The sequence below is a fragment of the Netta rufina genome, assembly GCF_964035555.1.
Source record: "Netta rufina genome assembly, chromosome: 4".
In the NCBI taxonomy this organism is placed as follows: Eukaryota; Metazoa; Chordata; class Aves; order Anseriformes; family Anatidae; genus Netta; species Netta rufina.
In genome coordinates, this window is record NC_140127.1 from 31650387 (window position 1) to 31711092 (window position 60706).

General features: G+C 36.3%; 1 protein-coding gene across 2 annotated transcripts; it reads right to left on the reverse strand.

The window, feature by feature from the left end:
* Positions 1 to 1036: 1036 nt before the first annotated feature.
* LOC311209017 (uncharacterized protein) lies at positions 1037 to 58655 on the reverse strand. Of its 2 annotated transcripts, none has more exons than XM_084286070.1 (20): positions 58438 to 58655; positions 58227 to 58327; positions 57869 to 57938; positions 56982 to 57112; positions 55802 to 55890; positions 53046 to 53145; positions 51721 to 51764; positions 50472 to 50549; positions 41592 to 41788; positions 38572 to 38636; positions 36825 to 36931; positions 34686 to 34797; positions 30343 to 30442; positions 18670 to 18709; positions 18381 to 18432; positions 15278 to 15389; positions 10701 to 10784; positions 9052 to 9175; positions 4267 to 4357; positions 1037 to 3112 (listed from the first exon to the last, which is right to left on the reverse strand). In XM_084286070.1, the coding sequence occupies exons 1-20, from the start codon at positions 58598 to 58600 to the stop codon at positions 3038 to 3040; spliced, it is 1935 nt and encodes a 644-aa protein (XP_084142196.1). In that variant the 5' UTR covers positions 58601 to 58655; the 3' UTR covers positions 1037 to 3037. The 2 variants fall into 2 exon arrangements, with proteins under 2 accessions (XP_084142196.1, XP_084142195.1); XM_084286069.1 differs by having other exon boundaries at positions 30343 to 30445.
* Positions 58656 to 60706: the final 2051 nt, after the last annotated feature.

Here is a 60706-nt window from a genome sequence, read left to right on the forward strand (position 1 = left end):
ACTGCTAGCTGCTATAGAGTAAGTTCATGATAGACCCCATGATTTATTCTTGAGATTTAGGTAAGATACAGTAATGAAGCTTTCAGAGGTGAAAAAGAAAATGCAGCCTTTGTTTTGTATTGCATTTGAGCCACAGCACAACAAATTCCCAGGTAAGAGGTGTGAGCCAGCTTCCATTACACTGAAAGCCATTAGAAGGATCCTTGTTTTTAGAATTTTAGTCATTATTATTTCCATCCTGCCCTCACAGCTAACACAACAGGGAAAAAGCAGGAAAGAAAGGCAATTGGAAGGGAAGGCGAGTACTTGCCTATAAGAGGAACAGCCCCGGTTTAACAAGCAAGTGAAATGCATTTTTTAACTGATTGAAGTTAAGCCAATGCTGGCTGCATGTATGCTCACCTTCCAGTACAATTTGTTTTAATCAAACTTTGTTTTCAATTGCTCAGTTTCTACTGTAGATTAACAAGCAAATGCAGCTTTAACAAGCTTTCAGGTCAGCTGGGATTGCTGGAACAAGTACAGGATCGTGAATTCATAACATACTAAGGGGGATAAAAACTTTGGATAGGGATTTCTGGAGGATATGTTTTGCAAGAAAAGTATCTGAAAGGAAATGCCACTCCATTTAAGCTGGTGCACTGAAAGAAATAATGGACAGAAAACATGTTTGTGAAGGATGGTTTCACAGCATCCAAAAGGGCAATTCCACAGATAAAAAACCCCTTTGTATTCCCATATCCAATCCACTTGAACACCGTACAGTTCTTTTAAACAAATTACAGACTCCATTGTAGAGCTGTAAATGACCAACCCTCTACAACATCGTATTGCTCTTTTCAGTTTTTGTATTTAACAAAGACCAGGGACACAAGAGATAAACTCTGAAGGAAGAAGGGAACCAACAAGGCAAAGCATGAAACTGCAAATAAGTGAAAGAACCCCCAAACAGAACATTAAGAACCTCTGAACTAAGTACCACTGTCTTCTAGAAGAAGAAACAACTTAAATGACTTGAACAAATTAATACTTATAAATGTATACTTTAATTCTAAAATAGTTGCATACACATTTACAGAGTCACTTAAGCAGCATATACAGTAAACTACATACATGTATATTTACTGTAGCCTTTTTTATCCTTGTAGGTTTGGTATTGAGGTTTATCACTTTTTTTTTCAGTTTCCTCTCAATACATTTTTATGCTTTGCTAAACTAACAGGCTTCCAAATTATTAACAAGTTTTCTGTATGAACAATGAATGTAAACATGATAAAAACAGCACACCCTTTTCCCTTTAAAATTATAAAGTTGGATACTTTTCTGCAATGAAGTACTGACTCATTTTTCGTGACAAATAGACTGAACTGTGATGATTACACAGGTAGAACTTTCAACTGGCTAACAGAGTAACGTGTTTAGATGGATAATGCTTTCACTTATACCTTCAAGTCAAATGAACAAGACCACAGAAAAAGGTGGGAACAATTCCTTGTGCAGTCCTCATTAAAATCAAAAAGCAAGGAAATGAATAATAATAGCACAGACTGAGATTTACTAAAGCTGAAGAGTTTTGGTGAAGTTTACAAAATACTTATCTTCATATTTTTTCCACGATATTATTAATAACACCTCATTTTGTCAGCACTAAACAAGTAATACAGTCTCCCCAAAATAAAGGGAAAGATTAACTTCTGAATAAAATACATCTGAACATACAGAGTAATATTCATATGGCTTTTGTGGAGGAAATACAGACAGCTATTAGGAGAGAAGTTGCATCCAGATATTGCCATAAGCAGCATGATGAGGATCTTAGAGTTTCTGCTTGCTTATTTAAGTGAAATGGTCTAGGAGTACCCTAGTTTGAGCATGGTAGTAATATTTTGCTGCTATGGAGAAGGTTGGATGCAAAAAAGGAAATGGTGCTAACCGGCAGTCAGAACAGAAACAAGAGTGCACTTCATTCAGCACAGGACTCCTTCACAGCAGGAGACAAACCTTTCTGTAGAAGGCTTGCAGACCATTCTGTGGGAAATGCAATGCAAATGACAGCCAAATAGACTTAATCCAGACAGGACTCTGGTACACAAAATAAAGACTTAGCAGGCCTGAAAGAAAACAAGGCACACCTGCACTGCCTGGTCCCCCCCTTCTCCCTGCTAGGACTACCTCATCGCAAGAGAGAGCGAGCAGATAGCATAGCTCACACCGTTCTCCTGTCTGCATTTTCCAATTGATTCCCTTACCAAGGATCACAATTTGTTACTGGTTAGTGCTTTTCAACTGATGGATTCATCACTGAGATGTTGGGAATAGTAAAGAAATCTGTCATTAATGGGACAAAGTGCTGGCAGTTCAGTGAATCACCAGCAAAGGTCAGTATTTACTATCAGTCAATATGTAATTGTTACCATTACATTTCTTTACTGCCCTATACTGCCCTTGTGCTTAGGGACATGGTTTAGTGGGTAACATCAGTGGTAGGGGGACAGTTGGACCAGGTGATCTTGGAGGTCTTTTCCAACCTTAGTGGTTCTGTGATTCTATAGGGAAAGCTGTTCTCCAGTGCTAACTTCTTAGCGACGCACATCAGCTTACCTAACTTTGCTCTATGTGCAGGTCAAATACAGTTGACAGGAGTTCAACTATATCAGTCCATTTAGTTTTTAAATAAAGATTTAGAGAAGGAAAAGAGATGAACGGAACAGGAGGCAATTTTCATCTTGGAACAAAGATTATCTTGTCTCATAATTAAATGTTGCAATTTGTTTAATTCTATTTTACAGGAAATAAATTAATTCTTCATCCAATGTATTATCTAGACAGGAAATGTTATCAGTCACAGACAAAGCTATTAGTCTGCTATTACTCAAAACAGTTGCTAATCTGTGCCATTTAAGCTAAGCCTCAGAGAGAACTGTCACTACTTTCTCCTCTGTGACTTTTATAAGTCTGACTTAAGAAGCCAGTTCTTGCTTATAGTATTTTTATACTGCTCAGTGTTAAAAAAAAAAATATATGTATCAAACACCTGTTATTCTATCAGTGATTTTAAATCAGGAACATTTTTAATCTGGAAATCCAGCAGCATCTGCCCGAGTGCTTTGCCCTGTAAGAAAAAAAAAAAAAAAAAAAGATAAGCAACACATCATCATTCTATCTAAATATATAACCTTCGTAAATCAAAACTGTTTCATATGGGATTTATTTTTTTTCCTATCAGTGTAAGAGTCCTTTCATCAGTGTAAGAACTCAGAATGTTTTGTATGTTTAATGTGTATTTACCTCTATATACCTTTATACAGATTTTGGGTGAGTTCTTCATTGAGACTTGGATTATACATTCACTCAAATTATACTTTTTTCCATATGCTACGTTTACCTTTTCATTTTATTACATTAATTCACAAGTGAGGCAAATAAGTAAGAAATACTACACAGTTGAGTCTTCAAGCATTTAATCCTTAAGACTGAATAGTTCTTTCAATTTGTTACCTACTGCTAAAATCAATTTATTGATTATTATTCAGCTCTGCTGTCCAATTCATACCTAGCATCATCTCACTTTGTGAACAAACCTATTGACTATCCTGAGATTATTTGTACACTTGAGCATTTCTCAGCCTGTAGTGGCAGAACTATGCTTTACTGTAGCTATAGGACTGCCATGTTAAGAGATCTCATCATCAGGTTTAGATGTCTCAAATATTTAATAATCAAAATGTACACTTGCAAAAAAATAATTTGCATAATAATCCACATAATATGGTCAACACAAAAGATCTATGTATCTATTTCAGATACATATCTATATATCTGTATCTCTTTCAGATTTATATTAATAATAATTTAACTATATTAATTATGGTTTAAGCTAGAGGAGTCAGTGCATAGCTGATGGTTTCTGTGTGTACTAGGAAACACCATCAGAATTGTGCAGTAAATTTGTATTCTCCAAAACAGCCTTTTGAAAAGCTAATTTACTTGGTCCATCTAAAACCACAGGTAAGGACAAACTATTAAGAGAATCCTGAGATCAGTTATCTTGTACGTACCTTTTTCACCAGATATTCTACATCAACTCTCTACTTCACTATGCTGTTTTCAAACCTTAAAACAATGATGTAGATAATGTACACTAATAGGGAATGAATAGGAACTACAGAGTCAAAAACAAAAGCTTACAGTTCCAGCTCATAAAGCTAGAAGAGACTGTGTGATACCTAGTCACAGAAGATAAAACTGCATTAAATCAATACATGCCTGTGGGTCACTTCTCAGGGATGCTATGCCACCACCACCAAGGGAATTCTTCAGAACAAAATTTAATCCATGGACTCCTGGCAACTCGTACCTGTAAAATAAAGTTTACTTTTTTCTTTTCTCTTCTCTCCAGGAGATTTTGGAGGAAAAACAAAACAAAACAAAACAAAAACACCAAAAAACTAAAGACAACATGCAAAAGTTTGGATGCTCATGGTAGCATCCTCACTGATGAATCAAGTCTAAAAGTTAACTGATGGTTAACCATGGCTTTCCCTGACTTCTTGTTCCTCACCCTTACCCCAAATCAACTGTATCTGACAGTTTTAAAAGAGGATCATAAAGCAATCAGTCTCTTATTATTCAACTTCAAAACTCAATGATTTCTAGTAAGGTAGTTTCCTGCTCCTTCCCTCTTTCTTCTCCATATAGAAAGTTCCATAGGCAAGAGGTTCAAATCCAGTCAGTGTGAGTTAACAAAAATGGACAGAAGGAAGTGTTTTTAATATTTCCTACTTCCAATGCTGAAAAATACAATCACGTAGTTCCCAGAACTCAGTTTTGCTGACAATGACTGCCAGCTGATTTGGAAGTCATGCTCTCCATTACTGAGCAATAACTATGAGTCACTAACTCAAACTTGTACAACTAACAATAGAGAATTTTATAACAAACAACAAGTAAAGCTACACTTCAACACTCTGCTGGAGCCATGTGCTTTGTTAAGATAAAATTATTTTATTTTAGTGTAACTGACCCATTTTTCTGTTCCACCGCCACTGTAAGCGTTTTTCCATCCTTGCTTTTGGCTAGTGCAGTTCCAATTCAGAAACTTTTGTAGAAGTTTGTCAAATGGCTTTGTGGTTTCCTAACAAAGCTATTTCAAATTCCATAAATAGGTCTATATCATATTTCTATTTTCCTGTCCCTTCATAGTTTTTCAGTGTTTTGTCTACTTCCTTGTACTCTTCCAGTGCTTCTTGGTTTTTGCCTTCCTGCAATATTTTATTTATCTAAGGACTTGATGGTTTTCCCTTTTTCTCCCTTAGTAAAAGATTTCATCAGAACATCAGCAAGATGAGTGACTGAAAAAAGACCTTATCTGACTCTTACTGTGTCTCTGAATGTTTGACTGCTACAGTTTAAATCATATTTCCTCCAACGCTGCCCATATTTCTTTAGTCATCTATCTGATAATCATCTGTTTGCAAAAGATTCTTCAAAATCTGTGCTCCAAAAGAGATGTAATTTCTTGAAGCTCTATTGTACAGCAGATTCTGTCATTCTGAGGTTTTTCTCCAATCCCTTTTTTAGAGCTGTGAAAATTATTGCTGTTGCTGATACTCACTACTCAGCATGCCCTTGTGTCCTGGGGAGATGCTCTAAACCTTTCATGGAAGCAAATGTGGTCAACCTATGATTCTGCTGAACAGCCTGGCAAACACTTCATTCTCATTATGCTCTTGCAAGCACCAATCAGTATATCTGCACACAACTCCCAGGAAGTTATTTGTCATTGTTCTTTCTACTCTTTCATTCTTATTTATTATTAACATTATTAGCAAGAAATTTGCTGCTCTCATTCTGTTGACCTTCCTTTAAATCTGGTTGCCAGGCAACATTATAATGCGTAAAAGGCATATTCACTGGAAAGCAGGATTTTATTTTGTTTTTAAAAATTATTTTTTATTATTAATCCAACAGTGCTCTACCAAACAGGCGGATGAAAAATAAAGCAATTTCAACAATAAGTCATCTATGGAACTGATTAAATTTAATAACATAATCAATCACACAGCAAGGATCAGATAACCTTGCAAATTTTTTGGTTAAAAAACCCTATGCAAATTACAAATGACAATATGCTATGAGAACTAGAGGTCTACCAAAACAATAGACTGAAAAGTTTTACCCTGAAAAACCTACAAAGAAACAACCATCATAATAGTCTTAAGCAGCAACAATACACCAATCACATTGCCATGCATTTACCCAACATCATTAAACAATTTAAGTTAAACTGAGTGAGATCTAAAAGGAAAGCTTTTGATTGAATTGCACGATTGCATAATGTTTAAGAGCTGCTTCTTAAGAGCACAGAAAACAAACTTTTCGAAGAATAAGGCTGTGACAGAAACCAATAAAATAATGAAAATTCACCGTTGTAGCTAAACTCCTACACTTATTCTCAACAGGGGGGACTGCTTAACTACTTCCCCTAAAGTGCTGTCCATACTTATTCAAAGAAGTTATGTTTCCCTGTGAATTTCCTGTGAAAATACACAGAAATTATAATGTTATAAAAATTGTTTATTGCATTTGTATTGATAAAAAGACATCATTCCTCCTGTATGAAAGAAGCAGAAGCTGAATACATAGACTAAAAAAGATGCTTGCAGATGAAATATACTGTAGAGAGCTACATGAGGTGTTTTTTTCCCCCGCATAATAAATACATATACAAAAATCTATTTAAAAGCATCTGTATCCACAGAAAAGTATTTTGTTTCTCAGCTCCTAGTAAAAATATCCCATAGAAAGCAATCAGCTGTCATATTGTTTTTCTGAGCACTAGAATGTTCTCAAAAGACAGAGAAGATAACCATACTTCAGAGAGAGAAGACAAAAGCAGCAAGTTCTGCCATGATAAATGGACAATCTTTCTTAAATAACTGACCTGAGACCAGAAATGAAAAGTTTCTTATTCCGTTTCTTCAAAAATCCTCAAAAAGAAGTGTATCTGTGAGAAGTTTTAATAGAGATACAGCCCTATATAATGGAAATATATAACTGCAGAATTGAGGATGAAAGCTGTGTATAATTCCAGTGCTGATAAGAGATGAGCAAGTTATCAGTATAGAAAATGCTATAAAAATAAGCTAGTCAAGTTTTATCTATTGAAGAACTTTCCCTTCTCCAATCATAGTCACTCTCTAGTACTTCTTTAGAATGACCACCTCTCCATTTCTGAAGACTCGTATATGCAACACCACACATAACCTAGTCTTAGAAAGAGACTGGGCAAAATGCCTAAAGAAAAAGTCTTTCACATGCATTAAAAAAAAAATGTCTTTCACATGATCTTGTGGCTACCCTGCACCTTACTGTAGCATTGATGTTATTTTTAAAGGCAGTACCTGTCAGAAGACTTGTATGTGCATACGCAGAATTCAAGACTGTCATCCTTTTCTGAATTTAGAGCCAATTTCTGTCTGCATTCAACTCTGTTCCTTAGCTTCACTTAGATTAGTCTAACTTTCCATGCTGAGCTTGCACGTCACTGCTATGCACCAGAAAAACTCTGATTAACTGCTGAGAGGTACAACAGTTACTCTCCATGGGGTGAGGGGGAAGGCAATTGCATAGACTTGTCTTTATCCCTGAATGATTACGTTTTGTTACCTTGTTACCTGAAAACTTGGAAACTTCCAAGCTTTCAGTGATCTCTATCAAAAATAATCTCCTCTTTTACTCTGGTTTGGTATATCTATTTAAATAGCCTTAAGGAAAAAGAATGAAAGGTAACTGGCTGACAATGTCTGGTCTGTACTGAGGCAGAACTGCGGCTGGTATGTTTTTAATATCAAAAATAATACATATTTTTAAGACACTCACACTTGAAATGAAGAAAAATGAAAGAATAGGATAGGCCTTTTTATGACAGTAAAAACTAAAAATAAATAACTCAAAAGCAACTACAGAGTCTGAAGCACGTGAGCATAATCATAGTTCTAAACATTTTCACATAAGGATCTATTCCCCCCCTCAGCACCCCAGCAGTTTTTTCAATTCACTCACAGAACTCCATTATCACATCATTAAAGGAAGCCAAAAACAGGAACAGGTTAATTAATTAATTAATCAAAATCAATTGGCTTTACACAGACACAGCAAATTTCAACTTCTATGTATGAACATAAACAGCATTAAGGAACCATAATGTATCAATTTCTGTACATATAATTAGGAGGCCTAACTTTTTTTCTCCTATCTCCACTCTGTTTCAGAGGAAATTCAATTCTTTCTTGATATTAGAATTCACTAGATCCATAGATTTGTTAGCACTTATGAAACAGTGGGCAAGTGCATCAAGTGCATTGATCTGCTTATCAAGAGAAAGAACAGCACAATTAACAAAATCAAGAATTAAAATAGCACCACACTCTGAACTTTGAGATGCACCCTTCTGACTCAAGCTCTCTGAACAAGCAAAAAGACACTTAATAGTTTCCCAGCACCTACAGAAATACATGATTTTGGCAGAATGTCTGTTGTTGCAGAGTAATTGACTCTATATCAAAACAGGTTTTAGAAGACTGGAGAGTTTATTAGAACAAAGTTCTTGTTTGTTTTTAATGAGACACCAAAGTTAAAACCTGTTGACTTTTACTGGACATATATGGATAAGCACTATTACCTCATTCTACAAGAACATAAGTATGTTTTACTTGCCAGTCCCCAGAAAAGATCTGAGCATCATCCCACAGTAGCATGAAAACAAAAATGTTACGTATGCTGTCTACTGGCAGAAGATTAGGATGCGAAATGTGAAATGAACTGTTTTACTCCCTTTGTCCAACTTTAGGAGGGAACTGAATTCATACATTCATTTTCTTTTCCCATGACTACCCCTCAGGTGGTTATTTAAAAAAAATGCAAAGGAAGACACTTAAAAAAATGTTAAATATACACAGGTTTGCAAAACTTAAGTTAATATCCTTTAAAATAATTTCTGATACCATCATGTATTTATTTTACAACTGAACTGCACAGCTAGCTACTCACCTTGTTACTAGTTCTTCTTCGGGTTTTTCTCGCTCTAAAAGGTGCTGGAAGTAGTTCTCCAGGGCTTGAGCAGTTAAAGTTTTCTTTAGGTATGGATAGTAGAGGGGATGCCGTGCTATGACACCTGTTAGGTATGATTAGCATGAGTTAGAATATGAGCTATTGAAACCAAATTGAAATTATCCTTTCAAAACTGACTTGAAGTCATCCTCTCAATTGAAACTGTATATATGGATCCTCTTTAATGAGCTCCTGAATAAAGTAGCACAACAGCTTTCCCTCTGTCAGCAGAGAGATTGTGAGGAGCATGATATGGAAGAAGGCTCCAAGACTACATGATAGTAACCATTATTTTTCTGGATGCAAGTGGTCCCAGCCACTGGAAAACACCTGAAGAAAAACCAACAAGATACCAATGAAAAACCCACATGCAGTTCTCTTCCCCTAAATGGCTTGTGTGATTTCGAAAAGTAATTGCAATTAACCGTAACAAGGCATAATCTGATCAGCTGTGAGCTTGGTGACTGAAGCTTTGGTTCTTGCCCCACTACTGATTAAGTGCAAGAAATTATAATTAAGTTTTTATTGCTGTAAGTATGCTTTGATAAGCTTCAGATAACTGTATGTTGAAGCCAAGGTTCCACAGCATGGTCATGAAAGCAGATTTGCGTCACAGATCTTTTTATCTGAGAACTTCAAAGTTAATTTCATCTCATAGGTCAAGTTTGCTGTTGTTCTTTAATAAAGGATTAGTTTCTTTATATCTGGGCAAGTCTATTAGCAATGTATGCATTGTTTATGATTTGCAGATGATATACTGCAATAATGGTCAACTACAAATTGAACAAAAAACAAAAACAAAAAAATCATTTATTCTTCAACCAAAAAAGGTTTCAAAAACAAGGACAAGAGAACTGTATTCCTTAAATATAAATGAACAAACTATCAGTTTTTAGCGTGACAGCTGATAGCAAATCAAATCCCAAACGCACCTTTTAATTCATACTGAGCTTTGAACACCACACGCTCTCATCTTCCAACAAGTAAGAGAGCCAATTGTTGCATGCAGAAGTAAGGAATAGAAGGAATTATTAAATAATGCAAGAAGCACCACAATCAAATGTAAAGACTTCATACTGAAATACACCATTTGGATTAACAACTTAATTAAACATTCTCTTACATGCAAGAACAACTTTGCTATTTCCTAACACTATTGATGTTTTAGCCATATACATGTTATAAACTTCACATGTAGAGATATTACACATGTTCAGACAACCAAGAGATTACATTACATAACAGATACAGGAAGTAGCAGCAACTAACATGTAAAGGAAACCTTAAAAAAAAAAAAAAAAAGGCATCTCCTAACTTTGGGATGCTTGATCTTTGCAACCCTAAACGAAGCTTTGAAGTATGATAAAGATATTATTTAATACCCCAGATTTCAAACAGTTACTGAACATAGACCTACAGATATTTCATCATTAAGATCCTTGTTTTATATGGATTACATTTTCTTTGAGTACCGAGGCAATAAAATAATCAAGTTCTGTAAGAGATTTCCCAAAAATTAAGATCACTTGATGCCTAACTCTTATTTTAAAGTCTTACATCACTTTAGAAAGAAAGATAAAGCAAAATACCTATGTTTGCAGAGTTGCCTTTGTCTCCACTTCTAGTATAGGCAAGATCTTCTAAGCGATAAGTATGGGGACCACTTGGCAGATCTATACAATATATAAAAAAAAAAAAAAAAAGGCATATTAATGATAGCTACAAATAATGGTACATTTTGAAGTAATTGCCTTTAAAGTGTTGGCATTCTGCATTGTTTGTAGTATTTTCTTGAGAAAAAAATTAAAAGCTTTCTTCCTACTGGAACACCTATAGGACAAGTTGTGAAGCTAGGGTGAAAATTACGAAAATTGATCATTTTTGACCTTTCTTCTAAATCCCTTTTACCTTTATACAGCTGAACATTGTGCCATGCATCCCCCCCTTCCACCACTCTTGAATATGAAAATTCATCTCCATTTTAACAGTGTGGTATCCATGAAGGTGGCTTAGCAGCTACTTATTTCCTGACTAGCTGACAACTGTTGTCCCTTTAACACACAAATCTCTCTGCTTCCAGTACAGATGGAAAACACATGCAGCTACTGATGTCTTGATAATTAGTTGTGTGTAGAAAACTGTCCTAACTTAAAAGGCCATTTCAAGACGTGTCTCTCTCACTTTCATACGTGCTGCTCTGAAGGGGGATTATTCAGTTGCATAGATGAAAATTTATTTCTCAAATAGCTGATTTTGTAAATATCTTAGTGTTATATAAGAAAAGGTATTTCATGGTCATAAATGCATACGCTAGGAAGGCAGTCTTGAATTTTTATTTTTTAAACTTGTCTGGAACATTACATTTTCAAGTCTTCATGAAGATTGAGTATCATTGTACTTTACTGAACACAAAGTGTTATTTTTATCCATTTATATGAAAATAAAAGCAATCCTACTCATGCCCAAATCCAGAAATTCAATCCTGATGAAACCTTAAACAAGGTTTGATGGTTTAGTTACACACTTACAGACCCCTTGCAATTCTTGATTAGTAACTAGTAGGCTGCCACCACCTCTGTTCTCAAAAGGAGAGAGGTGAAGTGCTTACCTTGCTACCAAGTTTCAGTTATTCACTGATAGCAGCTCAAATACTGAAACTTGAAGCGTAGGTTTTAATATTATATATATCTATAGATATAGATCTATAGATATAAATCTATAGATTTATAGATCTATAGATATATAAAAGCAGAGAGAATCCAGGCATTTCCAACTTGCTTTGCTTCTGATCCAACTTCGTCTGGACGTATCAGCTCTCCTGACACCCCTGTGCCAATATCTGTAATACATTCTACACTCTTGCACGTAGAATTCCCATTAGAGTGAATATTCATGCAACAGAAGTGGCATTCTTCCTGCTTTCTGTCACAGTTTCTGGTGAAACAACTGTTGGTAGCAGCCACAAGAAGAAACTGACAAACATCTAAAACTGTCTTTTATCTGTTGTTGTTTGTTTGTTTGTTTGTTTAAAAAAGGAAAATTTAGCCCAGGGCACACAGTTATCACATTTTCAGTCTAATGCGTTAAAAACTCAAACTTCAAGGAAGTGAAACAATGGTCTTGAAAATCAAATATGCTGGATAACCTTCAGTTGTCTGTAATTGTCTGTCAATGCAATTTGAAAATCCGTCAGTCTTCCTTGTCTGTATCATTACTGCTTCTGCTGAGAATAGCAAACAACTGCTGTTTTTTGTTTGTTTAATTTTAGAGAGTAAAAGACCCAATACTAAGATGTTATGCTGTAGGTGTGCCACATACGGAGTACTGGCCAGAGGCACATTGAGAAATATTCACCAGTGTAACAACACCTGTTAATTTAAATTCATCCTCAAGATACTGATGAATGTTTGAATTATACTTAAGTTTAACACAGCAGTAAGTTCAATTTAAAGTGTACCTACTATTAAGGCATGGGTAAATGTGCACTTTGTGAACTGTGGCAGGTAACGATGTAAAACCAGCCTCAGGCAAACAGTCACCACCTTCAATTCCACTCTGTCTACAGAGAATTACTGAATGCTCACACGAGCTGAAAGTGATTATAGCTTAGTCTAGCATAAGTTTCATGTATTACCAGCAAAGAATCATTGAAATGGTAACAATATACAATAAATGAGTTAACGTAAGAGGTTTGTTAAGAGCTCAATATTTTCCATACTCACTTCCATGAAAAAAGCAAGCAGAAGTGTGCAATGAAGCTTGCCAGGTAATACTAAAGGGTGTATTTATTTAACTGAGGAATATTATTTATGATTAAACATCTACATCAAAAGAGGATCTGAAAGAGTCCACTTAAGGCTCATTCCTTATTTTGAACAAGCCTACCATACTCTGTACACCACAGATATATATTTTAAATAATTGTATTCAATCCGTAATTCAAACAAAAAGTGTTTCTTCAAAGGCGGAAATGTGAATGGCGTTCAAACTATGTAAGATGTAGAAGTCATCAACATTTCACGCAGTCTTTGACAGTCTCCATTTAAACAAAACTAGTTCAAGATAGTGTTCTGATGTTCTCATTTATTATTATCCTAATTGATTTATCCTCCATGATCTGTTTATCAGGAAACTGTTTTCATTTAATAAACATCTTAAATCTACAGAATTCTCTTCGAAGCTAGGGCAAACGGTAATTTCAAATTCCGCCCTCCCAGAACCACATCTAGCAGCATTTTTGAAATCCATTTTCGCATATTTCTCTTATCTGTTCAAAGACAACTAACAGTCCCTCACACTTGAGATAACAACAAAACCAAGGAAAATACTTCCCCCCTTACTAAATGCTGACAAAATGTTTTAGCAGAAGTTACTTCTCTCACAGTCTAACCCATCTGTCTATTTCTCATGCATGTTGTCCATGCGTTAAGCCACATAAGCAGGTACTTTGTCACAGGCAGAAAACATTTCTATTTACAACTAAGGGCAAAAGTTTAGAGGTCTTTCTCAGGGGAATCAGAGCTCTGCTGACCCTCAAAACAGGAGTTTTGCCTGAATAAAGCTTGAAGAATTCAGTACTTAAATGCTGATGTCAGGCACCTCAGAGAGGTAACTTGAATGGTAAGAAGGCATTTGAGAAAAACAAGGAGTCTAAGAACTTTTTGTTTCTCCAATATTTAGCAATGCAGTCGCCTTGAGATAAAGAATTAAAAAAAAAATAAAAAATCAGGAACTTTGTTAACCTTCTGTTAAACACAGCAGTGACTTCCTACTCCTTAACTCACCCAGTCTGATGTTACTCTGCCCTCACTGGACTCCCATTTAGAGATTTCGATACAAACTTTGATTTGCAACAGAAGGAATCAAGAGCTGAAAACATACTGAAGACCTACAATTATTTGTGGGTACACAAAAAACTTCAATGAAGTGATGCGTGAAAAGATCATGCATCAGGAGAAAAAGAATTCACAGGCTGCAGGCAGGCATTCAGTATCAGTGACTTTCAAATTGCAATAAATAGCCACAAATGTATTTGAAAAATTCTCTACATGATACAGAACACCCCCAACTAAGTCACAGTTATCAATCCTATAACAGTTTTGAGAAATACTACTCATCTGGAACAGAGAATAAATTATATGAATGCACCAAAATGCTACAATCTAATTCTTTTAGAAAATATATATTTTTGAGTATACACATAGTCAAATACCTAAATTACTTTCAACATTAATATATTTAAGTATTTAGAAAAATAAATCTTTATTTTAAGTCAACTGATTTAGGTTTGAAACTGTCTATTCATAGCTTTAAATTAATTATGTAATTTCTCTGATGAGCAGGAGTAACAGTTCCCTTTTTGTCCAGCCAGAATCTTTATTAAGAAGTCTGCTATAATGTTAGGAAATACAGTATCTAGCTCTGACATTAGAAAGGATATGGAAAATCTTAAATGTCTAAGTGTCTGCAATTCTTAAACCACCTAATACCTAGCTTCTATGAACAACTCAGAGTGAACACATCCTTTTTGTTGCAGACATTCTCAACTGCTCATTTCAGCTCACCGGTTTACCCTTCAAGTTTTTTCCTTTCCTTCTTTAGAGAAATTGATTAGAAAAGTCAAATAGGACCGATCATAAGGGATCATTATCCTAATACGTTTTCTTTTAAAGTTATTATTTCCAGATAGTCCCATTCTCGTTCATTTTTATAACACCTGACTTATGTAATATAGCTGAATTTATTTACCCAAATTACAAGGTTCTGTATGTCTGCCCTCCATTCTGAACACAAGTATATTGATCTAAGAGAAGATCAACTATGTCCTGGATTAACAAAATTAACTTGCTGTGTACTCCGAAGCAATGTTTCAATTTCAAGTAGCATTCACGTGTTTTGTTGGGTCTACGGCTTTGGTGTTTTTTTGTTTGTTTTTAATTAACAATTTACTTGTTAATTAGTTGTTAGCCCTGTTATAGCCTCAAATACATTTTATATTGCTTGATGCTAATCTTCATCCTTCCTAAACTACTTTTCTTAAGTGTTTTGCAAAACGAATTAAAATGCATATTATAAGGTAAAATATATTTCATGAACAAAATTTAGTACCTGATTTTATAGGACAAAGACTGCAAATGATACATTGACAAAGAGAAGATGAACATACCTTTCAATTCACTGTCAATCTTGGGTGGATTATAGGGAACAGGTTCATCTGATGTAAATGTGAGATCTTCCTCAAATGTCTCAACATGCTGACCATTTAAAAACAAGCTGATCTGGAAAAAATACCCATTTCCAAATTGTCAAATTACACAGAAATCCAATGCAACACACAAATAAAGCATTTTTCTAATGAAATATTATCTAGCACAGTTTTAGTAACAGCTTTGTAGATAAGGTTTTACTCCTGCTTTTTAAAAAGTAAAAACAACAATGATCCATTCTAATCTTAAAAATATCTTTGCACAAGGAAGAAATCGTAAAAATCATGTGCTTTCATAATAGAATAAATTTAACATATTGCTGTAGTAGATCAAAGAAAGATTAAGAAATGTACTTTAAAATGGTAAAGTGACTGTTCTGTATGCTCTGTTGTAAGGAAAAAACTAAAATGATTCTGTAAGGGAACACATACAATGGCTGAATAGTTATGGCATTCACCTCTAGCTCTGGTAAGTCCATCTGATACAATATTTATAAAGTTTTGGGTAATTTAGCTTTGTACATTTTATTTCTGTGACTGCCATGTTCCAACATTTTTCCCCCCTCAAAATCTATTCCTACACCCCCACACTAAAGAAATAACTTTTCTCCTTCATTTCCTAACAAGGGAGATTTCTCAACCCTGCATCATCAAGCAGGTATGACCTCTATCAGTCAGAAATATAGGTGAATAGGTAGCATCAGAAACAAATTAATACTGGGTGTTTTATTTTTATGTTGAGATGAAACTATGAACTAAAAGACACTGTGCTGTTCATCTTGCATGAACAGAATACAAGAGGAACTCTTCTTCCTCAACACCAAGTAGTCTGAAAAAATACAGCCTGAAGTGTAGTTTGTTAGGTGATTGGGCAATTCACACACATTGCAAGCAAAGGTTCCTTTGGTTACATCATACAGCACAACCACGTAGAAAAATTAACTGCATCTATTTCATCTGCATTGGAGGATGCCCAGTGGTAAGTACTCAGACATACAGCCAGGTTATACCGCTACAGCAAACCAGTGCATACCAACTTGTTTGCAGCAGTTTCTACCATTTGTTCTCAGTCCTCAGCAAATGCAAGATCATTTTGCTCAGCAGTCTGAGAAAAATCTTATGAAAGAACACAGCTAATAGCAACAAAGGCCTCCAGTGCTCATCCAAGGAGAAGATAAAAATCAGTATTTCAGAAAAGTTCTTGCCTTCAGTAGGCTTGCTAGGATTCTTCTTCCCAGTGAAAGTTCTAGGTTACATTTTAAACAAGAAAAAAGCACACTTGGAAAATAACTAGTGCTTTCACTGTAAAACCACTAGTGACCTATGGTAAAATCACTGCTCTTATGCAATTGCCCTGAAAACAACACACAACAAATGTAATATTGAATCCAACCTGAAATCCAGAACAGTGTTATCAAACACAAAACAAAAGAACCCACTGTGACAACATTAACATATCTGAAAATCTCCTTACGTGGCATTTTTGGTTTTAGGTCAGATACTAGGTTATTTCAACAGAAATTCCAATCTAGAAAAGCAGTTAATTCATACCTTATTTGCTCTGTAATCTCTAGCTAGACTTTTGCTGTTAATACCCAGCTAAAACTTTGAACCAAGGACTTGAATTACTTACACCATGCTTTTACATAACCTTTGCTGCACTTCAACAGCAGTACGTCACAAATTTTTTTTACTAGCATATCAGTGTGTTCATCAGATTAGTTACTTAGAGCAAGGAATTTGATTTTCTGTATGGAATAAGAGTAAGAGACACCACTTTCTTCCCCTGCTGAATTAGGTTACTATTTAATCTCAGCAGGCATTTTACTTAGTCTGGAACACAGTGCTAATTAATAATTTTACATTTAGTTTGATAAACAAAACAGCAGGCTAAACTTCCATGAAGATAATTACATATTAAACTTGGCAAAGACAAGCCATTCATATAAAGCAAAACAAACTGCCATAAAAATGACAAGTGCTTGAACTTCACAAAGCTGCACCAGGAAGGTTGGGGCCAGGTATTAGGAAAAACTTCTTTACCATGAGGGTGGCCAAACACTGGAACAGACTTCCTAGAGAGGTGGTTGATGTCCTGTTCCTGTCACTGTTTGAGAGGCGTTGGGATAATGCCCTCAATAACATGCTTCAACGTGTGGTTAGCCCTGAAGTGGTCAGGCTGTTGGACTAGATGATCTTTGTGGGTCAGTTACTGTCTAACACAGAACAACATTCTGTCCTTTGGTCAGTTTTTCAATTAAATGAAAGAGTGAGAAAGCTCTTGCATCAATTATTAGGATGCCTTAGCATAAAGATGTACGCAATAACTGAAAGTCAGTTAAAAGCCTCAGAAAAGGAAGGGCATATAACGCATTTTTGCCTGCAGCCTCCCATTAAAATACTTAATTTACTGAATTGTTGGATGAAATTCAGAAAAAGAGGGACTGACGTTTACAATCCAAACATTTTATATTTTCAGTAAAGCCAGTTTCTGCCTCTGCTTTATCTTGAAGACTTCAAACTACACATAGGTACAAGCATAATGGAAAAGAAGTAGGGCTCTAGCTTAATGTTTCCTCTTACACTGTACTTTCTCACCTAGGATTGCTGTCATCCAAACCAGTGTTTCAGGTTGAAAAAAAAATATTCTTATGAACTGAATAGGGTCACTGGAGAAATTTTACACTTTCTCCAATACAAGTAGAAGTCTACTTCCGTTTTTATAGACAGGGTAGTCAGAAGGAAAAGGTTCAACCAACTCTGTTGATAAAATCTGTGTTAATCAAAGGAAGATCATTGAGTTTAACAGCTACTTCCAGTAGCATATACAAAGAGTAGAATTGCATCAATTACAATGCAAGGTTGGCAAGTTCAACTGTTCTAAAAGAGTGAATAACACTCTGGAAGAAGATCTGGAAAGATATTTTCCAAAGTTACCATTTTATTTTGCAGTTTTAGGACTCAAAGTTGCTGAAAAAAATGCCGAAGTTGGCTTTTTTTTTTTTTTTTTTTTCAAATGGCTTCAAAAGAAACAGAGCAGGCTTTAAAAAGTAGTAAGTCTTACCTGGACATCACTTTTTGGATAATGGAAGAAAAATGGCTTCAAAACTGGAGACCTGGACACACAAAACAAGAATCATAGATGCATTTTATCAGAAATCAATGAAAATATCAGATCATTTACCTTTCAGTTATTCATATACCTGGCAAACACTTGGAAACTTAGAAGCTATTTAGCCATGATTAGCCATCATTTTCTAAACTATTTTGAAAAGTCCAAGAAATGCAGAAATTCCTTAAATTTCATTATTAAGAAAGCAAGACTTTGATTTAAAATTAAAAAAATCACTTACACTCTAGGGCGCCCTCCAACTATTCCAGTGAGGCCGGGTGCTGGAAATTGAAAACAAATTCACAAAAATAACTCTTAGAAACATTTTCAGAATATCGAAGCTTATAGCTTAACATAATTTGAATTATTCCTATAATGCAGATTTAATAAGTACTAGACAACATCTGTCAAGTTACAAATGGTATCAAATTGATACAACCAAACATTTTATACAGCAGTGAAAAAGGCAAGATGTGTAAAAACTACTGTGACTTAAAATAAAAATACATGTTTCAAAAGATCAAATCAAACTATTTTGGAAGAACCACCTGAAGATTTTTCCTTTTTTTTTTTTTTTTTTTTTTTTAATGCCAATGTCAGTCAGATAGTCTGCATTTGGTAGAAGAACAACAGTCTGGGGGTTGGAGGAGGTGGTGATGGTTTTTTTTCACTTTTAAAGAAAGCGGAGAAACAACTCTGATCCAATCCATATACTTGCTTAGTACAGTTTTATTAGATTTACTATTTTAGATGCATCTCTCAAGCATTTTCACTGGCTAATGTAGCTGGTTTTACAGTACTCTGTACTCTAAATCCCATTCTCTCTTTAATACATAGGCAATTTTGGAGCTTCAGACATTATTACTGATTTACTGCAAATCTAGGATCGTATGTTGGTCAAACTCATCTATTCTCAACATCAGGTTGCCAGACTTTACTGCCATTAAATCCACCTAACACATCACTATTTCTGAAAGAAACAGTTCTGGTCTCCCTAGTATAGCTTCTGGCCCTTCTGTCTGGCATGAACAATATGCATACATGATACATCAGAAATCCATACAGAACTGCAGGGGAAGTGAGTATGGTAAATCTACGAATTAACACCCACATGGTGCATTTACCCAGCTTAATCCTGGCTAACGCAGGTTCACTTTGCTTCATGCTTCTTTCAGGTGTGAATTCTCTCCACCTGGGCTCCAAAGAGATGAAATGTGTGTGTGTGTGTGATAATTGCACTGTTGGGGTACTAAGTTTGCACCAATAACCTCCACCTCTCAGCAAGCTGCCTTAGCTTGGTTTCAGTGCTCTGGTAATACAGACATATTACAGTGGCAGCCCTGGTTGGTGCAACACAGCATAGGTCCAGAATAGAGAATCTAGCCATATCCACATTCACCAGATGAGTGATTTCCCTGAAATAGTGTTTAATAAGATCCTTTATTGAAGTCTACGGAAAGACATGCAATCACATAGTTCTTACCTTGATTTCACTGTTCTACAATCAGAGACATATTTTGATACAACAAAAATTAAAGTCAGTGCATGACTTGAACGATCTGAACGACTGATTCGGGGATGGTTGATTACAGTATGTAAGTCTTAAAGTTTCAGAAGAGATCTCTTGCCTGAAGCTAGTCCATAGTAGCTCTGCAAGCTTGGCCAGTGTGCTACTGCAGTACTTGCACATTATAACTAGAGTTAGTGAAATATGGTTATCTTGTGAACTATCTTTAGCTAGAGGCTGGAAATAAAAACAAAACAAAACAAAACACACACACACAAAAAAAAAAAAAAAAAAAAAAAAACACAGCAAGCTTTAGGAGGTGATACGTGAGAACAATCTGAAGGGATTGGGGGTCAGTATCAACTCCCCTCTCTCCCTCAAAAAAAAATTAGGATTTTTTTTTTAGCACAGTCTCTTTCAAAAAAAAAAAGCCACAAATAATACCTCTCTACCTAAAGTTCTGCTGCAAAGAACACAGCAGTAGTCAGAATAGGAACTAACCCCTTACGTTACAGTTACATAATGTTAAATGACACAGGGAAGATTCAGCCCTACACATATTACCTTTATGCTCTTTCAAGCAGAAAATAGCCATTCAACATTAAAAACTAACTGGGTTAATTTACTGATGGACTTATGCTCCTAATTTGTTTATTTAGGTTGTCGAGGGAGGAGGCGGAATATGGTAAGGTCATGTTGAACATAGGTTCAGAAAGTTAATTTAAATTATCTGTGGACAGTCACATGGCTCACTTCCTGCTAGGCAGCTGAACTGCTCATTAAGGGTACCAGATTTTGCTCCAAAATATATTTCAGCTTTGTGAAAGCTTTCAAAGAAAATTATTCACTTGCCTGCTCTCATACAATGGAACTCGGCTTCTACAACGTAACAGTTCTCTACTAACTAATAAGGAAGTGATCCACCTAAAAACATCGACTACTCACACCTTGAGGCTACAATAACCTTGTACTGCTACTCGCTATTATTAGTCTTCCAAACTTCTGCAGCACAAAAGCTTCTGTTACAGCAGATTCCTTTGTAAACACATTACAGCTACCTCTGCACATAAATGCAATTTCAGAGCAAAGCTACAACAACATTATTCATTTATATCTTACAATTATTCAATTCATTGTTCATGTTAGTGTAACTAAGTTGGGAGCATATATAATTTTATTTTTTTTCCCTACATAGGGGTGTATGTGTATATATGCAACACCTCTTCCACTTCTCTTCAGACGAAAGAGGAGGAAACAAATCTTAAATTGATCATGGCCTGTGACTGGTGATTTGTTATTTCTGTAAACAGATCGCACTAGAGCTCAAAACCTCACCTGCATCTCAGGGTTTTGATCCCTATCACGTTTCTCAAATAAGACTGAAAGAAGGTAATGGAAGTTTAAGCACAACTCTGTAAGAGCAGGTTTACGGTTTACTGCTGTGGCCAGACATTTTTCTCCTGAGTTACTTACAAATTCCTCAGATCAACTGTTGTCACAAGACACTTTCCAGTTGGAAAAGGAAAAAAAAAAAAAAAAAAAAAAAAAAAAAAGATCTACTTGTGCTGTACTTCATACTTGCTTGGTTGGTTACTTAAGCATCTGTGCAGATGCTCTCCCCTCCTTTCTTTCTGGAGGAAGGTCTATCTCAAATAAAATGAGGTATGACTAATTTGTCATACTTGTAGAGAACATCCATCAGGCTGCACCATCAAGTAGATAAGATCTTCAGCTAAATTGAAGTTGTTGATCTCCTTTCCCAGAAACTTTACATGAGCACCTTCTGTTATCGGAACCCCATTCATTAGTCCCTCAAGGCAAATATCTGGTGGCAGATAAGGTATCACTAAGCATGGTGTCATCCTATCTGCCTCCAGTCATCCACTTGAACAAGACCTTTCACTTGAAGCTGACTAACAACTCACCATCACAATCTGGCTGTCAGGTTCTGTGCCTCAGAACAGCACAAAATTCACATCAAAAAGGAGCTGAATGCCTTTCAGTTCACAAAACAGTTGGAGACTTTTTTAATCCATCTATATTCTGTTCATGTTCATCTGTAGGTATAGAATTTGCCTGGTATAATTGTCATACTGAATATGATATTTATTTTGCCTCAAGAGTCTGATCAGGTAGCTTGCCACACCCAGGAGCATTTTCGCTCACATGGCTGAGCACCTAACCTGACACTGCCAATTCCTCAGGTGACTGGACATTTAAAAGCAGTGAGTCAGTATTGGAGATCATGCCACTTAATTTCCACTGATTTCATTAACTCCTAAATATATGGCACGATTGGAGAAGTGTCTGGCACTATGTCCAGTGAATTTACTTCTTTCTAGGTGACTAAATACTAGTTTAGTACCCTTCATTTGGGTATCAGTGCTTAAAAAGGTTTGGATCTATAAATAAAGAATCAATTATTATTCAACAGATCCTGCTCTTCTGTTGATCTGTGTAAATCTTTACAGTATTACCATGTATTTTCACTTTGACTCCTTCTTCTTAGCCCATGTTCAATTTTATGAATTTTCAGCCCAACTACAGTAGGAAAAAAGTCATCCTCCCTGTGTACCCATATATATTTTATATTTATCAACATTTTTCTTTTGTGTTCATGATTCTCCAGCATACCTGCAAGCTAAATTTTGGGCCCAATGGACAGTTTCTTCCAAATCTGAAGAACCTCGAGTATGTCAAAGTATACTAACGCTCCTTCTCCACCCCTATGTGATTCAGCAGCAGTATGCTGACAGATGTGCATGTAGGGAATACGAGGTGAAGTCCACTTAAGATATACTTCCTAATACAGTAATTCCACCATTTCTGATCCCCTGTACATGTTTTCACTCCTCATCTGCCACTGTGTTTACTTTCTCACCCAACAGAACTTACATAAGGAATGCCTTGCAAATACCAATACTTTTAAAGCTCATGTGTTTGAAGACAGCAAATTTCCAACTAATTTCATGAACACCGGTATCACAAAACAAATGCCATGACTTACGAGAATTACAACCATCTGTGGCCACCTTCCTCATTGTTTGTCACATGTTCTTCTCTCTTCCCCTACACCACCTCTAGTTTTCATGCAAGCATTTGAGGGAGTGGATCCACTGAAAACCAGCCATGGCAATAATGAATGCTTAACACAGGCCCAAAGGAACACCTATTTCAACATGTATAACAGCCACGTTCTAAGATATTCTAAATGCATGCCAGAGATATGACGCCTGTAAGACACCCACGGCAGGAAAAATTTACGTTGCAACCTGCAATTAGAGAGAGAAATCTGCAGCAAAACAAGCTTCATTAATTACAGCTCTCATAATTCCCCACTGGATTTTCTGATGGCAGGATAGCCTTATTATTTTGCCCTCTTTAGTAGCTCTGTCCTATTCAAATCCTACCTGAAAGGCCACACCTAATTTTTGTTTCTTATTTCTTTTTATCCTTTACTCTTGTCAAAAATACAATTCTGCACAATTCTGTGTACTTTTCAACAGAAAAGAACATTACACAGTATATGAAAGAAAGATGCTATACTGCATGACATTTTTTGTAAAATGTTTTGAGTAAAAAGCAATAAAATGGTCTCACTAGTGGAAGTTTAACAGCTTTAAGTAGTTTAAATGCAGAAGGTGACACTTCTTTCTTTGAAGCTTCACTGAGTTCCAGAAAACAATCTTGTCTCGTGTTCACCAACTTACGTTTTTTGACCTTAAACTGTTTGTCCCTCATTTTTCTGGTGATTCAATTAGTTCAACCGAAAGCTTATTAAATGCATTTACTCCATATTCTAAGGAATTATGTATGTGGCATATATTTGTAACTCAACTGTTCCTACAATATAGTTAAGTACAAAATACGTACTTCTGCAATGTGGTCAATTATACATTCTAATTATTCTATGTCCACTGAATACAGCAGATACACTATCTTCTGCAATGTTATTCTCAAACAAAAAAAAAACAGGGCCTGTAATAAACCGCTAGGACCAGGACATTTCTTGAAGTATCTTCCAACACACTTATGAGATCAGTCATAATATTTACATACACTCAAGCACTTTAAAATCTCAAGCTGTATTAACCAGCTGTCATCTTAGTGTCAAACTCCGGTCATTTTAATGTGAAATAAGGGTCAGCACATGATTTTAGCTATTAATAAAACATTTCTTAGCTACTGAACTATTAAACTATAAATGACAGTTTCCCTCATCAAGGCTTTTCTTAAGCCTCTTGTACACCAGGCTTTATTCACAATGATCTATACAAATAAAAAAATACAATATAAAATACACTGTAACAAAAGAAACTGTTTAAATGCTAACCATAAGGCTGATTGGACCATATGTGATTTTTGCCAGTACTTTCACTGAACAGTACAAGCCCGGTCTCTGCCAACTGCCTATTATGAAGTGAGGATGCATTTCTATAGACTGGGCTATGCAGGACCGTGCTGAACTCCCAGAGGCTACTACTGACTTAAAAGTCTGAGCCTATGCATCTTAGATTCTTCACTGCAAAGGATAAAACATAGAACAAGAAAACAGCTCTAAAACCCTGCTATTAAGGCTCAACATTAAAGACAAACTTATTTTTCAGGAGACTATGTGCATTAAAAATCAAACAAAATTGCTATTATTGTTAAAGAAACATCAATTTTCAACGTACTGAGAAATAAAACCTAGTACACTGAAAGCATTATTTCACCAAGTGGAAGTTTAGCAATTTCAGGTGCTACTTGTAAAAAAGATGAGATCGTTTTCTTTTAATAGTAAATATCACTTCAAGCCTTTTAAATGTGCATAATCCAAATGAGAACTGATTAAATGTTTAAACCGGCAAACTAAATACCAGGCTCAAGAGAAGTTTACAGTGAAAGCGTTCCATCCCAAACAGAAAATAAACAACAAATCACTCTAATGTATGGCATGTCTATATACAGTTACTTCAGATTCTTCTCTAGGCTTAAGAATCTCATCTGCAATTTGAATAATATGAACTAGATATTTGTACTTTAGAACAGTAAGCACTGTGCAAGTACGCTCATGTGCCTCAGTGGTTTCAATAAAAATAATGGAAATTTAAAACACATTAGTAAAAAAAAAAAAAAAAAGTTATAAGATTGCTATAAAAATCCTTGTTTTCTTTATTATGTAAGCTTGTTATTTTTTAATGCCACCTTACCAAACTTCTCTCTTGCAGATCTAACGCCTTGTATATATTGCAGAGCAGAAAACCACACATGCTTCAGCCATATTCCAAGCATTCCAACACATAAAAAAAAATATTCCTTTATTTTTCCTTTCTGATTCTCATTGAGAATGAGAGTTCATAAGAAACAGGAAATTTCAAAACAGCACACCGCTTTGGGACGGTTGTCTTTCTACTTATTTTCTGAAATAGAAATCTACCATAAAGGGGAAAAAATAATAAACAGCAATCCCAAACTGATCAAAAATTATACAGATCTCCTTTTATGAGGACTAAGTTCTATTACTCTTTCTATATACAAATATATAAAAATATGTCTAAAAACATTTTAAAGTAATCAAAGTCACAAAAATGAGTCAAAATAAAATAAATACGGACATTAAAGTCTTAAGATTCATTACGACAACTAAAAAGCATGTCTGACACAAGATACAGCACAGAGTTTTAAGTCTCTGCTGTGAAGCATTATGAAGATCATTCTTCAACAACATTGTTGCAATATGCCTTTTAATCACAGCAAGAATTTATTTTCATCTTGCTCTTGTTCCCTGCAAGGACAGAGAAGTTAACTGAAAATTCCTTGAAAATTTTATCGGGCAAAAAGAGTTCAAAAAGTTTTGACCAATGTTATTTAAACTTAGTCTAAGTGAAAGCCACCAAAACTAGGTTTTTATTACTGGCCACTAATGAAATTAATATCTTTATTAACTACAATTTGTAACTCCCATATTATGGCATTATTACCAAACTAAAACTACCTACCAGGTCTAGCTCAAGGCACCATAAGAAATGACTAGCAGGCTGAAACAACCTGGGCTGACAGCGTTCCTGGATTCCATCACAAAAGATATCGCTGACAAACACCACTGAATTTAAGAGCCTTGGTTTGACACTGCCTTCCTCTGAAGATATTAAAAAAAAACAAAAAACAAACACCTCATGGACTGGAGAAGGAACTCAGGACTCCCCATCCTTATTCTGACCTATTAAAGCTCCTCTCTCTACTCTTTGTTCCTAGATGAAGAGTATTCAGCTAATCTGGTCCCCTTAAATACCAGTGGAGGTCCTCTCCAGCATTTTTTTTTTTTTTTTTTTTTTTTTTCAGGGAAAACAGAACCAAAGATCCTGACTGAAGTTCTTTTGTGGTCATGCTTCCTTCCACTATCTCAGGAAACCATCTGTACAGCAGACAGACCACCTTGCAGTGTTACTGCACTACAAAGCAGTTTTGGTCACGTTACATAGCCTTCTAAAGATTCCTGGAAGAAAGGTGGTATATACTAAAATTATCTCTACAACTGTCCACACATCACAGAGTAACAAACACCAAACTGCTATTGAGGTGAAAGACGAATGAAGTTATAAACCATACTGCACAGTCACTAGATACAGTCCAAGTAGAGGAGGCAAACTTTTCTAGTTGCTCATTTCCCCCCCACCATACTTTTTGTCTAGTACAGACCAAATGGATGTTGTTTCCTTAAGTCACTCAAAATGTTCAAAAAAATTGAATTGTTTTAGTTCAAGTGACATCACCCTGCGATTCAGCAACTCCCCCTTTCCCCTTATTGCTGGCTATGATGGTTAATTTGTTCCTGTTTCTTTATTTTTCACTGAAAACGCCTACAAAAGAAGGTGTTTGTCCCTGCCCACCCCCCAAGTCAATCACACTTAAAATCACTACCTGTCCTCCTTGAAGAGGCAGAAGAGCTCAGGGGCCCCATGAAAAAGCTGGAAGGCAATCATTGAAACCCAGAGCTTTGTTGCTTAAAGTGCAAGCATGTACTTCTTTATAAGAAAAATACATGTTTAAAGCCCCAACTAGTGTGCAGCTCCTCAACTGTCACCATTTCAGTAGAATTAAGTCACTCATTCTACATACACACACACACCCATGTGGGATGTGCAAAACCACATCTGATAGGCATGCTGCACACACACAACAGGCAGCATCCACAGCTATTTTCATTTAATGTCCAGTAAGAGAAAGTGAAACAACACTGTGTAACACAGTGCCTCAGGTGCTCGTGCACAGAGCCCTTACTCAAGGTACAGGAGTTTTGAATTCTGGGTTCTCCTCTGTCCATGGACACTCCTGCCCTTGAGTGAAACAGATGACAGAAGCTTGGAGAAAGGGGGGAGGAAGCTATGAACATCAGGTCCTGCTATTAGACAATTCACCTATGGGAACATCAATCTGAGTTCTGGCTTCTGTTCTCAGCATTGCTTGTACATCTGTCCAACAAAATATCAAATTTAAGTCTTGTTAATGGACTCGCCTGGTTTAGGACACTTAAGCAGCAAGCATTCCTTGTTCTGCTCTTCACAGCATGTTCTGGCAGCCTACACCACTGTCAGAAACTAAGCATCAGAAGATAATTCATTGATTAGCACACTACTAGTAAATGTCTGGCAGTGTTGCATTTATTATTCTCTTTAGAGAGATTTAGCAAAAACAAACAAACAAAAGGAGATGCTTCAAAACCACTTCTTTAGGAGTATTCCACATCAACAAGCAGCCCACTAAACATTTTAAATCCCAAACCTGGCTCTTCTCTACACATATATTTTATCTGTGCAAACAGTATGGAAATCTGCTACATCATAGCAACTGAAAGCATTGACTGTATGAAGCCATCTTAATCTTTACAAATTAGAAAACTGACTATTCGTGGGTTTGTGATCAAGGATTTGGAAGCATTCTAGTAAACAGCTCTGATGCCCTCTGATACTAGTAGTTTACTTCAAGGAGGCCAAAAATTTTGTTGGATTCTTGTACCTGGCAAGCAAAAGTGCTATTTATCGCCGGATGCACCAGATAATTCCAGGAATACGCTCCTTCCCACTACTGCTCATTAGCAGCAGTCCTATGAAGTAAAGGAGACTTTTAAGTTAATAAATGCTGCAAGATATTCTATAAAGTTTAAGCTGTCCATTTACAAAACGAAGCCAGCATCACCACAGTCGCACATTCTAGCTGTCTAACCTGACAGTACCAGAAAAAACATCTGTTCCACCAAGAGCTCTGAAAATATGAACTGAAAGCTTGCCAGCCACCTTAAAAATAGATGTTCACATACTATGGTAACTCAATTACAATACTATGCTATACTATCCAAGTTGGGTAGCACAGATTTTTGACTTTTTCATTCTTTAGACAATTTAGACAACAGTAGAGAAAAGAAAAACTGAAACCTTAACAAACCTAGCACCTTCTGACATCAAACAAGGCTTATTTGCACAGTAGTTGCTTGTAAACGAGGAGGCACACATTAAGAATTTGGAGAGACAAGTACACATGCATTAACATCAGATCCTAGAAGTAGGCACTTGTTTTAAAATCCAGCCAGCTTTCTTTTGTTCACAAAGATACCTGCTAGGGATTGTCTGTGCATATATAAAACAAAGAATAGATCTTTACTTCCAGGAATGTTACATAGCCTACATAAATAACGACGAATGAGAAACTACTTCAATTATGAATCCTTAACTAATTTTAGAAATGGTAGCTTGGTCTAACTGTGAAAATACTACTTTTCATTCATTAGAAAACAGCGTGGAAATAGTGTGTAACCGTGGTAAATGCTGACCTGCTAACCAACCTTCAAAAATGCAAAATATTTTAAAATCAACTCCACAAATATTCCTGATTACTTCTACATAATTGTATTCAATCCTTTAGAAGGGAGAAGGAAAAAAAAGGAATGTGACCATACATCAACCCTGCCTCCATAAACATAGCTTTTAAAAGAACACTACATCATCTACAGCCCTGATACCGCTCTAAAAACTGCAACACAATGTGCTTTGTTCCATACAATTTTGAATCCAATAAAAATAAAGCATTGACTAATTTTTTAATTGCAAGGCAACAAGTAGCCCCCATTAATCAGGATCCTAGACGTGCTATAGAAGTTGACATTCAGGTTAAACTGAAGTAATTCAATTTTGAAGATTCATGTAAACCCTCAGTGCATTTCTCCATAAGTTACAGAGAAGCAACTGCAACATATCTGAGCTCTCATCTTCAAAACTAAGCTGCCCAAATTTAAAATGGATTTTTAAAAAATGGGCTAAGTATCTATAGTGTAAGCAGCAGTCAAATCACAACATGTGAATGTACTACTTAAAACTGAGATGGATATAGTAGTGACACTTAGGTGCGACTTGGAAAGAGAACAGAGAGGAGATTAAAAAAAAAAAAAAAAAAGAGTTTGCTTAAAGTGATCAAATAGTAAACCTCTCTTGAAAGCTACAAGAACACAATGAAATTTACAAAAAACAAACGTGAAAATTTTTGGAACAGACATCTAATAAACGAAAGAAGCATTCATCATTTACAACTTCATGCAAATACTTAAACTACATATACTTAAAACTAAGACTGGCTTATAATTAAATCCTGGTATTTTATCTTTCTCTCTCAAGCCCATGGAAAACATCTTGCAATGGTTGCCTGACATCACGTTCATTCAAAGTCAAATGTTAAAGCCATTAATTTGAGGTTAGACATAATTGTGCAGAACCAGAATTTAAGCTGGGGAGCTAATATGCACAGTGTGAATAAAGAATTAGATGCATCCCATTAGCATTCTCACTGCAGTATCATATTAAAACACTTTTAATTAGATCTGGAAGTTTGACGTCTCTACATAAGCAGCTACACATTAAACAGCTTAGAAGTACAGTAGTATCTATAAAAAAACACTACAGTAACATCAGATAACTGTGCTGAAGAGTACCTTTAAAACCCTTAAACGATACAGCATCTAATGTACTGCAATGTTATAAAAAGTCATTATGATAGATTTTTGCCAGCTGATTACCATTCTTAACATTTATTTTTGGTGAGTTCTAAATAGGATTACTGAGTTTTAATAACATAAGACAGAATAAAAGCATTGTCACGTACCAGTGCAACCATGAGTAGGAAAATAAAACTAAATGATAGAAAAAAAGTTTTCCTTTTACTATTTTACAATCTTTTACTATCCATTTTACTGTTTTTATTTTTTGTTACATGTCTGTACATCTCATTTCTGTAAAAAACAAATACACTGAAAAGGAACTATGGTTATACTACTATCAGTACAATGAAACTGAATGGAATTAAGTCTTTAGGTGCTTGTCAGGCTCAGGAACAAGAAAAGGTAACTTTAAGTTCCTAGAGAAAGATTTGAGTATTTACCCATGCCAGTTCCAGCTGGTGCAATCTCTTTGGAGAAGATTTCTAAAGCTTCTTTTCGTTTATGATGTACAGCAAGCCAAATAACAGCTTCTCGAGGACCCTGCTTCAAAGAAAGTAGAAGTAAGATTTGCTTTGAAGAACATCTATTATATTTGGCAAATTGAAAAGTAACTGTAGCTCAGCATTCAAATTACATCTAATGGGAACATTCAGTGCTTATCCAACATCACTAGAATTTTTGGTTAATGTTTTATTATCTTTTTCTTTTGCTACCATGAAATCAACTACTGGAAACTTCAGACTGCTACAACACGAAGTAATTTCTCCATCCCAAAGAATCAAGCACTATAACAAACAGTAATTTATAAGAAAATAAATACTTTGCTTCACCCAGTGGGATGAGCAAACCAACTGTCCTCTTATTTTTAAGCACGTTGAGAATACTTTGGGGGTCAAGTAAGCCTGCCAAGTTTACTTCTCTTAGCATCAAAAAGCAAACAGATCTACTCAGGAAAAAGAAGTCAAATCTAATCCTTGGGAGTTAAACAGGAGAACGGAACTTTTTTAAACCAGCAGTTTCCCAACAAAAACACTGGATGCCCTTCCAGGTAAACCCAACCACTACTATCCCTACTCTACAGTCAATACAATTCCTTCTGTAGATAAGCACTCTCTCTTATGATTTTTCTTCTGTAAAAATCTTTTTGCCACTGAAAAAATTCACCACTGGAAACCATATACTGGCAAAAGCCTTAGAGTGATCTTCTAACTCTAGTATTCTAAGCAGGTTTCAAATTCTAAGTCTATCCCTAAGCATCTCCTGCTTTTTCCCTAAAACAAACATAGCTGTTACCATCATATACAATTCCAAAATTACTTAAAGCAATTGCCAATAGACACAGCTTGGCATTGTGAAAAATGCTAAACCATTATTCCTAAAAAAAAAAAAAAAATATGAATTTATTCATTAGAGTCCTCTTAAATTTAACAGTAGCATAAGAAAACCTTTTTCTTTTCATATTTTAAGACTTAATAAACATTTTAAACTCAAAAACACACACACGTGTATGTATGTATCTATGTGTGTCTGTGTATGTTTTCCTCTTCAAAATAACTACAGAAACTCCAAGCTGGATCTGAACTCCAAAACTGCCTTTTAACACATTTTCTAACTCTAGTGCTGTTTACCTGAATTGCCCACATTTCTGCAAAGCTACATTCTTTAAAAATGTTATATAAAATTAAATAGCAAACTTAATTTTAGCTTTTGAAATGCTGCTATCTTGTACATTAGGATCATTTTCTGTGTGTATACTGTTACATTTTCACAAAAAATGATACTAAAGAACTTGTCAGCATTAGAAAATCAAATCAATTTCAGGAATTTAAGTAACTTCAACAATGTAAGAACACGGATGCATTTCCTATTGGCAGCTGCTGAAACGGTGTTTATAATAAATGCTGGAGTACTCCACACCAAGCATTCTGGATAGCGTAAGATTATCCCAAAGAGGGGGGTTATATTAACAGACTACTAAATTCTGTATTCCAATTCAAACATATGGTAAAATCCCTTAATGAACAAACTCATTGATGCCAGCTCATACCAATGTAGGGAAATTTACCAGTTTATCATAACTGGTGACCAGCTAAAACCCAGTTAATGAAGGGCCTTCACAGAAAAATATGGCTATGATACAAATTCAACTTTTTTTTAAAAAAAAACATTCCCATACTATCAAGAGATTCATTAAATTAGTACTATTAACAAGTAATAGGAAATACTCTTGCAGAAAGCATGCTTATACATTCACATCTGCTTCCTGTTTCTAAACTGTACCATGTCTTCAGTAGTCTAAGTTCTGTTTACCTCCATGTCCACAGATGCAAGGTAGTGAATGATACTACAGTCTAAGAAAATAGTAAGTTGAGTCCCGTTCTCAGGTGGTGAATCCAGTATCAGAACTGAAGATGCAGACTATTTTATAGTCATTTATCTTACACTATCATAAGTTTAAAAAAAATACATACAAATAGCAAACCAAGGATATATTTCAAGTTTAAAGATGTGTTGTAAAAGGGTTATTAAAAACTAACATTTTAATTAATGAAACATTCCTGTTGTACTGTTGAGTAAAACAATTTACTTATATTCATATTTAGCAGTTTTTATATAACGAACTAAAATCTGATGTACTGTTAATATGTCTCTTTCACATAAAACGCATCCAGTATTCTCTAAATCATGAACTTGTTGATACTGTGACATTGTCATAGACCCCTTCCTCCTCAAGAACAGAAAACCAGAGCAGGAGGTATTAAAAATTATACACCACCAGGGCTAGTCCATGCTGATTCAGGTCCCTTGCTCCTGCTGACAAAGCAAGCTATTAGATTGTCAAGGAACAACTATGTAAACAGGGGGAAGAAATTGAAAAAGGAAAGGCAGCAAGCATTTCTGAATTTCTCAAGGCTACTTTCTGTTGTCAGCAATTGTTGATGCTGTACACACTAGCTCAGATTACGCTATAGTGGTCTACCTAGGTCTGAGATATACAGAACTTCACAGTTACAGAGGAATACCTTTGCATCCAGCTTGAAATACCTGTGTGGGAATTCATTCAGCCATATCAGACATTTACACTGAGCTCCAAATACTGTTTGGTACCCAATTCCTGTCTTGGTATTCACAGACATATTTCTCTCTCTTAAGTTTAGATGGCAGAATCTTCAAAGCAGGGACTGTTTCCTTGGCTGTTAACACATTGCCTAGCCTAATGTGGCTCTGGTTCTGGGCACTGTTATTTGCAATCCAAATAACTGCATTTAATTTTGTATGGAAATACAAGATAAGAAAGTGAACACATGATTCTCAAACCCCAAAGGGCAGATGTTTTCCTTAGGAGCCTACAACTTCATTTGAAATGGCAGAGCAAAGCCCACTCCTCCCCCATTCTTCTCACACTCTTTCCAAATGAAAACTCTTCTGGTTAATTTCTTCTAACTCTTGGTTTCTTCTAATTGTTGAAGGACCATGGTGAAGGGGGTACAGCAATAGAGCATTTTCCTGTATTTCAGCCTTAACTCTCACATCCGATTGCTGGCATGTATGTGCTTTCCATACAATGTAGATAATGCTCTGCTCTACTTTTATAATAGATATAAGACTTAGGAGCAGACATGCTCAGTGAACTGTAAGAAAGGCAAACTGAACAGTAAGGACAGAGAAACTGTTCTTTCCCAAGTCATTATTTGCTCTATGCAATAAGTAATACAGAAGACTTTACATAATGTAACATTACTGAATGTAATAGAATTCATAATCATAAGGAGCTAGTACAAAGAGAACACATAAAAGTTCAATATCTGGAAAATCTGTTCCTATGTTCCACAACTTTGATTCTGTATAGCAGGGTTTATAGTCCTAAAAGGAAAGAGACCACATCATACAGATGGCTCATCAGGAAGCAACTCCTGCTGCTGTGCAGAATGAAACTGAAGTCCAAGCACTAAAATAAGCAGCTGCATACGTAACTTGCTCCATTTACACAAACAATTTCTATAATAAGAATGTCTCTATCTTTTCCAATATTTTTTATACATACAAATTTTCAGCTATTTTACATGTTGGCATTCCTAAGATCCAACTCAGAGCTGAGTTATGCCAGTACCTTAATGGTTTTGCAAGACTGCGGTTAATAAAAAAGAATTAAATCCTACTTTTTTAGAACAAGCGAAGCTGTCTAAATATTTTAAGTGTTTGTAAGTGGGGACAAGATTTACAGTCTTCTTCCTTTAAAAATGACTTTCACATTCTAGATTAGGAAAACGAACTGGGTATCACAGCTGCAGTAGTTACAGCCATCATTCATGTTCTTACAGATGAATATAACAAGTCACAAAACATGACACAGAATTATGTAGTTGAGGATTGTTTCACAGATAGGACCCACCGGCAGTTTTAAAGTTGCACAGGCAAAAAAAGTTCTGCCATTTCCAGACTCAGCAACCTTTATCATGTGGTCTTTTAAATTGCATTAGACACAACTTTAAGTCTACTTTGTAAGAACTTTTATAAGACATTTCTTTAGATGAATAGCATTAGAACAGACTACAATAACATTTTTGTAAGATTTCTTATCAGTGCTTCTGGAAGATCCAAAACTGTAAAGTCTTTGTCAGTATAATTTTGTACACTAAGTATGACACTGAATTCTTTGCAAGATGGTAGGGTGAAATTCCCAAGATGACAGTGACTTCCTTTAAAGTTATGGAAAAGATAACAATATGGAAAGATTAAAAGAGGTCAGTAAAAGTTTAAGAACACTCCACTGAATACTTACACCATCTATACTCCTTCTAGCATGAGGTCCATATGTATCTTCAGACCCTAAAACCTGTATGTTAACTGCACTGTAATCTTCATACCCAAGCTGACTGAAAATAAGACGAGTCCTGCAACAAATGATTGTTTTTTAATTAGTAAACTGCCTCAAAGTAATTATCTGGAAGTAGCCCCATACAGTCCACAGAGGTTAGCTCTGATGTAAACTGGACTATGAACACTTTTCACTAAGAAAATGCATCTGAATACTGTACCAAGTCATGCAGCAATCGTATAATCAAGTGATAATTACAAAGTTACACCTCTCAATTTAACCCTAGGTTTCAATTTGAGCCATTTTTCTATTCAAATTATTTTTAAAATGACAGGCAGAGACAAATCAATTTCAGTTTTTTTTTTTTTTTTTTTTTTTTTTTTAATCTTTAAAACAGGAGCAGCTGAAAATGGCATTACAGCACATGCAGTCTTCCTGGTTTTCACACTGGTAATTCAGCCCTTATCTTAATTCCTACTATAAAGTATTACGACCTACCAATAAACATATGAAACTACCTCATTACATCACAGGCACCAACAAAGGGAAATCTAACTGAAGAAGGAATTTGTATTCAAACCTTAAAGGTAATTAGTTGGGATTAATGAACATACAACTCACATGCTAAGAATTAGATAACGTTTTTAAAATAATTTTTTCCTCATTATTCATGCCTGCCATCTTGTGAAATCCCCAGAACTCATTCTGTGAGTTCACTTCCACCAAAAGCATATTGTGTCAAAAATGCCAAGTTTGTCCGGTCATGACTAGTAATGGGGATGACCATTACCTTTTTTAATACACTACAAAAATACGTACTGTTTTAAGAGAGACAGCAGTTAACACTTTTTGACAAATACTATACTCATATTAGCTCTAATATGAGCATTAGCAACAACTTTTAAAAGACAGCCCAATTTATAAGCACTAAATAAACTGTGAATGACCATTATGGTCTTTTAAAATAGTCATATGAAGTCCAAAAACCAAAATAGTCACAGTAGAAAACAATAGAAAAAAAGCGTTAAAATACTCCAACTGTTAAAAGTATGCAAGTGTTAGTATGTTGGATCACTGGAAAAATAAGTTAAATTTTGAAGCACAAACTACTTTTCCAGTAATCTTTATCTGGAAACCTTCTAGCTGTTTCAAAGATCTAATCAGTTGAAATGCTGGAATTCTGTTAGGATGAGAAAAATATTTTCCATCAATGGAACATTTTGAAGATTCTGATAATATCATCACAAATATAAATATTAAACATGGCACCTGAAAATTCAAGCAGTATATGGGACTTAAATACACAACAATTAAAGAAATGCATTTTAAAGAGGTGAAGGTGATCAGTGTACTGCAAATGAGGCCATTTTATTTCAATTAATGTGGAAAAAATACTCGATTTAAGGTATCTAAATTTGCAAAAACGATATTTATAATAAAGTAGAATAATTTATCTAAAAACATTAGAGATCCCAGAGTCCAAAATATATTGTGGGTAGTTTTTAGCCTTTTAATGTGTCTTGCTACTGTAATAAAGAAGCCTCAAAAACAAAATGAAGACTAACAGACTTCTTAACAAGCACAAATGCACTGCCAAATTTCTCCTGCTTTCAAAATTAAAAAGGGGAATAGGTGCACACAAAAGATGTGAAAACTTGTAATACAAGTTGCCAAAGCAGATTAAAACCTTAGTCTACCAATTAGTTTGACCTCTATATCCAAAACACCTTAAACTTATGAAAAAATTATTAAACTTACCTTCATGTAGGTTTCTCTCTGGCATCTAGTAAATTTTAGTCTAAATCATAGCTTTTCCTATATTAATTCGGGTTTCCCTCTGCTATCCAGCTGTCTATTTTTGAACAGTTTTTGACAACTTTTTCCTACCTCCATCAAACATAGTTAAGTTATAGTCACAGGTTGTTTAGGAAACCTGTTGTCAGACTGTTCACACCTTTAAATGTCCTCCCAACAGGACAATTATAATTTTCTATGTTTTTTTTTTTTTTTTATGATGTTAATGATTAGCATCATATCACTGTTCTATTTCCATTATCTCTGAAGTTAAAAAGCCAAAACCCCTTCCAAGCCTCAAATACTGACCTTTTGAGAATACTTTCTGCAGTAAGTTTTCCTTTTTGTACTGCCTTTGGACCTCCCACAGGACAGACAGCAGTAGCTCTGAAACCATCAAGGTAAGTGGCACTTACCTAACGATAGAGGGATTACAGAATTAATATGGGATTCAATATTGATATACTGATATATTGATACATTGATAAAAATGGTCTCTGACAATTATTTTCCTTGTTCTCTCAGAAGTGGAATAATAAGAATCATTATCAGGAAACTTATTCTATTATTTAAAATTCAAAATGGTATTATTAGAGGAAGATTCAGGTTTGCAGAACTGTAAAACTAAAAACTAGAAAAAATAGAAGGCTTCAAAAGTAGGTGTGCAAAGCATTATGTACACTTGTCACTAAACGCCAATTAGCAGTTTCAAAAAATGGAAACATTTCACAGCAAGTCTATCTTTCATATTTATTACAATGTTCAATGTATTAAACATAAGATATATTCAAAATGATTCCTGAACACATACATTTAAAATTACCTACATAAGAGATGATGATAAAATAATAAAGACTTATTTTATTGATATATAAAAAAAACCTTTCTGCTTATTTATTTTATTCCATTTCATGGTTCATTAGCTGAAAGTATCGTGTCTCAGTTATTTCCTTTACTTGTGCAAAAGTACACAAACATATAGTCAAAACCAAAAAGTACAGGTGAATGAGGCTGCTGGACAAGACAGTTGCTGAAGTTTGCTTAGCAGAAGCAAAACAGTCTTGCTTCAAACTGCACGCTTAAACCAAGGAAGAAAAGTATTACCTGCTTAATTATCTGTAATGCTAAAAATCCTTTGTCAATATGTTCCAGCTACAGCACCTTTAAGGAATTCTTTCATGCTGACTTTACAATTTGCCAAAACTAAACCTTTTTTGGTGATATTATCTTTGAAATATTCTATTTTTTAAGATAAGGTATCATTTTTTAAATAAAATGTATTTTAAAAGTGTCACAAGTATTTTGAAATGCATTAAACTTTTTTTCTTTTTAAATTATACCCAGGCACACATCATATTATTCAATTAAGTATTGGTAGATCTGCACAATTCACTACTTAAGTTAACTCACTTTTGATATGGCTATAATAAACAGTTAATTGCTGAACTCTGCCTTGCTCCTGGAAAAGTCAGATTAGACAGGAAAAGGATCCAGCCCCCTACCAGTACATCGCCAGAAGTGTACTATCTTACAATCCAATTCAGGGAATGGAGACCACTAGGAAAAAAAGAATCTAGTAGCAAATCTAATAAAAGTGCAAAGTTTTATGAGTGCAGCTTTCTTTCAACAGATATTTCAGGAAACTATACAACCAATTACCTCTTTCATAATTATTTGCTCTCTTCACATAAACCCCATCATTTAACTTTTATGTGCTAGGTAGTTTTCAAATTTCATAATGAAATGGAGTAAGATTGGTATACCACTAAGTATTATGAAAGTGACAGTGGGCTAACAGATTGTTACTGTATGAGAACCATTTCAGCCCTCTCTGGCTGTTTTTGCATGTACCTGTTACACAAATAAACATGATTTTAAGAATCAAATAACATTTGTTTGGTCTTTAGCTCTGTTACTCCCCACCCCCACCTCCAACTGAGCATGAAGATTTTAAAAGTGGCAACAATTTTGGGCACAAAAATATCAAGTATTTTCTCCTAAGTAAAAAAACAAACAAACAAAAAAACACTCTACACTCCATAGAAAGAGTTAATACCTTATAAAACGTTGAAGGAGGTGATCCTTTTGCTCCATGAACTTTCACTGCCCCACCTTCAAAACCTATAGCGGTTAAAAATCAATACTTAAGCTTCTTCAATATAACTTCAAAGACATTATTTTATGATACGTCTTAATAAAATGCACTTAAAAATAATAATTGATAGCTGTACTGCCACAGAAGAGATTCTTTTACATAACAGTCCTCGACTTAGAAACACAAGCAAACTGGTGACTAAATTTATGACTTCAATGAGCCTTTTAACAAAACGCTTGAAATGTTTATTTGTGTACTTAAAAATACTTGACACAGAATATAGCCTTAAAACTACAGTAGAAAATAGTTATTTTCCACTTACCAACCACCTATTGCACACACACAGCACACATTTACTGTATCTTGCTTGGCAAAGAAACGAAATAAGAAAGATGAGAAACCTGTGACAGCTTCTTTACTGATACCTTAGAAAGCAGTGGGATAATTTAACATTAGCCTTCTTGTTGATAACAGAAACAGAACAGACTGAGTGCCTGCTCCAGGGCGACTATCGTGTTCAGTATTAGGTATATTAATGCCAAGAATAAAGTGGAAAAAACACTGCCTTGTCATCAGGTTCAAGCTTGAACTGGAGAAAAATCAATAGGTGCAATCTCTTGAAAATTAGCAGCACATGATCAACACTGAGCCAAACAGAATTACTCTATAGTTCACCTGCAGCTAATCTGTGACCGCAAATATTTACAAGTTTAAAGCTTTACACAAGTACTCTGAAGAGATTAAAACAGCAATTCCTCCAGAACATATTTGAGAAGTGAATCAGACTGACATAAATTTTATGTATCACTCATAAATAACATCATCACTCTCTCCACGAGGTTGACATAAGGTTAGCTCGACTCTGTCAATACAGAACAATATCCCTGCAGACAGAGGGAAAATCTGGAAGAGTTTCATATGCCTGATTAAGGAGTAATACAAACATAAAACCCACAAAACAAAATGCATGACATCCACGGACCAAAAGAAAACAGAAGCACCTCTCAGTGCAAACACTGCAACTAACTCAGCAGGACAATAAAATCGGCAATGTAAACAGCAAAAACAGATAGCATGCCCTGTTTTTACTGGTGTACGTGTCAAAGCACTTCAAACTACAAATATTTAAGAAATTTGTCTATTTTCCATCTGTTATATTTCTAGGAGGACTAACTGAAAGTTCATGTGAAAGTTCATTTTAAGTTCAAACATGTCATATCGGGTCATTTGCAAGCTAAAAGTTCACAGGAAGGTTAGGGTTCTCTTCCCACCCACCCCCCTTTAAAAAAAAAGATGAGCGGCTAAGAGGAGCAAGCTGGCCTTATCAGAAAGCCATTCTGTTATGCTGCATGAGCAGAAGGTCCACTGTTCTATTTTACAGGACTTTTAGTAAACGTTTTTCTATTTTTATTTTATTTTATTTTTATTTTTTTAAGTTTTACAGAGGGGATCAGCATACTGCCACAGCCTAAGTTCCATGAGCATGAGGAATATATATTATAATACAGGTGGAGTAAAAAGCAAACATCAAGTAACTGTAGCTAAACATTTTAACAGCTTGATAAAAGCTCTTTTACCCAACTTAGAAATTTTCAAGTTGCTTTTGCTGTTCTGTTTTCATGCTATGCTTTCAAGATCAAACCCAGAACAGACATCATATGTATCTTTAGTTTGTTGGCTGTTCATATGACTGTTTGCGGTTTTGAGGATCTCTAGTGGATATCACGTACCTAAGCAAGCTTCTACCACTTAAGATGATGCAATTAAATATGTCTATGAAAACCATCACTATCAAATGATGTTCTGAAAGATACAGCTATCCAGTGTTAAATTCCAAATGACATATGAGATAAAATGTATTAAAAATACACCTTTTTGAGCAAATAAACTGCTGTTGAAGTTCACAAAATAGTGAAGTCATAGTGGAGCTGTCTCAATGTTACTCATAAAACAGTTTAAAAACTTAGTAGGTATTAGTCATTCCTTAAAAGTAAACCAAAAAGAACAGTGATAAAAGATTTTGATGAGTCAACCAGCAAGATCATGGGTTGGAAAGGACCTTAATGATCACCCAGTTCCAACCCCCTACCATGGGCAGGGACACTTTCCACTAGATCAGGTTGTCCAGGGCCCCATCCAGCCTGGCCTTAAACACCTCCAGGGATGGGGCATCCACAGATTCTCTGAGAAACCTGTTCCAGTGCCTTACCACCCTCTGAGTGAAGAATTTCCTCATAACCTCTAATCTAAATCTCCCTTCTTTTAGTGTAAAGCAATTCCTATCATTGTCTGCCTCATCATTGTCCACCAGAACCCCCAAGTCCTTCTCTGCAGGACTGCTCTCAATGAGACCTTCTCCCAGTCTGTTCTCATGTCTGGGACTGCCCTGACCCAGGTGCAGCATCTTGTACTAGGACCTGAACCTCATCAGGTTCATGTGGGCTGACTGCTCAAGCTTTTCCAGGTCCCTTCAGATGGCATCACTTCCTTCCGTTGTATTGACTGCACCACTCAGCTTGGGGTCATCTGCAAACCTGCTGAGAGTGTACTCGATCACAGCATCTACGGCATTGATAAAGATTTTTAAACAGTACCAGCACCAAGACAGACCCCTGAGGGTTGTCCCCAACCTCCACCTTGACATACAGTCATCAACCACAACTCTCTGGGTGCAGCCTTCAAGCCAATTCCTTAACCACTAAATGGCCCACCCTTCATATGCATCTCTCTACAACTTGGCAATCAGGATGTCATGTAGGACCATGTCAAAGGCATTACAGAAGTCCAGGCAAATTATAGTTAAAATTCTTAAAACAATTTCTAATAAAATTTCTTGGAAAAAAATATCAGTTTATTACAGCATCATGCTTTGAGAACTCAACAAGGAATATGCAGAAAAAAACCATGGAAATTGAAGTAACAGCTTTAGATTGATAGCCTATTTCATTGACACAGATTTCTTAACATGTAAGCAGACTAACCTGGAATTTCAGTGATGGAAACTTCAGAAAAGTCACATGTGACATCTGGTAAAAGATAGCGCTGAGGATTGCCCACTTCATACACCAACTGTTCAGCCACAGTGCCAAATGAGATTAGCCCCCCTGTGTCCGGTGGTTTGGAAATAATAAAGTCTCCTTCAGAGGAGCACTCTACAATGGGAAAGCCTATGTTATGCCTGCAACATTAAAAACATTGAAAACAAACTGTAAATATGAAGGGAAGGTAGAAATAAAAGAGGTAACAATTTTATGTTAATGAATAATTAAATAAAATTGATCAAGAGTTAGAACATAGCTGGTTCCTTCCTTAGAAACATGCACAAGAAAATACACTGAATAAGGTAACCAAAATAATGAGAGGATGCATTTTATTGCCTGGAGAAGGAGTGCACAACATCAGGTACCAACAGCAAACAGACAGGAGCAGAGAAGGACACTAATGGAATTAATAAAAATAGAGCAGAGTCTGAAAGAATTAGAGAACTATGATTAAGAAGGTAAATCCTGAAGAAAAACATAATTGCTAATTCTAGCCTAGTTTGCTATAGCAGTACATACAGCTTTGAAAGCGAAGACATGCAAACGCATCCTGCGGTTTGGATTTGTATAAAGGACATCAAAGTGGGAAGAACAAACTGTGCTGGAGGTCTAAGATAAGAAGTAGGAAACAAATCATGTATGTTAAGACAATTTCCTATTTATGATAAGTTATACGTACAAGAGTTATAATCAGAAAACAGAAGAACACATGAAAGTAAGAGCAGGAATTAAAAGGCAATTATGAAGCATAACAAAGACAACAGCAGTAAGACAGAAAATTACAGAACTGTTTGTAAATTAAAACACTCCTCCTAATCATATTCTCTCTATGATCAAATAACTCAGAGTAAGATGTTCGTGCTGGTTGTTACAGTAGTAGGGTAGGATTTTCAGGGTTTTGTGGAAGCTATCTAGGTATCTGCTTTCCAAGTTAAAAGGTTTTTATCCACAGATAATTTCTTTAAGCAGAAGTAACAAGTGAAAATCAAGAAGCACCAGAAAATTAAAGCAGAGTACGATCTCATAAAAAGGCTACCTGGCTCACTCCTCTCCTCAGATGCTGGAAATTTGTGGAAATGAAGCAAATGAGTGAGAAAAAGAACATAGATGGGAGATAGATACAGCCCCTTGTAAAAGCAGAACTGTTCTGAAAAGGGGCTAATAAAAAGGTACTCAACATCACCATTCCCAAAGTCAATGATCTTCAGGTCATTCATACACACTTAAAATCAGTTCATCCCTGAAATTAATTACTCCTGGGTGCTAAAGGGAACCATGTGCTGAACATACAACCAAATTGGTTATTAACAAAGGTTAGATGAACATAGTTTGCATAACATACATGCACAAAGTTTTAAAAGGAAGTAAGCAAAGAAACCAGTGAACTCTTAAACGACATTAGCAAAAGTTCATGGGAGTTTGAAGAGATTCCTTATCATTGGGAAGCTTAAAACTTAATCCTTTATTTAAATAATGGAGTTAAGAGAGAAGCTCTGTTACCACAGATCAGCAACTTTAATGCCACTAGTATACAAAACTTTGAAACTATGGTAGCTGGAGGACACCTAGAAAAGCCCACCATGAATCAGTAAGGATTGTATTTCATTAGTCTGGTCCTTGAAACTATTTAAACAAAACAGAGGGGATAAAAAAAAGACAACACAACCAACCAAATCCTGTGAATAGAAAGAACTGAATGCATAAATTGTTTATTCTGAACAATTAGTGTTGGGGTTTTTTACTTGTTCCTTTGGAGGGAAAGAAAAGGGATGAACGTTGACAGCAAGAAGTATGTAACACTTGTCATTTAAAAGCGACACAAGAAAAAACTATAACCAAAAAGCCATCTCAATTACCCTACAATAACTTTCAAGACTGATAATAACCTAACATTTTTAATGATCCCAATTTTACAGGTAGTGAGAAATTCGGGAAGCAAAGTGACTTTCCTATTGCTACACAGCAAGATCAGCAACTGAACAAGACTACAATTAAGGAGTTTTAAAATGCTTAGTGCTACACTTGCATGCTTTTATCCTACTTCCTATTTGTCTTTTTTAAATCAATAGCATCAGCTGCCTTGCCAGTAAGCTGAATGCAGCTTATTTGTATCACTTACCCAGAAGTGTAACCTATCTGGATGGAAGTGATTTTCCACTGCAGTCAGTCCTACTGCACTGAAGACAAATGTCCTTGTTACAACCCACTTTAAGTCATCAGCATGGACAACTCTTGGGACACGTTCCTGTACCTTCTCCCCAGTGAACTTTGTTTTGAAGGAAAACGAGGTAAACTGCAGACACTTGATTTTCTAACATTGGTTCTAAACTACTGACTAAATTTCAGATTTACCCTTTACTCTCTAAAGACCTGACCCATTAGCAAACAAAACACAACTGGGAAAAACACGTGCATACTGTATTACCTCATAATAGATGCCAGTAACAATTTACATTAAAGTGTACCTTCTTAAAATAAAAAAAATATTTTGCCATAAGACATTACTTAAAAATTAGTTTTTAGCTTGGAAACAAACTAGGCTATGTCAAGTGACAGCTATCTAAACTAATCTAAAAGGGAGTTTGAGCTCCCTAGCTGCAAATTTCTGCACGGGGTATTCTAGCACATGCTGCACGTACTACCACCACACCATCACTTTTATCACTATTTCCACTAAAAGAAGCAATTCTGACCGATTTACCACTACCCTGAATAATTATGGACCATGTAACACTTGCTCTGTAGCATGCCAACATAAACCTATACAACCCACAGCCAAGTTGTCATCACATCCAAACTGGCAGTGGCCAAACAGCACCTTTCGATGACAAAAGGATTGCATCAGTTTAGTGATAGCACCATAAAACCATTTCAGTTAGAAGGGACCTTATAGATCATTTAGTTCTTACTCCCCACCACTGGCAGGGACACCTCCCACCAGACCAGGTTGCCCAAAGCCCCATCCAACCCCGCCTTGAACACCTCCAGGGATGGGGCATCCACAGCTTTACTGGGCAACCTGTTCCAGTGCCTCACCACCCTCAGAGTAAAGAATTTCTTCCAAATACCTAACCAAATCTGCCCTCTTTATTTTAAAATCATTACCCCTTATCCTACCACTATGCTCCCTGACAAAGAGTCCCTCCTCAGCTTTCTCAACTGCGTCCTTTGTATGTACTGGAAGGGATAAAGTCCCAGAGTAGGATGGGGCAATATCAAGGATTATAATTCTGACAGGAAACTCCAAAAATTAATTCTAATTAAGTTGTATGATCATGTAAGTAACAGAATACAATAACAGAGATAAATATGAAAGTACTACTCTTAAGACATTTTGAGCAGGTCTTTTAAATGGTTAAAATACAGAAGTAGTAAAATAACATCAGTTTGTAAAAGGAGATGACAGCATTTTATTTTTTTTATCTAAAATATGTGTTTTGAGTTGTGGATTTGGTATCTTACAGTTAAGTTATATGCACTAGTAAACCACAGAACTGAATAAATCCAAGCTAACATTAATCCTCAGAAACCCCTTCCAAACTGGTGTTAGGTGAGGGGTTAACAGTTAAGGTAGGTCCTCGCTGACTACAGGAGTAACACAGTCCAAAAACTGTTTTTGCTGTAGAAGCCACCTTCTCATCTACCTACATCTCCAGCTGCTGTCCAACTTGAATAGGAATCAGGGCTCTGAAGCTAAGTCTCCTGTCAGTTTTCTGCCCTGCCATCAATGTACATGTATTCTTGGGTCGTTTTTCCCCCTTCCATGAAAAATACAGCTTTTTTTGATTTCTGGCTCTCAGAAATGTTACACCTTATGGGCATGTCGCAGGTGATTAACAGGAACCATCTACACAGATCTCTTCTCAGTCTACTCGTGGACAATACACTGTTCAATCTCTGGACAGCTGTGAAGACAGCCTTCCCTCTTGTTTTGCTCAGTATCTTACACAGCTTGCATTAAAAATTAAAAAGACTAGTACTAGGTCCTGGGTGGCTCAGGGGGAATAGGATTGTCTGAGATAAGATGGGTGTTTCTTTCATTGTAGTTTTTTATAAGGTACCAAACCCCTGAAGTACGTCACTACTGGCACACTGGACAGATTACTGGAACAAAGGATGGGACAGCGTACTGCATAACTTCTACTTGCAGAGGAAGATACCGCAAGAAAGAAAACAAAGAACCCACAATTACGCACGTGACACGTAAGTAGACTAGGGGCCAAACAAGCTGTGATATGAACTTTTAGCTTTACAGTTAATGTAGTTTCCTGGGATGCGATTTGACCAACACCACGCTGAGGAAAGCTCTAAGCCACATGTCTCAACTCCCTCGGCACCTATTTGAGCATAATGTTACTGGGCAAAAAGTAGGAAATGCTATCATTTCCAGCAATGTTTTTATAACCCATTCGAAACTGTTAACATGTGTCAGGCAAGGTCAGCATGTACTTAGGGATGGGTAAGACATGCATCTCTACCTGTTGGTACCAACACATTCTGCAAGCTCTGCTGCAATTCCAGTTTCAGGTGATGTGATCGATACACTTTGCTATCTCCTCTACCTAGGGTATTCCACAATATACGTACTACATGAACTCCAAATGCCTAGAGAATTTCAGGCCAGACAGATTGCCTGGCATTTTCAACTGCCTGGAATAGATAGATGGTACTACAGAGAAAAACGCGTTCCACATTGCCTAACTGGGGACTTGGAACAGAATCCAGCATGCAAGTCCCAATCAGCAATCTGGATCCATCCCTTAAGAGACTACAACTACTGACTTACCCTTTTGGTCATCCCAGGCCAGAGGATTATGCAGTCTCAACCATTGTACACTCTTGGCTTAGGGCAAAATGTCAGTGTTTACCATCTCCTCAAAATGATTACTCTACTGATCAGCATTAGTTTATTCACTCCTGCATTTCAAAACAAAACAAAACAACGTACTAGTCACCCACTGGCACTAAATAATAGTAAGAGACAGCAATGTCTGGGGTTAATGAAAATGAAATACAGAGCTGTGCATTATCAACATACTTCTGGCATCACAGTTCATTTTGACTCTCTGCATGAATCCCCTACTTGGGGCTGTGCACTGGATATTAAATAGGAGCGGTGATGTGTTAATCACTTCTTTTCTCCATCTAATGTATATTACTGCACAAAAAAACAGAAAAGGATTAAGTGCTTTTTTGGATAACATTTACCTAAAATCAGTAACTTAACAGTTGATAGAAGGCTAATGAGCACTCTTAATTGTTTTTAAGAATTGTCTCTGCTAATTAGAGAATCCACACAAGGAATCCACTCAAGCAGCCTCTCTCTCACTGGAAAACTGAATAGCATCCATCGCCTCTAGCTCTGTTTTCATTAAAACTGGAATAAAATTTTTAGTTTCACAATTCCTGCCTCTAAGTCAAAAAAATAAAGAGCCCAGCACAACTAGAGAAATTCTGCCTTGGACAGCAAAAAAAAAAAAAAAAATCAAGCCTAGTTTCTACTAACTAAAGTAACTTGGAGAGTCATGAGTCAGAATAGGCATTTGGCTTGTTTTACACTAAAAATCTCCTTTACCAAGACAACAAAGTAGGATTAACTTAAGTTTTAATAGCTAATCATTCCATTGCCACAATATAGCCACATGTACATTCCTTAACTTAATTAAAGCATCCTTTTGCAGTGGGATTAAGTTTCCAGAAACAGTCTGCACCAAACACTTAAAAACCTTTAAAAAGCCTACAGTGGGTAAATGAAGAAGGTTCAACCCAGTACCTCAGTCCTCAGAGGTATGATAATGTATATATGGAACATAAGCTCTGACACACATGGCTTTACTGAAGTCTAAATTAAAGTGTTCTTGTTTACACAGTTATTTCTTTTTACTTATACATAAACAATAGACAAGTTTTATAGGCCTAAGATTTGATAATTTCTCCCTTTTTTATTTAAAAATTAGAAAAACTCCTAATCAGTCTTTCTTAGCAGTACACTTAGGTCCTTTTCAGCAGCCAAAGAACAGCAACATGGACTACTGGTCTTCGTAACACAAAAACAAAGACGATCAAAAAATGACCTACGTCTCATCATAACCCAACCTACCTTCTGCAATAAAATACGAGGAAACAAGACCGAGATGCCCTCTAGTGTTCAGTCACCAAAGAACAGTATAAATACTGTGGAGGGTATTCTCAAATTCTAGTTAGTGTAAAGGTCCAGTAAATGTTTGCTGAGCTGAGTGATAAGTGTTCTTGGCTGCATAAATGCATTCATGGTGGTAAGAAATTTGTATGTGAAAGGCACATTAATGACAACAGAGGTTTGACCTGGCTTTCTCCTCCCTCATTTAATGACTTCATTGGGTTAGTATGGACCTAATCAAACATATTTTATGATTTACTGAAATTCAAATTATATAGCTTTTACTTTTAGAAGACCTACATCTTTAAGTCTCTTGAAACTAAGCAGAAGTTATTAATATAACATAGTAAAGTAACTTCTGCAACTTTCAGATCTCTGTTGACCTAGTGGCTATGTAAATAATGCTGGAGATAGCAGGTACTACGGGTTTTGATCATTATTGAAACTATGAATTATCATATGATCACATGGATTTGCACACACTGAGAACTCATTCAGATTGTCCAAATAAACAGAAATATCCATACCATCAAGTTTCTTTAACAGAGTCAGACTACTACTAACTACACTATCAAATGGAAAATCCAATTATCTGCAAGTCAGCTTTCATAATATTTCCTCTTCATGTATTCGGACCCAATTATAGCAAACAACTACTGGAAAAACTATGTAACAAGTCTTCCTTCTCTCCTCCCAAAATAGACATGCTAGAAGTCCATTTTAGTCAATCTTTTACTCTGCCTCTTCAAATATATAATTTTAGAGCTTACAGGTTATTTTTATTTTAACTAGTTTCTGTTTAATCATAAAAAACATGTTACATCTCTGCCGGTATTTTAAGAATTTCATCAATTAAATTCCTAAGACCTTTTGAAGCTGCAGACCAAAACAGTCACTAGTTTTAAGGTGCTGTAATTAATGCTTCAGTAGACTTAAACCAAAGGCAAAGAAATTGTTATACTACCACAGACACAATTATGCATGATTTACAAGTATGCATAGATGGGGATAAGGTGACAGTGCAGCATTAGGTGCTACCCTCCTATATTTGCTAGCAGCAATTCAAGTTAGCACTAGTCAGTTCTAAATCTCTAAGCTACATGATTACTATTTAGATGCAGCTTTTTTTTTTTTTTTGGCATATGTGTGTACATATATATATACACATATATATGGGGGGGTGTACATTAGCTATCCATATACAGCATATGCATATTTGCCTGTAAAATTAACTACTCCCACTCTAGTTGCTTACAGCTTAATACACTCAAACATCCTCTTTTTTTAACCAGTGACATTTTTCATGGAAAAAAAATCTTAAAAACACAGAGCTACCAAGTATTTTAATATGAGAAAAGTTATTTTTCTTTCATTCTTTTATACAGCAAGTTGGAGTCACAGTTGCAGGAGACTAAGAAGTTTAATGATACTGCATAATAAAACCATTAATGGATATATCAGAATAAGAATAAAGTTAGCACTTACTTTCCAAACTGAACACAACACCTCATCATTACAGACCCTCTCGTTTGATTTCCTGTTGAACTCCCTAGTGAAGAGTGAGTGCAATTTGTTCAGGGGCAGTGGCCTGAGAAGTGCCTGAACCCGTTTCCTTCCACAGGCATGTGCCTTCCCTGCATTTCACTGGCACTGAGGAACTAAGAATGCCTCTTCCAGTATCACAATCTGAATCAGAAACTGACAATAGAAGGAGGAGAAAAAGCTTGGCAGCCCTAGGGAACTGACCCAATAGAGTGGTGGCTACTTCATGCACCTAGATTACATGTTGCCTCCTTCTTACGGAGAACTTGGGAGCAGGAACAGGGACAAATGAAAGACACCCTTCACTCCTCCATCTCTCCTACTGTTCTTCAGCTTTTTTCTGGATCAAATCAAGCAAGTATTGCCTTTCTCTGACAAAGCACAGGTCAAGATTTTTCCCTCTTATCCCACGGAAAATGAGAATAAATTGGTACCAGACTCGGTCATGATGTGCCAAACAGGCTCACTGACTACTATTAAACTACTGTTAAAAGCAATCTGGTCCAAAGCAGACTACGTTAGTCCTTTCTCATGGCAATTCTCAGCAGGCAGAAAGACCCACCTACATGAAGGTCTAATTCAGTATGTCTGAATGAGACATATGCAACACTTTTTGAAAGGACAGTAATGTATATGCAGACACTGACAGCTCAACACGTTTATGAAGACAGGGTCATACAGAAAGAGAGGATTATATAATACAATTATCCCTGCCAAAGTAAGCTGTGTAAAGTTTTTAACTCAGCAGTAGTCAACTCTGATCTGAGAAAACATGACCTAAAATATCTGTATTGTCTTATACGCAATCGTATGTTAGAACAGTAACAAGTCTTTCAAAAGAAAAAAAAAAAAAAAAAAAAGCAGAAGATAAAGAAGGAAACAGAAAAAAAATACATAAAAGAAATATTGAAGGGATAAAAATTTTTTCAAATCATCAGCTGCTTAAGTAACACAGGAAGTCCCCAGCTGACCAGAAAGGAAAACTGAAATAGGGAGAATAAAACTTGAAGAACAACAATGGGTACATATTGCCTCCCCATAAAGAACAAAGTAGAAACCCATTTTACAAATGCAAAAACAGTAGGAAACCTTATACTTGATCTATTACAAACATACATGCTGATGTCACAGATACCCACCAGTCTGGTACCGTGTGCCAGTCAGTGAATATTCCGCCAGTACATTGAGCACCACATTCAATAAGATGACCTGCAAGGCTGGAAAAACAGCAGGCATTCAAACAACCAAATATTCTGTAAAACCAAGTATCACAAACCCAGCCTAAAAACAGTAAAAGTAATAGTACAATGGAAATAAAGCTAAACAAAAGAACTTTCTAATTTATAAACAGATGTCTATGGAGTAAAAAAACAAACAAACAAAAAAAACCTTTGAATTAAATGTAAGTAGGGATTCTGAAATGAGTAAGAATTTGAAGGAGTGGACTTTTACATGAAAAAACTAGGAGTTTGGTACATAACATCAAAAATCAAGTTTCATTAGTCATTTCAAGAAGTTTTGATCTAAATTCAACACAGTACTGTCTGCATTGTATCTAACTAAATATGCAAAGCCCGTTTTCAATCAAGAGTTGTGTCTTCCTTCCAATGCGAAGGACATCATTGAACAGAAGGTATTATGATTTTCAAGTCTTTTATTGAAATATTCCATAAATGTGCAATAGAATTATGGGCAAAATCCCGATCCCTCTAAATTGGTTACACATTTCTAGTGCAGCTCAGTGGAGCCCAAGTTTCTTTCCACATTTTTTCCCCCTCAAGCATTACAAGGTCCAAAAACACTACTACTAAGTGTACTTGGCTTACTTAAGTAGTCACTCATTTTTATGGACTTCAGTGCAGTAATATGATGCAGAAAATTAAATTAGGTGCCAAAATTTAACCTAGTGCTTTCAGTAACAACTTTTCAACCTTTTGATTTTCAACTAGGGCTTGCAAATGGGGCTATTCATACTCAGCTTCTGCAAAACCAGACAAGAATGCTGACATATGACCCAATCTCCTTCTGTACATCTTTGAAGACAGGAGTTGCTCAACTATCCACGTTGATGGCCAAACAAAAAAAGCTGGGTATCACTGGTCTGTACCTTAAGATTTCACTTCTTGACACAAAATGGACAGAAAAAGAAAGTGTTAAATAATTCACTGTTTCCTCTCGTTTTAGGTTGATTCCAAAATGAACTTTCTTTCAGTTCCAAAGAAGAGAATATTAAGTGAGCATCAAAAACAGCACCCAAAAGCTCTAGTGAAATAACTTCCAAATAAATTAGTTCAGTAACAATATGCAAATCCCTAAATTATTAAAAAGTTATCATCCTGTCATTATACGAGATGAAATATTTATTTACCCATTTCTTCTATTACTTACCTTCCTGCTGCTAGCAAATCAAATTCATCCCTATTCCAGCCAAACTAGAAGAAAAAATACAAATATATTACTTATATAAAAGTCTTACACAGAACAGAAGACTGCTTTGAGTAACAATAGATTGGTCATACTTAACTGCAGAAATCTAAAGAACAATCTAATTAATCACCAAAAGCTGTAGGTGGATTTGAACTGCTAAACAGTGTATAAGTAAAATAGTTCTGACACGTTTCAACTTTCCTTCTTTTTAAATACACACAAACAAACATAAATTCTCACAGTCACACCCCCTTCAAAAAAGTTTCAAAGTGTAATATACGTCTTACTCAAAACTTCCATATGCTGGAGGTTTAAAAGTCGTGCTATTATTTAATCATGTAAACAAAGCACTGTGATTTTCCAACTTTTGGGGATTATCAGTTCCTGGACTATTACCAGTCATCCTTGTGTTGTTTTCTGTTTAACTACAGGTTATTTTTACCAAGTTCAACATATAGCAATAAATAAATAAATAAACAATGCCTGTAAGAGAAACCTGCCTTAAACTTTTAAATAGATTTGACGAGGAATCTCTGGTGTAAAGAACACATGCTAAATAACATAACAGCATTTAATTCACTTAGTTTAATTACACACCAGAATATTTTATAGACATGAAGTCAGAAGAGTGTTAAGTTTTAGAAAGCACATTTTTAACTAGACAGTAATGCATACTCTCACGTATTTTTGAAATATGCACCAAAAATAGCTTTCATGTTCCACAGTGTGTGGTCATTCACAAAATGTACAACCTATTCAAACCACATATCCTGCTTATATTATTTGTTGAAACTCCTGGAATTTGAAACATATTGCACTGAAACTCAACTTCTTAAAATAAAATTGCTTGCCCATTGAAAAAGACAAGTACATTAGACCACCCAACCACCAACACAGCACAAAGCAAGATCTACTACCGCCACCTTGTGGCAATGAAAAGACAGTACTTGTTTCTTAACCTTGCACCAAGTCTTAAAGTTGGGAAGGAAAAAAAAAGTGAAATAGTGATGAAACATGGCAAAATTCCCTTAACTTCATTGACTGAAATTATTTCCATTTTCATTATATTTAAATGACACTTAAGGTCATAAATATCGCTGCTACAAATTTAATAGAAGTGAAAGGCGGCAAAGTTCATTCATATACACAAAAAAAAGAAACAAAAATTAAAGAGTTCATCTTTTTTAGCTTAGTATTGACAATTTCTGAGGCACTAAAAAAAAAGGCTCACAGTGATACCTAATTATAATATGATGAACACGAGTGAATATTTAACCTGTACTTACAGAATGAATGAGTGGTCCTAACACAATCCCACTGTCAACGCATCTGCCAGTAACAACAATATCAGCTCCAAGGTCAAGAGCCCTGCTTATTGGTCTTGCTCTAAAAAGAAAACAAAACAATAACTATTCTAACTTTTTAATGTATCATTTAAAAGTCAGTTCCCTGCCATAAACAGTATAAAAATCACTTTAAAAATCAATGAAATCGACTTTAACTATTCAGTCGTTGCATAAATGAGAATTTTGAAAAGCAAGCATCAGAATACCCAATCAAATTCATTACATGATTGAAAGACTTGTCTTGATGTTCATAGAAAATGTCTTGAATGTAGTGCAATAGAGGGTCACTTATTATCAAAAATTGAAAATACCAAGTGTTTTACAGAGAAATAAATAATCATATTTCATTTTTGGATGAGTATATAATGACCAATAGCAGGGCCACCTGCTCTACGAGGTCCTTTACAACCTAAACCATTCTGTGATTACGTGTTATTCACAAACAAAGGTTGGTGACTCTGCCCTCCAAACTTAAACCTTTCATGTCAACCTCTATTAAGTGTTTCTACTTGCAGTATCAGCCAAAATCAGTTTACTTCAAGTAAAACATTGTGCAATCATTATTTCTGAAGAAACTCAGGCAACAGGTTTTCCAGACTGGCCAGGTAGAAGTTGGCCCAGACAAAATTAACCAGGCTAGCTTCAAGCAAAAGGAGCCACACACTCTGGTCAAATAATTCCTCTATCTTTTGCGAATTAGACAGCTTCAAAACTCAAACTGTATAAACTGTGTGCCTTTAAAAACAAAACTAAGAACGGCATTTTTCTATAGTTTCAATAAACTTAGTCCTGCTTTTGCCAAGAAAAAAAGTGCACAGAGGTTCTTAACAATTTAAAGAAATTACATATCAGTTAATATATACAGCATATATATATAGCACATATATCTCAATACTACATAAATTAAAGGATGCTAGCTAGAGAAAGAATCATATACAGAGCATGCAGAAAGAATGCACACCTGTGGGCATACTGTTAACTAAAAGTTACACCTAAGAAGCACAAATGGGGTTTCTGCTTAGAAATACATAGGATGCTGTTAGAGCTGTGTAGCTACCTTTAAAAAGCAGGAAATTAAGCAGTTTGCATCTTCTTACAATAAATTCAATCCACAGAACTCATCTCAATTCAGAAGGGACAAAAGAAATACTTCAGGGTCTATACTTCAGTGTTAAGCTTTCAGAGGCAGATTATGCACTGAACCTAGAATCAAACTGCAATTTGATAAAACTGTAATTCCATAAATCACTAGAAAAAAAAATCAACTATCTAAAGAACTTTGTGATTTTACCCAATGCACCATGATGTTGACTCCTTTTACAGATTTCCGTAAATTTCTCACTCGGTTTGTGACAAAGCATCCACTGCAGATGCCATCAACAGAAAATTAACAGTTTCATAACTTGCATTTTAAGAGGCTGGTTAGTAGCTTTACATTTGAAGGCATCCAAGACTAATGAGCCCATGCAGAAATATCGCTTTTATTAGAAAAGCAAGCTCAAAACTCTGCTGTTCCAGCTTCCAGCAGTGAAGCACAGCTAGACATAAAACATTTTTAAAAGGCACCCTTCTCATATTAGTCTGCTTTCATTCCCTCTGCTTCGAGTTACACTTCCTTAAAATTGTGAATAAATCATGAAACACCCTCTTGTAATTATAAATCTTAACCATTATTTCTTAGTCTTAACGTACAGTTAATTACTCATGATCTACAAATCTTGCAAATCAAAGGTTAAGAGAGAGTTTAAAAGAATATTTAGAAACAACTACAATAGAAAACACTAAATATAAATTTAATGATACATCTATTAAAAAAAAAAAATTCATTTTACAGAGAAAAAATGTTAAGTACAGCCATACCCTGCTGTTCTGCACTGATGCATTTTTTGGAAGTGTAATGCTACTAGAAAGAACACAGCATTGTTTTGATGATGTTTAATGTAAAATAGGAGGGCTGTGCACACAGATTTCAGAAATATACAGGCAGATAATATATACAACACAGAAGATGGACAAGCAAAACCATGATCACAGGATCATTAATTGGAAGATATGCTTGGCTTTTGTAAATACTTGGTTTCCCTGAGGAATTTGATGGTGACAATGAAAATGTAACTGCTTTCAAATAGGGAGCTACAACAACTGTGTTTAGAGATTCATTAAGACGCACTTAGTTTCATAAAAGAAGCAAGGGAGATCTTTCAGAACGGTAATCTGTCCCAGAAAGCCAGCTTTTGAAATTTCAGTGGTATGAACTCAGACATGTAGTTCAACACAGCCTAATCAGACCTCCCACAGCGTTTAAAGCATGTCATCACAACACCTTAATACCTCTCTACACTACTCTAGTGATGACAATTGTTAACAACAGCTCCACGCACTGGTACTATTAAAATATTTACAGACTCCACTTTCAAAAAAGTATTTTAAAAATTGTCATAATTAAACTATTTTGGCTTGAATCAAAACCTGAGAATTCACAAGTGATGTAATGCTAGTTACAACTGGCAAATTTTTAAAATAAAGATGTATTTACAGGTTACAACAAAGGCATTTTTTGTTTTCCTTATTGCTTGAATCCTACAACAGTGAACCTTAGGTACCTAGGTACTACTTGCAAATCAAAACAGAATTTTAACACGTTGACTACATGAAACTTGTTCCATACTAAAAACAACTTGTTAAAAACAACTCACCCAAGATACGCATTCATGCTATGAATGCTCTCTGGAAATTGTTTGCCACTCTCTAGATCTGTGATACCAGCTCCTTTCAGGTTTTCTTTCTGTTAGAAAACACACAAACAAACATTTTAGAGTACCTACTGTAAACCTTTTATTGATATCAGACAATAGATCTATTTCATATCAATCTTCCTTTTCCAGCACACAGAAAAATAAGTCGGTCTTCAATGCTGTTCACAGATGATTAACTACAATGAATTGGTAGTTTAGGCTTTCAAATCATCTTTAATTCCTGTAGGACTGAGCAAGTGAAACCCTGCCAACAGAAACGTCTGCCATAAAAGCAATGGTGGCACAGCCAAAAAACAAGGTTAATACTACAGCTCAAGGTGATTAAACTCAGTATGTCAGGTTACCAAGGAGGTATGGGTATAATTTGCAAATAAATTTACTCAACCTTCATCATTCAGTAGCATGCAAGGCCTGCACAAATTAATAAATTTCACATTGCAGGTATAGATTAAATTATAATGCAAACCTAACCCCTTTTAACTATCACCAACATATAAACTGTTTTCACAGTATCTTTGCATGTTTGACACTTTTTTTTTTTTTCAGAAACAGACTTTAAAAAAAAAAAAAAAAAAGCTTTCTTGTAATGCATAAAGACAGACCAGAAAAGACATAGTTCATCCTAGATCTCACCAACAAAAAAGTCAATCTTCCATCCTCCTAGTTAAAGATACCTTACAGACCATGAAGGTAAGAACAACTACCTGTAAATAGAGTAACAACTTGAAATGCCTGTGAACTACTAAAAAAAGCTAAAAGGAATAAACATTTGAGGTGTAACCACACTTCATTAGGATGCAAGAGATTTAGCATTCAGAGTTATTTAACTTAGCAATAACAGCACATCCCATCTTTTCCTGAAGGGAGAGCAGACCTTAAATCATATTTAGTTTGCTTAAAGAAGCTAAATAACAGCAGATCCGCAGTCTTGTACAATTCACCCCCTTCACGTATGAAACATTTGAAAAGTATCAAGAATTGTTTTCATGCATTAAAAAATAAACAAAGTGAAGAAATAGTTGTAAATGCTTTTAACAGTATAAAGATACTGTATACATATGCAAGAAGTAAGCACCTATAGGACAGTTTTCACTCCATATAGATTAACAAAGTAAAATACCTCACTCATTAGGTCATCTCCAGCAACAACAGCTATTTTCATATCAACATCCGCTTTCTTCGCCACCTCCTGAAGGGCAGCTGCACAAGCGAGGGGATTAACTCCACCAGCATTACTGATGATACGAACACCTAAACAAAAGAGATGTAATCAAGCAAAATACTAGAATTACATTAAACTACGAACCCTATCAAGTCTGTGAAATGAGAGGATCAGGCTACGCCAAGGAAGGATTGTCTATGGAAAAATAATTGTTATGGATACACCTCATCTACATTCTCCCCTTCAAGTAAGGGGAGAGAAATTGACCACAAACGTAACAGAAACTGACAGCATTACAACAGTTCCTACAGATAGGCCATTTGAGACCAATCACTCCAGGCACCTGTGCTTCCCAAACAACTCTGTTTTATCAGAAATACTCATTTATCTCTATAAATTCCAGACTGTTAGCAAGGTATTGGGTGCTTCATAGAAGTAATTCCCTTCTTCCTCTCAAGCTCAGCAACTTGTGAACATATACACATGTAAAAAGAAACAATGCAAGTTTTAGGAAAATAAACAAGACTGCAAAGCTGTTTAGGAATGCAAAATTTTATATTGCATTAAAAGTGAGATTTAGATTTATTTTTTTTTTAAACCAAGATTTGTGAAGTGATCTTCCATTCACAAATCAAAGATACATTAAGAATTATGCAGAGACATATAGATGATGTATGTATATAATTACAGGTAAACATTTAAATTGAAGTCATGACCTAAAATTTGGGATTTTTGCTAACATTTCAAACATTACACACAGAAGACAGCAAAACACCGGGGTGAAAAACACCTATCCAAAGAGCTGAAGGTCATTAACACACACACTCAGGTGAAGAGCAGCGTACCTTTCCTGTGAATATCTTTTATATACGGAGCTATGGCAGTGGAGACGAAATCCGGAGTGTAACCCAAATCCTGAAAGAGTTAAAAGCCGTAGCTGTTTGTCACGAGTGAGTCAAACCCGAACCCCTTTTATTGGTCAAAGGACAAAACAGGGAAGAACAAGCTTTCAAAGCATTTCGTCGGTGCTACAGGAAGGGAGCCCTGAAAGCCTTTTATGCTGCAGGACACTGACAACACGCGTCCCCCGGGCACCAACAGCAGCTCGCAGGCACGGGGAGCAGGGAAGCGGGCGCCTGGTCTGTTTCCAGCAGCGGATTGCAGTGTTTTAGGCTGGGCAAACAACTCAGGGCGGCTACTCACCGGGGACCGTGCTCTGGCGGCCGTCAGCAGCGACATGGTGATCTCGGAGAGGTAATCGAAGACGAGGAAATCCAGCTTGCCGCCGTACAGCAGCTGCGGCACTGCCGGGGCAGGGAGGAAGGCGCCGTTAGCTCCGCGCGGAGCCCCCCGGCCCGGCTCCTTTGCCCCGGCTCCTTCCCCCCGGTTCCCCCCGGCTCCCCCCGCCGCCTACCTGCGGCCGCCGTGTCCCCCCAGAAGCCCGAGGCGCAGCCGATGCGCACCGCGGCCCCCGCCGGGGGCTCGCAGCCGCCGCTGCGCCGCCTGCTCCATCGTGGCGGCCGGGCGGCCCGCAGCAGCCGCGGCCCGCGGAGCGCCAGCAGCGCGGCGCAGCTCATGGTGGCGGCGGCGGCGGCTCCGGGGAGGGCTCCGGGCACCGCCCGGCCGCCAGGCCCCGGCCCGCCCCGAGGCCCGCCCCGGCCCGGGGGGCCGGGCTGAGAGAAGCCGGCACCGGGCGGGACCGGGCGGCCGTGGGGGGCAGCCCTGGGGAGGGCAGGGGCAGGGTTGTGGGAGCGCCAGGCGGCCCCTTCAGGGGTGTTATGGAGCCCTCTCCTCACACGCATTAGGGCTGTCACGGCCTCAAAGTTCCTAGTTCCCATCTGTTGGTTAAAAAATAAGGTTTTCTACGTGAGTTCGTATCTCAGTCCTGATAGGAGAGGTTCCTTGGGCTGAGTTTCTAGCTAGTGGCTGTGGGTAAATCTCAAGGCACAGGACCCTCAGAGGCTCCCTGCTCGGGGAGAGCCCACGTCATTTCTCCGATACAGCAAGGACTGTGCCCAAATCCAGCAGTTTTGCGTGCAAATCCGGTGTAATAACTGCTAGGCCTGCCCCGACACATAACGCTTTGGTTCGGGGTGGTGGTGAGTCATCTCCCGCAAATGAAACACTAAGAAAATCTGGGGTCTTTGGAGGAACACCAAAAAATGTGTCATGCGGTGAGACATTAACGATTCCAAGTATATAATGACTTAGGAGGTAGATTTTGCTGATGGAAAAAGCCACGTTAAAAGTATTTAAATAAGTACTTTTGAAAACTGTCCATAAAGCATTCAGTTAGGCTAATTTCTAATTGCAATGAGAGATGATACAATTGAGATAGAAAATAATCATGCTGTGATCTTAGGATTTTGTTCTTTATTTAGGGAGGTGCTGCGTTTTCCCGTTGCAAAAAGGCAGAAAAGCCACATACTATCTAGCACAAATCTACACAGATACATTTTAAAAAAAGACAAGATGTTGAAAAACAAACCAACTGGAGTACAGTACAGGGGCGAGGAGTTAGTCTAGGAGATCTCCAAAGACTCCTTCATTTTTGTAATTCATTACCTTAGTTATTAGGAAGCACCACCTTCTAATTTTCAATTTTCTCAGTGCCTAAAAAAAAAAAAAAAAAAAAAAAAAAAAAAAAAAGTGAACAATTATTAAACAGACAGAAACAAGGAGAGGCCACAGAGAGACACACAGAGATGAACTACACATAGAGAGGAACCAGTTCTTGAGTATTAAATTATTAAAGTATTTAACTATTACATTGAAAACTTGAACTAGTAAATATCCAAGTAATCACAACAGGAAAAAAAGTAATCCCTTGTTAGGTATACATAGCTAACTCCATAGAGCTTTCTCCTAAATATTTCAAGAATCCTTAATATAGGTGACAAATATTTTCACACAGTTGACATCAATATGCCAATGTATATTTATTGTAGCTCTAAATAAATAAATAAAAACACCAGCTTTGCAGCAAGAACCAGAAAGACCAACCTGGCACAAAATGCACAGCCATCAGTACAGCCATAAAGCCAAGCACTCCCTGTAGCTAAATTTTAAAGTGTCGTCCATGTGCATTTCAGTATGGAATATGTTCAGTAAAATTCCCACATAATTTTAATGTAGCAAGGAGTGGGGCAAAAACCTTGGTAAGGTCACCCTAGGTTGCAACAGTCTCAGACCCTGCAGTGAAATTTAAATGAAATTTACCTTGGTTGAGACTCCATAATCAACCAGGAGTGAACGTGCTGCAGTCCTAATTCACTTCTGTCCTTAAAGATATGCAAAAAGGAATGCCAGTCACTGACAAACATAATAATTTATAGCCCAAGAATGTCAGTAAAACTCATGCCAAAATCGGTTGGGCCAAGCTTTCATGCTACAGAATCGGATTTCTGGACGGGGACAGGCTGACCCTACTGACCGAAAGGCACCGAGCGCCCTGCGGCCAGTAGATGGCCGTGTCTGCCCGCAAGCAGAGCCGGTCCCTGCCCCGAGGCCTCAGTGGGAGCTGTCCTGTCCAGTCAGCATCACCCGTGCTGGGAGGCAAACGGGAGCATTTCTTCCCAGATAAACCTCTGTTCACACTGTTTTTTTTGTTCGCACATTTTACCTGTGTTAACAAATAAATATCCACACGCACATACACGTATATACATTGGTATAACACTCTT

What these genes read in the sequence shown, in the direction of transcription:
- LOC311209017 (XM_084286069.1), bottom strand. Translation starts at nt 58,600, where the DNA reads ATGAGCTGCGCCGCGCTGCTGGCGCTCCGCGGGCCGCGGCTGCTGCGG. An exon ending in GATTTGCTAGCAGCAGGAAG is followed by an intron (nt 50,550 to 51,720) that starts GTAAGTAATAGA and finishes CTGTTTTTCCAG; the next exon opens with CCTTGCAGGTCATCTTATTG. An exon ending in CTAGAAGGAGTATAGATGGT is followed by an intron (nt 30,446 to 34,685) that starts GTAAGTATTCAG and finishes CTTTCTTTGAAG; the next exon opens with CAGGGTCCTCGAGAAGCTGT.